General features: G+C 44.7%; 1 protein-coding gene and 1 pseudogene across 1 annotated transcript; both read left to right on the forward strand.

Moving 5' to 3' along the window:
* The first annotated feature begins 637 nt into the window (after positions 1-637).
* On the forward strand, positions 638-27,525 carry IHO1 (interactor of HORMAD1 1). Its single transcript, XM_066613001.1, has 7 exons — positions 638-648; positions 2,502-2,673; positions 9,260-9,417; positions 11,328-11,332; positions 26,025-26,125; positions 27,054-27,315; positions 27,452-27,525. The coding sequence occupies exons 1-7, from the start codon at positions 638-640 to the stop codon at positions 27,523-27,525; spliced, it is 783 nt and encodes a 260-aa protein (XP_066469098.1).
* A 12,804-nt stretch (positions 27,526-40,329) lies between these two features.
* LOC136642592 (5S ribosomal RNA) lies at positions 40,330-40,443 on the forward strand (annotated as a pseudogene).
* Positions 40,444-51,849: the final 11,406 nt, after the last annotated feature.

A 51,849-nucleotide genomic window follows, 5' to 3' on the forward strand; every position in this document is an offset into this window, starting at 1 on the left:
CATCCCATCTGTAAACAAGGCAGAACAGGGACATGCGGTGGGTTGGGAAGCTGGGAAGATAGAGCCTCCCCACCAGAGTCCTTCAAAAAGTGCCACCACCATTTGAGGTGCGCAAGCATGGATTGTGTGTGCTTGCACACCTCACATGGCAGTGGGACTTTTCGAAGGACTTCAGTGGGGAAGCTCTGCCTCGCCTGCCTCCCCACCCACTGCACATCCCTGAGGCAGGAGAAGGTGGAACAGACTGCGTGAGAGCGGGGAGAGAAGCAGCACAAGGAAGGAGGGTCATGTGCAGGAGCTGGGAGGCTTACCAATATGACCCAGTCCTTTGCAGCTCTACCTAGAAGTAGAGCCCATCTCATGGCAGGGATAGAGTGGGATGAAGGTGGATAGCAATTACCCATTTACCTATGTAAAATTATACAAATTAAAGATTCCTGTTGTCTTGACTAGCACTTAGGCTGAACTAGGAAAATGGGAGGTGAATAAATGGTTAGACTACTTTAAAGTCAAAGCATCCATCTAGTCCAGAATTTTGCGGGTAACTGCAGCTGGCCAGATGTCTTCTGAACCTTATTAGCAGGTGATGACTCTGTGATCAGAGCAAAATCTGCAGTACTAATCTACAACTGAGAGCATGGCTGACTGGTACTATATATCAAAACCATGCTGTCAGAATGACTTGGGAAAAATTTTGATTTGAATCTGTTGTTGCTTTCCCCCTGAGCTGTACACTCACTATTTCAAATCTCAATTTCCATAACTAAGGTAGGAAAGAGGAAAAGTACACTATTTTAAGAGGCATGCAATCATGATTTGATATAATTTGTGAACAGCATAAAGCTTTGCCTGCAACTCGTACACAGCTGAGCTCATAGTTTGATGTTGTTATACATTTAAACAACATTTGCATATTTATTGCATTTCTGCAGTCATATGTTTCCGTGTCATTTTTTTTTTGATGTGTCAGTACTTCTGTTCCAACCCAGTGTCCTATAAATAGTAAAGCTGAAAAGAAAATGTAGCATTTCATTGGAATATTGGCTGCTGACTTCAAAAAGTGTGGCAGTTTTTGACTTGCAGCAGAAGATGCTACCTGAAAGACCCTGAAAAAGGGACCCTGATGCATATTAGAAATCAAAACTCAAAATGTTCCCTAAGCCAGGGAATAGTTAAGGACACAAAAATAAAAGAGGAACTTATTTCTTAAACTTGGAGCTCTGACTTTGTCAGTGAAGGATTTTGTATCTTTAAACCCCACAGGCTTATACTGTGGCCTTCAAAGAGAGTGAGAAATCTGATGAATGTGAAAAGAGGCAGAGAAGTCAATTTTGCATGAGCATGTTTTGCTAAGCTGGTATGGAAAAGAGATAACAATTCTGCCTTTATGAAGAATAACTATATTGCCTCTAATCTTAATACAGTCTGCAATTGTTGAACCAGGGACAGAGGTACAAAAAAGGAGAAAAGTCTTTGTGGAAACTCCCAAATATCTCTGGGAGAGTTTGAGAGCCACTAAGTCTTTGTGGGGGAGGGAGGGAGGCAGCAATGTGATCCCCAGGATCGCTCCGCTCACGGGGGCTGTAGGGATTGGGATGTACTCACCAGTCCCTGCAGCAGCCTTCCTGGGGTGCAGGGAGCCCTGCGCGAGCGCCTGTAGGGCTCCCCAGCTGCTTTGAAGTGAAAGTAGAGCAACTGTGCTCCACTTCCGAGTGGAGTATGTTTTCTTCCGAGTGAAGCATGATCACTCTACTTTCATTTCAAAGTGGCTGGGGAGCCATGGAGGCACTCGCGCAGGGTTCCCTACACCCCGGGAAGGCTCCTGCAGGGACTGGTGAGTACATCCCAGTCCCTGCAGCCCCCCCCCCCGAGCGGCGCGATCCTGATCCCTTAAGGGGGCAGAGGCCAGTGCCCTCAGGCTGGGGTGTCACAACACTCCAGTCTGAATACCACTGGGTTAAAGAGTTGTGCAGAGGAAGGGGCAGGTAATAAGGCCAGCCATATCTGCAGCAGACTTGAGGAGGTGGTGGGTGTCTATTAGCCACCCTCTCCCATCTACTACTGATGTGAATGGCATCGTTTGCTCCATGGATGGGCCAGCCCTCTGTGGAATAGTGGAATACAGTGCACAGAACTCTAGCTTTGTGTACTAACAGAGTTTCACTGACAACATAGGTGCCACTACTCTGGATGCAGGTGAGAACTCTTGGCATGTTTCTCACTCCTATTCATTTACCTCATGTTATTTCAGCCAAGAGCTTCTAAACATGCACATGTGTTAGGAAATGATCAAGAAAGATGATTATAACAAGCCATGTTATTTCAGAATGCCCTGAGGAAAAGCAATTAACATTCATCAGAATTGCCAAAAATATATGGATTTTAGACATTTACAGGAATTATAAAGAGATGAATTTTTTGGCTGTCATTACATATTTGTCATTTTGATTTTGTTAGTTACGCTTGCTTAGTGATATTTCATATTTTGCTTTCTGTTTCAGGCCAAATAAAGCATCCAGCTGGACCAGTACTCCTAATGATTACAACAGTATGAGTGACTCTCAGTTTCTTTTTGGTTCCCAGTTCTGCCCAGAGAACTCACAGTCAGCATTAGCCCCACTTGAATTTAGTATCCAAAGACAAGGCAAAGGCTCACAGCAAAATTCTCAGGACGTGAGTTTTATGGGTAGAGTTTCTGTGTTGGCATTTGAGAAATATCAAAAATTAAAAATTTGTGCACACGTGTATGTATGTACTACTTCCAGCGTTGCATTTTAGGGCACTATCCAGATAGTGCCCTCGGCCAACCCAAGTCCCTTGTGGTGGCTGAAGACTGTTGCAAAAGTGCCATAAGGTACTTCTGTGCTGACTTTGGAGAAGGGAGGCCCACCCAAGCCCCTTTGGGGCAATGTGCAGGTAAGCCTGTGCCTGCTGTGTCAGGTTGGCACGGGGATGGGGGGGCAGGCAGAGGGCAGGTGGGCCTGTGGGCGGGTGGGGGGGTGGGGCCAGCATCTGGCACTTGTCCCAGATCCTAACCCTGGTTCCAGGCAGCCTGAAAGAGCTACGGGCTGCTCAGAACTGCACCACCTATTGAGGTGGCACAGATCCGAGTAGCCTCAATGGGGTTGCTGCAACTTTATCCAGGGTAAGAGGAAGGAATTCCTGTTGCCCCGGGCTGAACCGCATTTGACCCCAAACTTGGGTTGGATATTGGACAGGCCAGCTGGCCTTCCCATGCCAGTGCAGGTTATGATTGGGCTGTTAGCCTATTCTGCCTCAAAAATTATGAAACTAAGGCCACAATCCTAACCAATTTTTCAGCACTGACATAAGGGCAACGCAACTCCGAGGCAAGGGAACAAACATTGCCTTACCTCTGTGTCTGCCCCCCAACTGCAAGATGCAGCACGTGCCCCACTGGCACAGCTATGCCAGTGCTGGAAAGTTGGTTAGGATCACACCCTAAATCTAGAGGTAACATGATTTTGGTTGCTTCTTACCCAAGGCCACTCAGTATGTTTAGGGCTGAGCAGGGATTTGAACTGTTATTTTAGTCTCTATGATGCACTGGTCCAACAGAAGTATGTAAGCTAATTTTGGGTCCAAGACTGTATCTTCTTTGTAATAGTGGTGCTGGCACCAGTTTACTGTGGTCCCTTGGACAAAGACCTTCAGAGGGCCCTCCCAGGTGTCCTGCCCACTCTCTCATGGTGCACTGGTCACTGTTGCTGCCACTGGTATTGAGAGTACAGGGCTTACTTAGCCAATGGGGTCGTCTGTGGTGTGGGCCCTCAGTGAGTGCCTGCCCTAGGCATCCTCTGAAACCATCCTGCTGAGTTGATCTTGCAACATTACAATATTGATAACAAGAAGTTTTCAAAAGTGTAGTTCTTAGGAGAATGATCGCTTTTGATAAAATAACATATGATGTGTAGCAGGAGACATCTCTCTTATGTTCAACACGTTGATGTAAATTTATCTTGTCAGCATATCGGATAATATAGTTGCTATAGCTGCCTCAGGCCTTCTAAAGGCCTTAAAACATCACTTCCATTTTTACCCGAAGTACTATGATGTTCTATGGCCTTCCGGAGGTCTTAGAAAGCCTTCTGAGACCCGGAGAAGCCGCCCTGGGCCTCAGAACACCCTTCAGACATGACTGGGGCCCAGCTCTGGTCGCATTCAGAGAGGTACAGGTAAGGGGGTGGCCCAGGTCAGGGGTCAGCCATGGAAGGTATGCCCCAGGGCAGCATTCTTCTAGCTACACCGCTGGTTGTGCTATATGCTGAATTTGGACATTTTTAAAAACAAGTTAAAAAAATCCAGTACTTAATCATAGTCATGTGTAATATATGTGAAGATGACTTCATTTTTTTTTATTACGCTGTTCTTTCACATAAGGAATGTCAGTGCCTATCTTCTAATGTTCCTCTAAATAGCTTTAAAAGAAAATTAAACTCAATGAGGAGAGATCTGTTGATAGTCTTTATAGCAATATGGAACCTCCATGTTCAGAAGCAGTTTGCTAGCAGGGGTCTTATGATACAAACGTATGTTTCACCCTGGAGTTGGAGGCCAACATAAGCAATGGTAGAAATCATTGCAGTCTGTGACAAAAACACCAGATGTCTGCAGTAAGCAGGTATACCATAGGCAACAGTGAGGGTACACATTCCACATACACACATGCTACATTGAGGGCGCAATCCTAACCCCTTATCTCAGTGCTTTCCAGTGGTTGGGGACAAGAAGATGCACTAGCGTTGCTAGGGGGGTGCGGGCTGCACCAGGTGACGCGCCAGGGGGGTGACGCGCTAACTTCGCGGCTTCCGGAGCTACCTCGTCGTGCCATACACCGTTGGATGCGGAATGTCCAGCAGAGTGCAATGCAAAACACAGAATTAAAATACCTCCTTTCTTCCAAACATTATGGCCAAAAAACTGGAAAGAAAAAATGCGTGGAGCCCTATAGAAAGTGAAAGTGAGCCATATTGCGTGTTTACTCGTAAGTAGGCATACTTGCCATGGTCAGTCAGAAAGGGCAGGCTGAGAGGAATCCAACAACACCAGAGTGGTCGCGATTCAATGAGTGCAGCCTCCAAAAACACGAGAAGAAGGTCCCTGCCTCCCTCCCAGCTGCGTCTATTGAGCTTGAAACGAAGCCACGTGGCCGCGTTTATTCATGAGTAGGCGAACTTGCCTTAGTCCAGGCAAGGACTGAGAGGACTCCAAGGATGTCAGAATGGTCCTGATCCAATCAATGCAGCCCCCAAAAACACAAAAGGGAGAAGGAGGTCCTGTAATGGAAGATCAGAAGATCATCAGGTGGATGATGTGGTGTTGACAGAGATTCCACAGCTGGTTTTGACAGCTGGTTGACAGCTCTGGGAAGGCCAGGGCTGGCTCCACAGCTGTAATCAATCAAGGCCAATGGAGACTCTGATGGACACCTCAGCTTCATTTGACCTTGATGGAACTCTGAATGGACATGGACTGAAGAGATGGCTCACCTGAGCCTAATTTGGACTTAACAAGGGGCTAACAAGGTAGCTCACAGGTGAGCTGCATTTTGGATTATGAGACATCCAAGGATAAAAGGCAGCTTCAGAAGGAGACAGAGCTACCCTGACCCAGAGGGAGATGCTACCTGACCAGAGGGACTCTAGACCCAAGAGGCTACCTGACCCAGACCTATGGGAGAAGGGGACTGCCAGGACCCGGCTGGAGGACACAGAAGAGAGGAGTGCCAGGACCCTGCTGGAGGAGACACTCTGCTGGAGAGGACACTGCTGGAGAGGAGGGACTCTGCTTCAGAAGATTGGACTGTGCTTTGGAGATTGGATTGGATTGGACTTGAACTGGAGGCTTCAGACTTTTACCCACTGAGTTAAGTGGAGTTTTGGGGAGGGAAAGCCTCTGGACAAGAGGACTTGCAGGGAGTGTGTGTGTTTGTAGCAATAAATTCTTGTTAATTGCTCAACTGATAAGGAGTTCTTTTCATTTCATTGCACACCACAGCTGTTGTTCTTGAAAAAGGAGGGTGTTAATTAGCCAAAAGTGGGCATTAGAAGGGAGTTCAAATATTTGGACGGGACAGATCGGCATAGTCGGCAGGATAGGGAAAATCGGGCAAGACAAATTGGCGTAGTCGGCAGGACAGGGAAAATTGGGATAGAACAGGTCCCTCCCTCCCAGCCCTATGGAAAACGAAGCAGCCTCATGGTTGTGTTTACTCGTGAGTAGGCAGTTGAGCCTTGGCTGGTAGTCAGGTCAGGCAAAGGGGAATGTGAGGACACCAGAATGGTCCCGATCTGATGGAACTGAAGCTCAACATATGTTCTAGAAGGCAGCCTCTCTATCCAACTGAAATGGACAAAAAGGCTTGAGCTGGTAAGGGGAAAGTTTTCTATTTTGCACTTGCAAAGCCAGGTGGGTCTTTATCTGGATATGCCTGAAATAGAAGAACTTTAAACTGGGCACTGGGGAGGGCTGGAAGTCTCTTTGGTTCTTTTGGGGGGTTGTTATTGCAGGCAGACTAACAGGAGAGTAAGCTCCATTGACCACTATGGGGCTTACATGCATAGGATTGGGCTCACAGGCTGCAATCCTACCCACACTTTCCTGAGAGTAAGCCCCATTGACCACAATAGGACTTACTTCAGAGTAGATTCACTTGGTGGAAAAGGACTGGCACCCCCTTATTGATTTCTTTTATTTTAATTTAATTATTTATAATTTATTTTAATTTGCTTGATGATGTCACTTCTGGCCATGACATCACTTCCTGGACAGACTGTCATTCTAAAAAGTGGGTCCCAGTGCTAAAGGTTTGAGAACTGCTGCAACAAGGTGTTAGTAAGTTGACGTGTGTGTGCGCGCGTGCGTGCGCGCAAGCGTGCCTGTCTCTACAAGTTTTCATAATCACTAAAATCAGAATTTGGAGGAATAATACCATCATGTTATAAATCAATCAATGCATAATTTCATGCATAATGCAATGAAACAAACCACATTGAAATGGGTTCTATCAAAAGGTATAGCCAAAAAACCAGTGGGGGTGGGGCAATGGCACATCACCACGCCCACCACCTGGGGCATTGCTCTGCCCACTGCATGGGGTAATGCGCAGGCCTCCCACACCAGTTGACATGAATCCTAGTGATGCCACTGAGAAGATGTGCAGATCACTGAAGCCTTTTTTCCCAACCACTGGAAATCTTATTCATCATCCATTCTGGTACCTGTGATTTCACCAGACATTGCCCACATGTTTTCAAAGATATCTCCAGAGCTGAAAAGTTAGGAAACTTTATTTTTAAAACCAAGACTAAGACTACATGGCAAATACCAAATCCAAACAAGAGCTGTTTTGTTACATTTGTTCCCATGCCTAAAATGTCCTTTGTTTCACTTGCCACTGTGCTTGGATTGTTTATCATAATATCACCATCTTTCCTGTTATAGAAAAACTTTTCATTTATGAAGTCTGAGGAGAAAAAAAGACCACCTACATGATGAACTATGAGGGAGATTATTCTGATTAAATTCTAAAAATTTAGCATCCATCTGCTCCATTCCTGTTAACTCTACTGTGGAAGATTTTTTCTCGGGCTATACAAAAGAAGGCATTTGTATTTTTTTCCCCTTGTGCTTTCTCTAATGGTGTATGCCATCTGCAACAAAGTCATCATTTTCATTGAAATTCTGCTTTCACCAGAGTAGATACTCAAAGGATCAAAACAAAAATAAGCCTGTGTGAGATTTGAAAGTGCTGTTAGGTCCATTGTGAAGACTTAATTCTTCACAGAATTAAGATTAATTCTTAAAAGATTAATTCACAAAAATAATTCTTTTTGCCCCATCTGCACTTTGTGAATCTGCTACTTCAAACAGGGAAGATGAAGTATTTTCTATTTTTTTAAGATAAAATGGGAAACACTGGCCACTTAAAGATCAAAGAAGTGAGGTTCCTTTTTATTCAACAGTGGTTTGTAGGACCAGTGCAGGCGTTTTCTGTTTCAATAGTAAATAAATCTATTTAGCATGAATGCATAAAATAGTACATCAATTCAGCAGTGAGTCCACTGTGGAAACACCCTAAGTGCAACATGTGTGCCATCTTTTGCCACCCATTCCTGCAGTTTAGAGAGATATTTCTAGAGCTGTTCACAATCCATTCTGGACTTCATTACCAGAAAAGTTTAGTGTCATCAATAAACTTGGCCACCTAGCTGCTTATTCCAATCTCTAGGTCATTAATGAACAAATTGAATAACTCTAAAAGATTTGTGAAGCAACACTTACTTGCCCTTACAGAAGCCATGCTGATTCTTCTTCAGCAAAGCTTGTTCTTCTATATGTTCCATGATTTTATCCTTGATTACATGGTAAGATTACATCTTACCTGGAACAGATGTTAGGCTGACCTTCTTGTAACTTCCTTTTTAAAGATTGGCATTACATTAGGTATCCTCCAGGTCTCTAGCAAATATTGTCTGAAGGGTCTTCTGTACTTCCTCATGTTTTAGAAATACATGTAACACTACGCTACTGTATACATAAGGGCGCAACCCAAACTGTGCCTTGGGCTGACGCAAGTCCCTTGCACCGGCCTGGGAGGGTCACAAACATGCCATAAGGCACATTTGCGCCTCATGAGGTAGTTGCGTCAGTGCATCCAGATGCACTGACACATGGAGGCTGAATCCAGCCTCTGTGGTGGCTTCCCTGCCAAATCATGCATCTGCCCGACTGGTCCGACACAAGAGGAAAAGGTAGGCATGGAGGAGGTGGGAGGGAGATGTTCCTGGGCGGGCGGGAGGGCGGCAAGCAGGAGGCGGGGCTGGGATCCAGGAGTTATGCCGAATCCCAACCCCCATTCCCAGGTAGAACAGAGCAGCTTCAAGCCGCTCCACTCTCCTCGGACTTGTGCCACCTCCAGAGGTGACGCAAGTTTGAGGAGACCCATAGGGGCCAGTGGCCCTTACCCAGGGGTAAGGGGGAAAAGTTTCCCCTTGCCTCTGGCTAAGCAGCTTCTGGGCACTATCCTGTGCTGGATACAGCACAAGCCTCCTGCTTTCAATGCAGGATAGGATTGCGCCCTTAAGTCATATTTTCTCACATTATTGCTGTTTAAAGAAAATTCTATAAATATACATAAAACTTCTGAGCAAACAACAATTTCTCTTTGAAACTTATCTGTTTCTTTTTCTTTATGTATGGTATATACCATCACATTTTGTCGTTCCTTTAAAAGCAGAATGAGTCCAGTATTTTTGCCAAATACCAGTCCAAACCGCAGCTCTTTGGAGGGGATGGAAAGGAAAAAAACCCACTCAGTTTTCCTACTGGAGGATTCAAAAATGTTTTAGAGCAATTTGAAGAGAATAAGAAAAAGATCAAGGAAAAACTTGACAGGTATGCAAGCTGTGGACAGTAGTTGACTTCCAAACTGAACTTTTCCCAACAGACTGTTGTTATTATTATTATTATTATTATTATTATTATTTATTATTAACAGTATTTATATACTGGTTTTCAACAAAAAGTTCACAAAGCGGTTTACAGAGCAAATCCAATAACTGACGGCTCCCTGTCCCAACATGCCTCACAATCTAAAAAGATGCAAAAGAACACCAGCTGACGGCCACTAGAAAAGACACTGCTGGGGTGAGGAGGGCCAGTTACTCTTCCCCTGCTAAAAAAAGAGGAGCACCCACTTGAAAAAGTGCTTCTTACTCAGTTAGCAGAGACTGTTGCATGCAATGTTACATGTGAAGAACCATTGGTAGCAAATTAAGGCTGTAATCCTAACCACACTTTCCTGAGAGTAAGCCCCATTGAATAAAATAGGACTTATGTCTGAGTAGACCTAGTTATGATTGTACCCATAGATTTAAATCTGGAGATCTGTTGCTTATGGGCTCTGTATGCAGGCCCACTTATAACCACTGCACTATTGCAGATGAAGCAGCACTTCTTCCTTGCTGCTGTGACCCTGGTTTGTTTTCCTGGGAAAAATGTTGTAGTATGTTGGGGTTATTCAAAGTCCTGTCTGCAAGCAGGCTTATATCAGCTCTGTGTGGACAGCGACACCCAAGCAAAAGAGTGGCGAATTAGCAGATATCAGCACAGTTGCCACATGGTCATGAGGATCAGAGGAACTCATTCTGTGCATCCAGCTCTTTAGAAAAATTACATGTGGGCATGACTTAAAATTTTAGAGAGGATGCTAGACGAACAGCCTAACTAGACTAACTAGCTAGGATCTGGCCAACTCATGGAGGCATTTATGACAGTGGACCGCTGTTGTAAAATTGCTGCTGATGGCGTGCACAGTGCTCCGTTTGCTGCTATTTTGCACATGCTGCTGCAGCAGGTGATGATGCCACAGCCTCACCCTGGAGTCTGTTGTGCCTACCAAATCTGATAAACTACTGGTGAGGGCGTGGAGTGGGCGGGTGGATCAGGGGTGGGGATTGAGGCCTTGAGGTAAGCATTGTGGGCAGGTTATGGGTGTGTATTGTCAGAGCCTTCTCCAGTCAATATCCTGACTACCATTTTGCTCTTGACATGCCCCCTCGGGTCTGCTTCAACTTTTGCCCACAAAATATCTGACGCAGATCCAAGTTGGCCCACTGGAGGCCATGCAAGTGGGGATTGAGTTAATTAAAAAAAAAAAATTACCTCTCTGCTCAGCATGGTCTCCAATTGCCTGCATCAGGATGCCACTGAGCTTGTGTTGGAGCACTGTGCCTTGTGGGCAGACTAGGTCCTAAATTGCTTTGGATTAAAGCTGTGCTGATATCCTGCCATGTATATCTTAACAAGGAATTAAGCATATGATAGGTAGCCTTCAGCAAGAGATGAGAGAGCACAATGTTTGCTGCGCCCAATAGTTCTGTAGATAGATAAGGCATATGCTTCCTATCTTCTGTTTAATTAGAGGATTGTGTTCTCCTGAAATTCCCCTGAATGAATTTCCCTGTGAAGATTTCTTTCTAAAGAAATTTGAAGAAATGCATTAAGGCCGGTCAAAGGTATTGCTGCACCAGAACATGTTTTGAATAAAAATGGACATTGCTGGAATAATTAAAGTCTGCATCTTTGCCATTAATCATATTATGAACAAGCATTTTAGAGCTGTGTGTTCTACTGGCAGGGCAACCTCCCTGCAGCATTCTTGTAAGTAGAAGATTAGGATGACCCTAAAAAATGACAGAAGGTTTTTGCTGAGAAAGGCAACACCTTCAGCCCCAAGTGTGAATGGTTTCAATGAATTTTTCCATGGCCTAATGAATAATTCTAGCTCTGTACATTCTGTTCAGAAAAAGTAAGAAAATCTGAAAGGGGAAAGAGAATTATCCTAGGCAAACTATAATTGAAAGACTTCAGGCAAATGCAATGGTTCGTATAGTCAGCTCTCTGAATGATATACAGAAACTTTTGATAAGACAAATATTGAAGTTTTCTTTCAAGAAGAAAACAAAAATTCTCCACTGCAAATTAAAAGAGGGATTGATGATTTAATTTTTGAAACTGTAGAGAAAGAAATATTAACTGAGACTGAAAAACATCTTTTCATGATATCTTTATGTTTTAACTCTATCTTTACCAAAGCATCATTTCTTTTAAATGCCATCTGCATCTCCAGAATGTGTGACGTGAAGTTTTGTCATCTCAGTCTGGGTTCCCTTGGTGTTCTCTGAGCCAATGCATGAATGTTGCAAAGGTCATTTTTTTCCCTGCATACAGCAAACTCCAGCTCTGTGGACATGGTGGATTGGGTTCCACATTACCAATCTTCGTCTACACATGTCCTTAGCAGGTCTGCACTGTCTGCTTCTTCCTCCTCCTCCCGTAGCCAGACTTCCATTCTGTTCTCCAGTTCCTGACTCAATTTTAGCCATTGGCTGCACTGCTTGCAGGACTTGTGCTCAAACAAATAGACCCAATGACCAGCATCTGTTTTGTCTCTCTGTACAGTTTTGCACTTTCACTTACACACAGTCAGTTTCTCCTTGTTATTATAGAACCTTTTCTTCACTTCTGATATGAATCTGGATTCATATTAGATCACCATATTTATTAAGTACTGTACCAATAATCAAGAAGAGTTGCTATTACAGAAGGCAAATGGTTTTCTACAATTTCACAGCATTAACTGTTATAGAAAAGCAGTTGAGTGTTATTCAGAGATGGAGAAGTTCGGTGAATGTGAGGCATGATGAATGTAACTGGTTTTGCTTGCACATGTGCAGATCTTTCTGTGACGCAGGCCTCTTAGAAAAGAGAGGAGACCCATCTATCTCTGCTGAGTAGTGGCCCTACTCTTTCTGACATGCTGCATAGAACAGTGTTGAAACAATAACTGAATACAGTGAACCCTCAATTTAAAAGACTAATGGGGGAGAAAGGGTGTCCATTAATACCTAAAGTTCATTAAATCTGCATGCTTCTCCCCCCCCCCCATTAGTTTCTTAGGACCCAATCCTATCCAACTTTCCAGTGCCAATGCAGCCACAGGGCAGCCCTGAGGAAAGGGAACAAAGGTTTGCTTAACTGGAAGAGGCCTCTATGACTGCTTTCCTACTGCTCGATGCAGTGTATGCCTTGTTGGCATGGCTGCACCAATGCTGAAAAATTGGATATGATTTGACCCTTAAACCCCTATCTTAGAAAGCTGCCTTGGTGCTGCTGCTCTGCTTACCACCAAAGTGTTCTAGGAATAGAGCAACATGGAGAGCAGAAAGGTAGCTCAGAGGGAGCTCTCTACAGTAGGCAAGTATCAGAAGGGGTTCAGGGCAGGTGTACATAAGAACAGACCCGTTGGATCAGACCATAGGCCCATCTAGTCCAGCTTCCTGTATCTCACAGTGGCCCAACAAATGCCCCAGGGAGCACACCAGATAACAAGAGACCTGCATCCTGGTGCCCTCCCTTGCATCTGGCATTCTGACATAGCCCATTTCTAAAATCAGGAGGTTGCGCAAACACATCATGGCTTGTAACCCGTGATGGATTTTTCCTCCAGAAATTTGTCCAACCCCCTTTTAAAGGCATCTAGGCCAGATGCCATCACCACATCCAGTGGCAAGAAGTTCCACAGACTACCTTCGAGGACTGTCATGGTGCTGGCACTCCCACTCTACCCTGGACCAGGGCATTTTAGGAATGTAGAGGTTTCTTCATTCCTCAGGCTGTTTTAGGAATGGAGTTGTTCTTGAAGAAGTGGAGGAGGATCTCTGTTCCTAAAGAGACATGTGAAATTGATACATGTAGGTGGATACATCTAGATTGAACATGTACATGTAGATACATGTAGATTGAGTGGCAGACAGGAAGGTGTCTGTGTACAGAGCTGATTAACATCTAAAGATCAGGGTTAGATGATGGACATGATCCTGCGCACCTTCCCAAGTTTTCCATGTACGCTCGTTTTGAACATGCGTGAAAGGCTTTTGTAAACTGAGAATCTTTGGCTCTTGCCAAGGTTGCTTTTGTTGCAACTAATCCACAAAGCTACTGTGAGCTTTCTACCATCACAAGATCTTGTAAATGAAGCCGACTTGTTGAAATAAGCGTTAACTGCAATTTGCTGTACTAACACCACTGTTTTAGCACTACCCATCTGTCAAAGTTTCAGAAAGACAAGTTCACTGAGGATCCTTACTAATGGAGTTTATTTGACTATATAGGTGAAAGTTCTTTGGAGATAAATACATTAATGAGGAATGATGGTGTTTTAATTCTTCATTTGCTGGGTAATGTGAAACGTCTCATGAAATTATCTTGGCTTTTATCTTTTTATTTGCAACTGGGTAATCTGCATGCAAATGGTATGTTTTCTGTGTATTTCCATTTTAGTGAGGTTTTGAACACCTTTGCTTTGAACACCAAAGAAAATCTTCAAAGGGTAAGTTAACTCAAATTACAAAGTGCATCGCCTCCATTTTCTAGTCAATAAGAGTATTTGCCATCTGTCATGCAATGCAGTGAAATACGTATAATTGGATATTCTGTTTTGATGCTTTTGATACAGCTGAAAGCACAGTAAAGGAGTCAGTCTCTCTACTTCTTTTTTTCCCCTCCCCAGTTGCAATCCTCCTTAGATAACTTTGAAAAAACTCTGAAATCCATTTTGGATGGAATGGAAATCCTTTCTAAAACAAGTAAGTGCTTATTGTTTCCAGGAGAGGACAGAATCACACTGTTTATTGCACTCATTTTTATTTGATTCTGGGGATCTTTCCAGGTACACTAACAGTCCAGTTCTAAGCCACCACCACCCCCCTACTGCTGCTGCTGCATCAACACAGTACGCTCTGCATCCTGGAGTCCTGGAGGCCTCCTCAAGGAAGCATTCATTCCCTTACCTCCTGGTAAGCCTGTGCTTCCCTGATAGGTCTACTTAGACCTATGCCAGCTCTTTGGCTGTCACACTCTGAGTGGACCCAGGAAGGAGGATAAGGTATTGGCAGAGCTGCTGCCACTGATAACCACTCCCTTCCAGCCCTCCACAATCCCCTCTCTACCTTGTTCCCCACCCCCTTCTTCCCCCTACCCACCCTGTTCTCTCCACCTCCTGTACCAGCTTACTGGCACCAGGGCATCAGGATTTGGCCACGCTGCTAGCCATTTCTGGTGGCATTCTGGTTGCGTGTGGCAGCTTGTCATGTTTTGTGAAACCAGAAAGTCCGCTGTGCTTTCGGAACATGAGTTCCGACATCCCAGCAGTCTATTAGGATTGGGCCCTCCCTGCTTACAGAGAAGTTTGGTTCTGGTGGCCTGTACATGACTTGAAACTGTTGTAGGTCAAAAAAGCCTGTTCTTGCCAACCCAGTGCTATTGTGAGCACTGGCGTACCTAGGGGGGAAAGCAGGGCAAATGCCCCAGGTGCCGACCCTCCAGGGGCGACTCAGAGCCTTGCCCCGCCCCCGCCGGAGGAGAGACCAGGAGCACTGCGGAGAGGCAGCTTGCTGCCTCTCCGTCATCACCTGGGCGCAACTGAGCCGCCCCTCCCCTCCCCTCCCCTCCTCCTTTATAAGAGGATAGGAGACAGGCATCCTAGAAAGACTCTAGGGTGCCCATCTCGTCTCCTCCTATAAAGGGGGGGGCGGTCCAGTCGGCGCCGAGACACTGCCTAGGAGGGTGTCCCTCACAGGCAGAGTAGAAGCGGTGCGTGCCCCCTCTGACGTTGGAGGGGATGCATGCTGCTTCCCAGCCCCCACGGAGCCTTCTGCGCAGCTTACAAGCTGCATGGAGGGCTCCACTGTAGTGGTCTGGGGCCGTTGGGAGCAGCCCCAGACCGCTGCCATGGAGACCCCCGCGGTGCAGAAGGCTCCATGGGGGCCTCGGCCGCCTCCTCTGTTCTCCCTTGTTTTCAAAGGGGGAACGGAGGAGGCAGCTGCGTGGAAGTAATTGCGGTGATAACGTCACCACAATTACTTCTGGGCCACGTGCGCGGGGTGCGGAGAAGGGGGAGCAAAACGAGGTGTGGGGGGCGGAATTCTGGGGGTTGCCCCAGGTGTGGGGACCCCGAGGAACACCACTAATTGTGAGTGTGCAGAAGCACCAGCAAAAGATGTACTGTGCCTGTGTGAAAGCACCAAAGTAGGCATCTGTAATTCGGGGAGTGTGTGTACTCTGGTTTTCCCTAAGTAAAAATGAAGCAACTGTTATTCTTGTGGAAGAGGATCTGAAAGTGTCCTGAGAGACATAGAAAACCAGTGCCTCTATGCAGACAGACCAAGATGTAAGGAATGATGTGAGATATATCATAAGAGCTTGGAGTTAGTGAAGAGCTAGATGGTGGTGAACACAGTGCAATTAAATCCGGACAAGACAGGTTCTTCTGGTTGAGAGCCCAGCTGACTAGTCCATCCCATTCTTAATTGTGTTGCATTTCCCTTGAAGGAGCAGTTCTGCAATTTGGGGGTACTCCTAGACCTAGCCTTGTTCTGTGATGTCCAAGTGTTGGCTAGAGCTAATAGGAGTTGGCTATAGCTAACCCCTGCTAATTGGGTAAGAGGCACTTTTTCAAGTGGGTGCTCCTTTTTTTCAGCAGGGGGAGAGTAACTGGCCCATCTCACCCCAGCAATGTCTGTTCTGGTGGCTGTCTGCTGGTATTCTTTTTGTATCTTTTTAGATTGTGATTCCTTTTGGGACAGGGAGCCATTTAGTTATTTGATTTTTCTCTGTAAACCGCTTTGTGAACTTTTAGTTGAAAAGCGTTATATAAATACTGTTAATAATAGCTGGTATGCATTTGCCTAGCTTTGTCTGGTGTGCCAACGGCATCTATTTCTGTCCAGATGGACTGGCTATGGTGACCCGCACCTTTCTAGTAATGATTCAAGGTAATGGTTATTACCATTAAAGCCTTGTACCCATTTAGGACTAGGGTAGTTGAAAGATAACTTTCCTCCATGAGCATCTACCAGTCTGTTGGGATCTGGGAGGGAGGCTTTCTTGCATTTCCAATGACGTTCTGAGGCTGGACCATCACTGGTGGTGATGCATGGAAAGGCCTTCTTGATTACCTACCACTTAAAGTGTGCCTGGTTTCCCTCCTACCTGTTTTTCTCAAGAGACTAAAAACCTGGCCCTTTCAACAAGCATTTCCTGGGCTCATTTGGTTTAGTTGCTGCCTTCTCTGGTTTGATTCTGTTTGCTTTGGTTAAGATATTCTGCTGTTACCATTGATTTTTGTTTGTTTTTAATCCTATGATTTGTATTGATTCCTCTGTTTTGTTGTCACCTGGAGAGAGAAAATGTTGGGTATACATTTTATCAATAAATAAAATAGATGAAATGATAGCTGTTGTCATCAAGATACTGTCAACTAGATGTAATGTTGTTAGTATTTAAACATGAAGCTGCCTTAGTCTAATATGGGGATGGGGTTTAAATAGCAAAAGGAGCATAAGAAATGCCCTCCTGGTATGCAGTGGAAGGGGGAATTGCGTTATTTTGAGGGGGGAAAATATGTGATAGGTTACAATGCACTTTGTGGAATACTTTGTTGTTACTCAACTGGGTTGCTGCAAACGAAGTCCAACTGATTTTTGATGCCAAAGATAAGGGCACATTTCAATCTGCAGTTTGGAAATGTGAAACTAACCCAAATCTATGTTTCGCCTCAGAAGACCTAAATTTGCAGCCAGTCCCTATAACCAGGAAAGTACTGGACAAATTCCCACACAGCCAGCACTGCCCTGTTTTGCTTGAAACTGGAATTCAGATTCCTTTAATTCGCTCTACTCCCAGACCCAGATGGAACTTCCACAAAGCCAATTGGCCTAAATTCTCCAAAAATCTTGACAGGACTGTACAATGGATTCCACCTACAAGCCACCATTATCAAAGATTTGTGAGGGCAATAATTACCGCAGCAAAAAGAAACATCCCCCAAGGATTTAGACAAGAATACATCCCAGGATGGAATGAAGAGACCGAAGAACTTTATCAGACCTTCCTACATAGCGGTGACCCAGAGATTGCAGATGACCTTCTACATAGTCTGGACGCAGCCCGACACAAGAAATGGGAACAACTTACTTCATCACTAAATTTCAGCAAATCAAGCAGGAAAGCTTGGAGCCTTTTAAGGAAACTGGGTGGTGCCAGTCAACCTGTATGACAAATACCCAGTGTAACCCCTGATCAAGTAGCCTCTCAAGTCGTATCCCTTTCCAGAGCCCTAAGGGGGAAAGGGCACTCTACTACCATCAAGAGAGCCCTTACAGCTTTTCAGTGGTTGTCCCAAATGCATCCCGAATTTTCCCACCCATTTTCAATGAATGAAATCAACATAGCTATCAGCAGTCTGAAGTGTGGCAAAGCCTCTGGCTTTGATGGCATCCATCCTGAGTTTTTCATACATTCTGGGAGTCACGCAAGGAAGTGGCTTGGCAAATTCTTCTCAGACATGCTTTCTAGTGGACATCTTCCACCAGAATTTTAAAAAGCTAAAGTAATATCAGTTCTGAAACCCGGTAAACCGCAAGTCAGAGTAGACATCACCCAATTGCCCTTCTGAGCTCATGTTACAAACTTTTGGAGAAACTAATCATAAACAGAATTGGCCCTTTAAAGATGAACATCTGCCTGTAGAACAAGCAGGCTTTCGACAAAATTGTAGCTGCGTTGATCAGGTGCTGAGCTTGACAAGCTATATCAAGGCTGGCTTTCAACGAGGTTTAAAAACTGCAGTTGTATTTATTGACCTAACTGCGGCATATGACACCGTGTTGAGGGAGGGTCTGCTATATAAATTGTGTCACATCATCCCATGTAAAAAACTGTATCGATTAGTCAACAATATGCTAAGTGACAGATCTTTCCAGATAATGGGGGACAATGCAAGTAAGGTAAGAAGGCTAATCAACGGCCTCCCACAAGGCTCTCTAATGGCACCCACACTGTTTAACCTGTACATCTCAGACTTGCCAGTAACAAGGTGACGTCAGTTTGGATATGCCGACAACTTGGCTCTAGCGAAAAAACATGGAGGTGTTGGATGGCTTCCTCTCAGAAGACCTCAAGATCCTGGGAAAATATTTTGCTGACTGGAGGTTAATACGCAGTGTCAGCCCCCCCCCCGGATGCCCTGACCCCCGACTTACCCTGGAGCAGGCACCCAATACCTAGGCTGGAGGGACTTCCCTGCCCTTGAGGGGGGAGGGCAACGGAGGTTGGCTCACCCCAACCAGACAGGGGAGGCTGATGAGACAAACTGGTAACACTGAAGGAAACAAGCCAGGCACAGGAAAAGCCTTTTCTGCCCCACCTGGAGGAAGGGGAGGGGCCAAAAGGGGGCAGGCTTGCTCCATAAAACAGGGAAGCCAGGGATGACAGGAAGGCAGTGTGAAGCAGGGAGCTGTGAGGTGAACAGCTGCTGCTCCCAAGCCAGGTGTGGCAGCTCTGCTGAGGAGGAGGACAAGGGTGCTGGAACCCCTCCCCCTCCAGCTTATCTGAGGCCTCCCTGGGGGTGGAACAAGCCTGCTCCAGGCCCCTCCAGGGGTGGGCCCCTACACCCAGTATCAGCAAAATAGTGACTACATGCTTCCACCTTAACAATAAATTAGCTAATGCAGTCCCGAAGGTCTATCTAAATAACAACCTTCTCCCTTAAAATCCTCATCCCAAATATCTTGCAGTAACTTTGGACCAGACTCTCTCTTATAAGTCATACCTTGAGAACACACCCGCAAAAATCAATACCAGGAACAACATACTCCAGAAATTAATAGGAACAAGATGGGGAGCTTCAGCCACTACTCTCAGAACATCAGCATTAGGATTAATCTACTCAGCAGCTGAATACTGTGCTCCAGTACGGCTTAACAGCTGTCGTACTAGCAAGATTGATGCCAGATTAAATGAAACTGTGAAGATCATAAACTGCTGTATAAGACCCACTCTTGTCTGTTGGCTCCCTATTTTGAGCCACATAGCACCACCAGCCCTACAGAGACAAGAGGCTTCAGTGAAAGAATATAGAAAAATCACTAACAACCCACTTTTACCAGTACATGCCGAGCTTCCTCATCTATCAGTTGGTAGGCTTAAATCCAGGAAGCCTTCTCTGGCACTCACACAACATCTGCGCAACAGTTTTAACATCAATGCCCAATGGAAAGCTAAAGGGGCAGTTGAACGCCCAGAAACAGGTAGATATATAGCAGATCCTACACTTAAGGTGCCAGGTTTCGACTTACCTCATCAGCACTGGAAAACTTTGAAAAGGATTTGTACCCTACATGGTGTTAGTCAGGACTCGGTGTTTAAATGCGGGCTAGTATCTACCCCACAGTGTGATTGCAGGTTCTCCTGCCAAACCATATACAGTGGTGCCTCGCATAATGAAATTATTTCGTTCTGCGAGTCCTTTCGTTATGCGAGTTTTTCGTTTTGCGAAGTGCGTTTTCCCATAGGAATGCATTGAAATTTAATTAATGTGTTCCTATGGGCAAGAAAAGTCAGAACAAAGTCAAATTTGGTTTACAAAGTGTTTATTAAGTGCTCTTTAAAGGCATACATACTGTACAGAGGATTTCAAAAACGGGGGGGGGGGATGCTGAGTGGGGAGCTTGAAGGCTGTAATCCTGTGCACACTTTCCTGGGAGCAAGCACAATGGGACTTACTTCTGAGGAGACACGCACAGGATTGTGCTCTAAGCTGGGGAGGAGGACAGAGCAGCAGCACTCAATTGCTTGCTTTTGCCATGATCATGGGGGGAAACGTGAAGGAAATGGGGCAGTGAGAGGGTGAATGAGCGATGGGGGGGATGCTGAGTGGGGAGTTTGAAGGCTGTAATCCTGTGCACACTTTCCTGGGAGCAAGCACAATGGGACTTACTTACATAAACTGACATGAAGATCCTCCCCTTACTAGGGTGGACGGGATCATAAACTGACATGAAGATCCTCCCCTTACTAGGGTGGACGGGATCATAAACTGACATGAAGATCCTCCCCTTACTAGGGTGGACGGGATCATAAACTGACATGAAGATCCTCCCCTTACTAGGGTGGACGGGATCATAAACTGACATGAAGATCCTCCCCTTACTAGGGTGGACAGGATCATAAACTGGCATGAAGATCCTCCCCTTAAAACAAAACAAAACAAAAAATTTGTCTTGCGAAGCACGGGTCATAAAAATTCGTTGTGCGAGTCACCAAAAATCGCTAAACATTTTCGTTCTGCGAGTTTTTCGGTGTGTGATGCATTCGTTATGCAAGGTACCACTGTACCACATTGTGTCTGGCTGCAAACGGAGGGCGTATACTGGCCCATGGTCTGACTTTTTCAATGAAGGTAACTTGAATGGCTGGATGAACTGGACATTGACATTTGATCTAGTCTAATTGATATACAAGTCCACGTATTATATGCCATACGCTAAATAAATAAATGTGGAATACAGTGCATGGTGAGGAAGTCAAATTAACTGGTTGAAATATCTCTTCTTGCAGAAATAACTTTCACTGAATAGAAAAAGACCAGTCAGCCCATATGTAAACTCAGCACAATGCTAAACACTCTGTCCTGTCCCTCTGAGCAACTTTTGGCAGCTTTCTTAGTTCTGAAGAAGACTTAGTTCTGAAGACTGAAGAGGAACATAGACTGTTGGGAAGATAGATATTGATGGTTACTAGAAACAGTTTGGGCAGGGGGTATAAGATGCACTTGAAACTTTCAGCAGGGGGCTAAGGACTAATTTTTTTTTTTAAACAAAATGAAAAACTGAGATCTGAGCTTACAATTGTGTAAAAATTGAATGTGGGCTAGGAACAGCATGGCAGAGTAGGAAATTGGATTTAGAGTAGAGTGAAAAATGATAGAGAGAAAATAGAATCTAATTATTTTCAAGATTTTCAAAAATGTTTCTTAGGGAAGGCTTTTTTTCTCATTAGCTTGTTCATTTACAGTAGTGGTTCACTACTTCTAGTCTTATAGATGGGAAAGGTGATGCTGTGAGCTAGCAGTTTGCCCAAGGTAGCTCAGGGAGTCTATGACTGGGCTTGGATTTGAATCCCATTCCCAAGACCAGAAGTCTATCCACTGGGACACTGATGTATTGTATAGGGAAGAGTGCTGCTGCTACGAAACAGATGGTAAAGAGAAACTGACTGTGTTGATCTCAAAGTCTACCCTTCATTCAAGTCAAAAGCTCTCATGAGACAACTGTTGACTTGGTCCTAAATGTAAACATTGTCTTGGGGCTGTGTTGTGACCAAAATGTAAAAAAAAGCTCATGTAGGTTTAAAAAAAAAACACTCTTCCTGCCAGTGCCACACACTGAAAAGCAAGCAGGCAACCTATGTACAGTATGTCTTGCTGGCAAACTTGGCTGCAGGCCTGAAAGGTAGACAATGTGAAATGTAGGTTTCTGTATTGCATGGCTTCCTAGGCGCATTTTCTCATTTGGATACAGTAAACAGTGCCAACTTTAATGAGGCAAAGCTCCAGAAATGTCATGCCTTGTTCAATATTGGGCTTTGAAGTGAGAGCTCCAGGAGATTGGCTTATTTTTTTTTTTTACATAATGAAGTGCACATAAAATTCCACAGCTGAAAATTAGCCAGATTTTTATGTTGACAGCCTGCGATACTGCCCTTCTTTTTGAATACAGTAGTTACATTTGTTTTTCTAGCTCTTTGATAACTGGTGCAAACTGTCCTGTGAGACACAGGAGTGTATCTAGGACACCTGGGTTTAGCTCACTGTTCAAATAGAAGCTTTGTGTCAGCTTCACATCCTCATCTGTAACATGAGACTCATAGCGAGGATGAAGGCCATGATTCTGAGCAATGAGAGCACTGAGTGCTGCCAGGGCTTTCTTTTAGGCTGCTGTATTTGCTCCAGCTACCAAGTTTTGCAATTCCTTGCTGTCTTCTACACATTATGGACAAAATCTGTTAAGCACTTTGGACACTAGAAATTACTGTTTAAACATTAAATAGCAGGCATCCATCAGAAAGGTTACCGTATTTTTCGCTCCATAAGACGCATGTTTTCCCCCCAAAAAAGTGGGGGGAGAAGTGTGTGCGTCTTATGGAGCGAATACTGCAAAGCTGCAGGCGTTCTCAGGCAGCAGAGCCTCCTTGGCAGTTGCTTCTGCCCCTGACCAGGGTCCTGCCTGCCTGCTCAATGGTAATGCAAATGCAAATTGTAAAGCAAATGCAGGCGCTCAATGGCAATGCAAATGTAATGCTTAGTGACAATGCACTTGCAGAAAAATACTACAGTACCTCATTCTACCAGTGCAAGGATGATAAAGCAGAAAAGGCTAGCATATAAAATTCCTTTTAAACTAGAGGTAGTAAAATATGCTAAGGAGCATGGAAACAGAGCAGCGGAGAGACATATTTTATTACACTATTTGGTTCAGAATATTTTTTTCCCTGTTTTCCTCCTCTAAAAACTAGGTGCGTCTTATGGTCAGGTGCATCTTATAGAGCGAAAAATACGGTGTGTCTCCCTTCACACAGCCATTCTGACTTCTTCTCATGCTTCTTCTTGTCTGTCTTCTTCAGTAATTATCCTGGACAAAATCCCAGACTTCTCTTAAGATCTCTGAGTTCTAAGACACCAAACCTGGAAAAGAACACTTGTCATTTATGGTGATGAGTTACACTGCAGCAGAATGTTGAATGTATGATGAAAGCAAATTACCCACTTTCACCATATTGCTTATGCATTGGTTCATCTGTGCATAACTGACTGCTAATAAACACTGCTGTTTGACTGGGATCACAGTGGTAGTTAATTATCTTCCCACCATCTAAATAATTGCAATAGAAATTTAGAAAGGTATCAGTGACATGTGTTTGCTTTGAACTCCAAATATCTGTTTTGGGGTTTTTTTTGCAACTGGTTGAATATGAGCAAGTTTTCCACCAGCTGAGAGATGTTTTAAAGCCTGCAGCTGTCAGTGTAAGCCTGTGAGGGAAAATTGTATATATTATGTTTTATTGGTCGATAAGGAAACCACAGGAAATGGGCTGGAGTATTAGACTTTTGGTGTGTCAGATGGACAATGCTATAGTCCCTAGGTGTTCTGAATTTGTTTTATTATGTTTTATTTGTTTTGAGAATGTGTTCTCATGTGAAGAAAGCATTTAGGTCTTTTTAAGCTCATTGTTTAGTACAGATTTTAAAAAAAATAGTAGTAATGGGTAATAAATAGCCAAACAAGTCTCCCCCACATTTGCCCGGCTTTGTAGATCTTCAACTGGTGAATAATTTTATGGAGATATGTGCCACTGTTTTAGCACAGTACAATCCAAGAATGGGTAATAGCATAATAATGACTTCACAAAAGATCTACACTCCTCCACTGAGCACAGCTGTCTATCACTTGGCAGAGGTTAGGGAGATACATTCTCAATGGGCAGCTTACATCTCAATCCTAACTAGAGCTGGGCCAGCTTTAACGACAGCGGAATATGGGTCTGCAGTCATAAATGACCTCTGGAGGTGCATGCAGCATGCTGCCACTGGTCATTTTAGAATGCCACTGCAAATGGAGATAGTGCCAGAGGCTCACCATCAGACCCAGCTATCCCTGCCACCTACAGTAAGCCAGCAGAGTGGGCAGAATGCAGTGAGAATTTGGGCCTCAGGGGGTATGGTAGGGCTGGCAAAGGGTGGATATCTGTGGCAATTGCTGTGCTGATATCATCTGCTGCCAGTGCTTGGGGCACATCCAGCACCTGGTTTAACCCATTTTTGCCTGGCCCACAGGTGTACACAATTGGTCCCTTTTGCATAGATGCAATGTTGGGCAGAAATAGTTTATGATATAGTATGTGTTGACTCCTTGACTCATCCGTATCCTTCCCATGTTTCCATCCTGTCTGGGGTCTCATTTATTTTATTTTATTTATCTAAGAGATTTATACCCCGCCTTTCCACCCCACTTAAGGGCCCTCAAAGCGACTTACAACAATATTTCAATACAATAAAAACAGTGCTAAAAACATTAAAACAAAAAACAATAAAACATAATTGGATCACAGATTAAAAGATATTTCATTAAGTAGTGCTAACCCCCCAATGTCAGCATTTAAAAGCTTCCCTAAATAAAAGTTTTGAGACCCCTCCAAAAGGACTCCAAAGACGGAGATGTTCTCAATTCCAGAGGGAGGGAATTCCACAGGTGGAGTGCCACCACCGAGAAGGCCCCGTTTCTTGTTGCCATCCCCCTCACCTCTACTGATGGCAGCACAGTTAGAAGGGCCTTACCCTTCTACAGTTAGAAGGGTCTTACCCCAGCAGTAGTTGCACCCCATTGGTGGAACTGGGGCTATGTTGGCAGGTCTGTCCTTGCGTTCGTGTCCGAGGGCATACAACACAGTCTATGCCACTCAGACTGGCATTTCAAAAGTATAGGTTTGTATAGTGAGAATACATTTAAGAGTCATGCCACAGGCAGCAAAACTTAAAGTAATAACTAGCTCACAAGGGATTGGGTTGGTTATTAGCAGAGAAGCTCTCAATCAGAAGCAGCTGTTCAGTCAGGATGAAGAGAAAAGGTGCCCCATCATTTGCATTCTATTTTCATTCTGTAGTCTTGTGCAGCAACATATTAGCCATTAGTAAGAATAACTGCTGTGAAGGAAAGGAGGCTTTTACTGAAGAAAAGTTGTCTTAGATGTAACAGCCAGGTTTTTTTTTTTTTTTAATGAGACTTCTGCTTTTTGTCTAGGTTTTGAGTTGAATAGGGTCAAGTAATATGCTTGGCTTCAATGATGGACCTGGCTGTGCCTCCACCATGAAAAACAGCTATATAAGATCTACAAAACTAATAATGAGAAATGCTAGTATTGTAATAACATAAAGGCAGATTTTTATCATAAGCGTTGGTACTGTGTAAGAGCTACGACCTTTTGGAAAATGGTGTTAAATTCAATTCTATTGTGGAAATGATGAATTGTAGAACACCGTGGGATCTAATAGTCTATCAACTGAGTTATATGAAAGAAACAGTGGTAGCATGTAAGCTAGAGATAATACTGCATTTGATAAGAACCACAAGACTGATTTTTGCGGAATACTGGAAAGTACCAGCTGTCTTGTTTAAACACGAATGATTAGGGGTTGTGTGGGACATATTAAAAATGTACAGTTGAAGGCATATAAAAAAGGAACAGTGGGGATATATCTCTATCTTATGATTATAAGCTGTGTAAATTGTTTATTTATTAGATGTTTATCCTGCCCTTATTCAAGAGCAATATGTATGATCCCCCAGTTTATACTTACAACACCATTTTGGGGTAGGATAGACTACTTTAAAAGCATAGTGTCTGAAAGGATCATGTTTGCTTAAACAGCATTATGTGACTTTTCAACCCTTTGTATTAGACAATTCAACCCACTTCATAATGGTGACCTTATGAGTGCATCACAGAAGTGAACCATTTCACTTCACTGAAAAACCTTGAGTAGCATTTTATTTTTATGTACAGATGACAGAATAAATTAGGTTTGCATTGATTTCTGTAACTAGTGCAAGACACATCTCAGTCGCATGGATTGATACTGAATGCTCTGAACAATAAAAATGAAATGGAACAGACATTACCGAGGATGGAGAAAAGTCTGGAAGATGTAAGTGTAGAGATTGCTCTTCTTTTAGTTAGAAACTTGCTTCCTGCTTTTCTTTTCAGAAAAGGAGAAAAGATTTCAGAAAAGACAAGCTAATTATCAGATTGTCTTCAGAGCCATATCTTTACATTTCCTACACATGAAATAGTATTTTAATTTTAATGCCTAGTCACTACAGATCAGAAATCAAAATTCTAAGCTAATTGCAAAAATATGCATATTATATTTGGGGCTTCTCTTCCTATTATTTCAACATACTTCCTCCTGCAAAATGCAGCTTGTAGAAGTAGTGAAAAGCTACCACTTCCATCTACTCAGTCCAATGATTAGATTCCTTTTCAGGCAGTGGAAACTTTTCACAGAGAACTGACATATTTCATGAGCTTGCATGGTTTTCACAGAAATTGTGAAATTCAGTTTTACCATGAACAAATTAATTTTAATAATAAATGCACGTGGTAACTCACTGAGAATGACAGTGAACCATTTCTGGTGGTTAATAAGAACTTTAGTTCAGAGTCAGCATCCGTGTCAAGATGTGCTTCAAATATTACTTTCCCTGGAAAAAACTGCCATGTGTGAAAAGATTGTTTATACCCTCATGAGTGAGAATCATGCAGGTGTTTATTTTGCCATTTGGAAACTGGAAAATTGACTTTCAGATGAATGTAAACATGGCAAAAAACAACAACACACACACTTGTGCTATCTTAATGTAGAAGTGCATATTCCCCCAGTGGGTGCATGTGCGTGCACACACAGAGATTATCCCTATGCAAGGAAAATATCATGTGTCAGGGCCCTCAGTCTGAGAACAAAGCCCAGAAAATTGTCAGTGCCAGTCCACTCTGGTTTTTTAATTAGGTATGTCTGTTTCAGATTTTAAGTGCATGTTGTCTAATGATTCTGTTCTTCTGCTTACTATTTACAGAAAGATAAAGAAATCTCAGATCTGAAATCCAGCCTGCAATTGATAAAAGAGAGTTTAGATCAATTAACAGCTCAGCAGAATGAACAGCACCTGAAGTTCTGTGATCATTTAGACCTTCTGCAGCTCCCCAGTCTTTTGGCTGAATTGCAGGCATTCATTTCTGCACCCAGACTACCTGGTCATATGACGGACAGTGCTTCTCAGACCTCGCCAGACATACTATTTGCACAACCGCCTTATAATTCCCACCTGAGCGTTTTAGGTGTGCTTCCTGCAAGCCAGGTCATTTCTACTGTTATTGCCTCACAAGGCAAAGAAAATGTCTACATACAGCAAAGAAATCAAATTCTAACCACAGACCATGATGTTGACAGTAGTCTTTGCACCTCCTGCTCTAGTACAGCTGTCCCTGCAGGCAGCCATGAGGAATGCAGGCTACTTACTCAAGATCCAAGTCAAGCCACACCAATGAGGAAAGTGATCAAGAGGGACAACCGGGCAAAGGAACTTAATACTATGAGGCATATTCAGCTGAACCGAACTCATATTGACAATGGGCTCATGCAAAACCATGCAGATGACCAAAGGAAGCTGGCCACCAACAGCAAGATGCAAACTAGAAGTGTAGGAACCAGGAAAAGCCAAAATGAAAAGCCAAAAAAATTCAGCCCAAGGAAAAAACTTCCTTCCCTAAAGAAAAAAGGAGATTATTCTAAACGTTCCAGTGCCAAAATAACCAGAAAAGGGGGCTCGAAACAAGTCAAAGTTCAGCCAGAGGCATCTAAACATCCATACAGAGACACAAGCAGTCTAGACAACACCAGTTGGGGATCTTTAATTGTCAGTCCAACAAAAGCATGCCGGTCTCAGAATAGGAAGACCAAAAAATCCAAAGTCGTGTTCCAGTCCCATGAAAACATACAGCATGCAGCACTCCATCAACAGGAGATGTCCCAAACTGCAAGGAGAGGGAATCTCACCATTGCGGAAAATAATAATTGTTTCTGGGCATGCTCCTCTCAAGAGAGCCCTTTGTCCCCAAATCAGAAGAAGTGGTACAGCTTCTCTGATAACTCACCCACCTGTGCTACACCAGCTCAAAGGAAGACTGCAACATGTTGTTCATTATTTTTTGATAGCGATGATTCTGATTAAGAATGTTCTGTGCATGATGGGTCTCTGCTAGCACAAGAAGATACTTTTGTGTGTAACTGTCTTTGTAAAGCATTGTTACAAAACCCTCTGTGCTTCACAAGTGGCAATCCTCAAAAGCACACTCAGAGGCATAATAGAATCTTTTATTAAGAAGCATCACAATACATTCCTTTAACCCTGAGCAAGGTGATGTAGTCCTGGTTCCTTTTTTGATTTCTTCCACCTGTTCAGATGTTCCTTAATGGGGAGAAATCTCTCCGTGGGAGGAATCTTGAACTTTTGTATGAACTTCACCATTGCTTCATCATAGAGATCATCTAGGCTCTGCCACCAACAGTTGGTTCAGCCAAAATCCAGGCTGTATATTGTACCACTACCAATCAAATTTGCACCACTACCAACCAGACTATATCACATTTATTTGAACATAGTATCAGAATGCTAAATCTGCTAGAATCTGCAACTCTGCCCATGTTGCAGAGTTCCTTTATAGCATGTAGAAAGTGTTATAGTCAAATAAATGAAAGATCACCTAGATCAGGCTTTATGTTCTTCACATGTCGAGGGGAGGCTCTTAAAGGATTGAAAGTGCTTTTCCAGTAAATAGTATCTGAATAGTCTTTTTTGGTATCTTCCTCCCACAGGGGAATGTCAATATTGTTAACTGTTTTTTGTGCACAAAGAGACTTATTATTGAGTGCTGTTTGGGGAACATTGATATTGTGGGTTTGAGCATGGAAAAAAAAAGTAGTTTTATTTAAGATGTAGCTATTCAAAATGTGTGTTAATTAAGCATATAAAATAAAAGTCCTGTGGACTCTGGCTTCAGTTCTCAGTGGGGTGTCAGTTAGGTTGGAAAGATTCTTATATTGGCAACCTTCAGTCTCGAAAGACTATGGTATCGCGCTCTGAAAGGTGGTTCTGGCACAGCGTCTAGTGTGGCTGAAAAGGCCAATCCGGGAGCGACAATCCCTTCCACACCGGGAGCAAGTGCAGCCTGTCCCTGGTCCGTCTCCCTGGCTATGGGCCTTCCTTCTTTGCCTCTTAGCCTCAGACTGTTGGCAAAGTGTCTCTTCAAACTGGGAAAGGCCATGCTGCACAGACTGCCTCCAAGCAGGCCGCTCAGAGGCCAGGGTTTCCCACTTGTTGAGGTCCATCCCTAAGGCCTTCAGATCCCTCTTGCAGATGTCCTTCTATTCTAATAAGATTCTAATAGTCAAAGATTTGCACGTAAAACATCCACAGCTATAGAGGGGGCCTGGATGTGTGCATGATGGAATCTTTGTGAAGATGTATTTAGGAGAAAGCATGCCTGAGTATATCTGCATTTGCCATGTTTTCAGGTGCTTAGTATAATACCCGACATTCTACTCCTATGCCCTGGCCCGTTGGAGGGCAGTAGATGTTCTTATCCAGGGTCTAGGAGAGGGGGGTAAAGGGGGTAATTTGTACCCGGGCCCAGGTCAGAAAGGGGGCCCAGGAGTTCAAGGAGGGGGCCCAGAAATTTGCTGGGATCTTACATTTCCCAATCTCACCCAGGCTTACTGTCCACACGGGATGCTGGGGCACAAACCATACACACCAGGCCCAGGAATGCATACATTCCTTAACACTGTCACATCTGGGAGGAAACTGACCTGTACAGTAGCTCTTTGGCTTGTGGATCTGCTTGCCATGAAGGAGTGTAGAGAAGCTCAGTGACACTGCTGTGGGACCGCAGCTGCTGCAGAAGTCAGTTTTAGTGTACAAAGGACACTTTCCATTCTACTGGGAGCCTAAATACAATGAGACGAATCTTCTGCAATGACTTTCTATATTTGAAAGACTTTAGAGAGACTTAGGAGTGTGTTTGGTTTTCCATATTACTGTATATAGCTGCCAGCGCTGGGCAGGCAGGTAGACCTGAGCTCTGCATTAGGAAGACTGGAAGACCTGGGCTCCAAAGATTATTCTGGCTATTGCCACTTTCCCCCTGCCTATTTTGCCTCCATTTTGTCTCCTCCACTGCCAAGCCCCTCTGTTACACCTCCTTCCTATTTGGGCAGGGGCCCAAAAGAAACATTGTGCCCCCTGATAAAATTCCTCTCAGAGGCCCTGCCCAGAAATTTCCTGGGATCTGCCATTTTCCTATCTACTCAGACTTGTTGCTCGTACGGGGTGCTGGGGACACTACTGATGCCACATGGATAGGTAGACCTGGGCTCCAAAGACTTTTCCAGCTGTCTCTACCCTTCCCTCATCCTGCTTTGCCCCTCCCTGCCCCTATTCTGTTCACCTATCACCACCCGCCCCTGCTCTGTTTCACCCCTCCCCCTTTGAAAGGGGCCCAAAACAAACTTTGTACACCCTGATAAAATTCTTCTCAGAGGCCCTGTCTTGCATGATGAACAGGAATATTCTTCTAAATAGGATACCATCACCACCCTCAGAGAAAATCCTCTTTTCAAAAGACCCATGTAGGGTGATACCTTGATAAGATCAACTAAAATATTACAAAGTGGTGAGCAAGCTTTTCAAAAGGGACGTGAGTAACACAAATCAGATTCTAGGGAGGCTGGCCTCCATGTTTCATGCTACTTTTGGATCAGCAGCTGTTAACTGGATTTGTACAGTGAGGTGGGTAGTAAAAGTAATTTCCTCTGAAGCTAATCTTCATTTGGCAGGTAGAAATACATGGGTACAAAGAAGAAAATGTAAAAATGATGGTGAGGGAGGGAAAGGGGAGATAAAAGGAGACTTAGAGATGGCAGAGAAATTAAATGAGTTCTTTGCATCTGTCTTCACGGCAGAAGACCTCGGCCAGATACCGCTGCCCGAACGGCCCCTCCTAACCGAGGAGTTAAGTCAGATAGAGGTTAAAAGAGAAGATGTTTCAGACCTCATTGATAAATTAAAGATCAATAAGTCACCGGGCCCTGATGGCATCCACCCAAGGGTTATTAAGGAATTGAAGAATGAAGTTGCAGACCTCTTGACTAAGGTATGCAACTTGTCCCTCAAAACGGCCACGGTGCCAGAAGATTGGAGGATAGCAAATGTCACGCCTATTTTTAAAAAGGGAAAGAGGGGGGACCCGGGAAACTATAGGCCGGTCAGCCTAACATCCATACCGGGTAAGATGGTGGAATGCCTCATCAAAGACAGGATCTCAAAACACATAGACGAACAGGTCTTGCTGAGGGAGAGTCAGCATGGCTTCTGTAAGGGTAAGTCTTGCCTCACAAACCTTATAGAATTCTTTGAAAAGGTCAGCAGGCATGTGGATGCGGGAGAACCTGTGGACATTATATATCTGGACTTTCAGAAGGCGTTTGACACGGTCCCTCACCAAAGGCTACTGAAAAAACTCCACAGTCAGGGAATTAGAGGACAGGTCCTCTCGTGGATTGAGAACTGGTTGGAGGCCAGGAAGCAGAGAGTGGGTGTCAATGGGCAATTTTCACAATGGAGAGAGGTGAAAAGCAGTGTGCCCCAAGGATCTGTCCTGGGACCGGTGCTTTTCAACCTCTTCATAAATGACCTGGAGACAGGGTTGAGCAGTGAAGTGGCTAAGCTTGCAGACGACACCAAACTTTTCCGAGTGGTAAAGACCAGAAGTGATTGTGAGGAGCTCCAGAAGGATCTCTCCAGACTGGCAGAATGGGCAGCAAAATGGCAGATGCGCTTCAATGTCAGTAAGCATAAAGTCATGCACATTGGGGCAAAAAATCAAAACTTTAGATATAGGCTGATGGGTTCTGAGCTGTCTGTGACAGATCAGGAGAGAGATCTTGGGGTGGTGGTGGACAGGTCGATGAAAGTGTCGACCCAATGTGCGGCGGCAGTGAAGAAGGCCAATTCTATGCTTGGGATCATTAGGAAGGGTATTGAGAACAAAACGGCTAGTATTATAACGCCGTTGTACAAATCTATGGTAAGGCCACACCTGGAGTATTGTGTCCAGTTCTGGTCGCCGCATCTCAAAAAAGACATAGTGGAAATGGAAAAGGTGCAAAAGAGAGCGACTAAGATGATTACGGGGCTGGGACACCTTCCTTATGAGGAAAGGCTACGGCGTTTGGGCCTCTTCAGCCTAGAAAAGAGACGCTTCAGGGGGGACATGATTGAGACATACAAAATTATGCAGGGAATGGATAGAGTGGATAGGGAGATGCTCTTTACACTCTCACATAATACCAGAACCAGGGGACATCCACTAAAATTGAGTGTTGGGCGGGTTAGGACAGACAAAAGAAAATATTTCTTTACTCAGCGTGTGATCGGTCTGTGGAACTCCTTGCCACAGGATGTGGTGCTGGCGTCTAGCCTAGACGCCTTTAAAAGGGGATTGGACAAGTTTCTGGAGGAAAAATCCATTATGGGGTACAAGCCATGATGTGTATGCGCAACCTCCTGATTTTAGAAATGGGTTAAGTCAGAATGCCAGATGTAGGGGAGGGCACCAGGATGAGGTCTCTTGTTATCTGGTGTGCTCCCTGGGGCATTTGGTGGGCCGCTGTGAGATACAGGAAGCTGGACTAGATGGACCTATGGCCTGATCCAGTGGGGCTGTTCTTATGTTCTTATGTAAACAGTTGGATGAAATTGCCATGACCGCAATTGTGTGTGACAATTCTATGTAAAGTGTAAATGTATATAAGCACAGTGACTATTCAAATTATTATTCCAAAGTACATGAAGCACAGTTGTTCACTGGTGTTGAGCAATTGATATGAGTCTCAGCCTAAGTATCAACTGGGTTTCGGTGCAGTATGTACGATGTTCCTAAAAGCTCTGTTTTTTGCAGAGCTGATGGTGCTATTTCAGTAAGCTGCAGTTGTTTAAAGTAATTTATGAAACTTTTCGAGATTGTTCCATGTGCCCCAATGACAATGAGGACCACTTTAGTGTGTTTTGTCCATAGTCATGTGATTTCAATGACCAAGTCTCGGTATTTTGTCATTTTTTCTAGTTCTTTTTCATTGGCATCTCCAGGAATTGCAATATCTATTTGCCAAATGTTTCAATTTTCTATTATTGATATCTGAGATGTGTTAGGTCAAGGTGTCGGTCCGTTTGAATTTTAACGTCCTAAAGGATCTTGACTTGTTCATTCTCCAACACCTTCTCAACCTGATGTTCCCAAACATTTTTTGATGCTGGCAAATTACGTATGCTTTTTACATAATGACCAGTGGATTAATTTTGCAATTCTTTCGTGTCTTTGTAATCTGTACGATCTCACTACGTTCGCATATCAGATGAGACACAGTCTTATCTTTTTCCTGGCAAAGTCTGCACTTAGGGTTTTTACCTACCTTCTGGATTTCAAACTTCAGAACATTTATTTGCAGTGCATGTGTTTATGAGGCAAGAATCAAACATTCAGTTTCTTTCTTGATGGTGCCCAGTTTCAGCCATGCCCAAGTCAAGTTGTTTCCTTCAATATTTTTTTCAGGTGTTGTCCATGCAATGGTTTATTTTTTTTCCCCCCTCTGGAAATTTTTTTTTTTTTCACAGTACACTGACTATTCAAATTAGCTGTTCTGATCTGTTTTGTTTATCCAGACATTAAGTCCTTCTCAAGGGCCTGGGATCCCTGGTTTTTACTCGTATTCTATTTTGATATTATAATTACCATTGCAAAATGTAAGCTGTTCCCAGTAAAGCTGCTTTTCGTAGTTGATTGTTGGTAATTTCTGCAGCCCCGATGCTGATCAGATGCTCTTCAAGGTGTTTCGGAATAGCACCGAGGGTGCCAATCACCACTGGGATCACTTTTGGTCTTCTGCCGTAGCCTTTCAATTTCTGTTTGTAAATCTTTGTATTTTGTTGTTTTTTTCCAGTTCTTTTTCTTCTTCTCTGCTATCACCTGGTATTGCTATATTGATGATTTTGACTTGTTTTTCATTCTTCTTGATGACAGTTATGTGTGGTGTATTGTGCAAAAGATGTTTGTCTGTCCGTAGTTGGAAATCCCAAAATATTCTGGCATCTTCATTTTCAATGACTTTCAATTTTGTGGTCCCACCAGTTCTTGGCTGCAGGTAGCTTGAATTTTTTAACAGATGTTCCAGTGTATCATTCTTGCTACCTTGCCACTCCTCTGTTTGTAGTCCATTTGTGTGATCTTTTTACAGCAACTAATTAGGTGGTCCACTTTCATCTGTTTCTACACAGAAACAGTCCTTATTATAATAATTATAATAATAATTCCAAATATTCCAAATTTGGGAATATTATTATTCCCAAAGCAATAATTGGTGACAACATATTCCTAACTTTGAAAAGTTAATTAACACAGAGAGTGGGAGAGGAAACTATTATCTCAATTCAAGCCTAAACAGAGAAATTCAAACTTCCTGATCAATTTTAATTCAGCATTGTCAACATTTACATGATAAATTTTGAAGTGGAGATTATGGCAGAGGTAAAAGTACCTGGTTGTTTAGAGCAGGGGTGTCCAAAGTTTTTGGCAGGAGGGCCACATCATCTCTCTGTTGGGGGCCGGAGAAAAAAAGAATTAATTTACATTTAAAATTTGAATAAATTTACATACGTTTACATAAATGAATATATTAAAGATGAACTTATATATATGAATGAAGGTCTTGCAATAGCTCAAGGCCTATAAAAGGCCTGGCACAAATCAAGGCTGGCCTTTCCTTTGCTGCCACTACTACATCATAGACATGAAACAGCAGGGAGTGGAGGGAGCACTCATCCCACAGCTCACATGAGAGGTCAAACAGTCGCCCTCACGCTGAGAGCAGTTGCATCGGGCCAATGTGGGCTCCAGCAAGTGTCCAGAGGGCCAGAGGCTCATTGGAGACTGGGGGCTCCCAGAGGGCCGCATTTGGAGTCCTCGAGGGCCGCAAGTGGCCCCAGGGCCGGGGTTTGGGCACCCCTGGTTTAGAGTGTGAGAACTGAAAACTTAAGGATGGGACATACAAGATGTTCTTGCCTTATCAGTACTTCCCTATAGGAGGTGCAAGATCTTATGAAAGTACCTGTATCAGATAGGATTGATGTGTGCTGCTGCTACTTAACTTAAATTTATCTCAGTCCCCTGGCAGATGCAGCTGAGAAAATTGTTATTCATCTTGCCTCTGATATTTACAGGAGAAAGATCTCATCATTTTCCTCCTTTTCGTAATTCTGTGATGTTCATGCTTCATTTGGCAAACACGACAAGCTGACATTTTCAATCAGTGCGTCAACATTCCCTGAGGAACCAACGCTCCTTGGAAAGTGACAGCAGCACAAATGACTAAGGAAGTCTGTGCAGGGTCCTGTGTGCAATGGATAATTCTGGTGTGAGAGCTGTCATGTGTGCATTCACTGGCCACCCCTCTGCTCCTTATGTAATCAGTCCTAGAACATTAGAAAAATCCTGCTGGTTCAGATTGGAAGTTCTATCTAGTCCCACAGTCTGCTTCCCACCAAGGGCAACTGAATGACTCCTAGAATTTCATATGTAGGGCATGAAAGCAACAGCCCTGCTCTTTTGTTGCCTCTTTGAAACTGGCATTCAGTGGCATCCTGTCTCTGAACATGGAGATGCCATTATTGCCATTATCATATATTTCCTAATAGCGAATTCAGGTGGTTGAGTATCTATCAGTTTGCACACCATACAGAGCCACTCACACTGGCATATTCTTCAGCTTACTCTCCAGGACTTCCTAGGTATGCAGAAATGGACAAGGCTGTCATTTAAAAGGCAAGGGCACCCTTTCTCCCCCAGCACGATGAAGACTGAGCAGTCTCAGTGGCCCCTAGGAGTCATGAACTGTTGAAATGTCAATTGGAAAAAAGGAAAAAAGCAGGTATAGAGAAGGTGGGGAGAGAGAAATGGCCTGCTTCGGCCAATTCAACATTAGGTTTGGGGAGATGCAGCATTTTATTGTAGATCCAATTGCACGGCAGAAGACCTCGGGCAGATACCGCTGCCCGAACGGCCCCTCCTAACCGAGGAGTTAAGTCAGATAGAGGTTAAAAGAGAAGATGTTTCAGACCTCATTGATAAATTAAAGATCAATAAGTCACCGGGCCCTGATGGCATACACCCAAGGGTTATTAAGGAATTGAAGAATGAAGTTGCAGATCTCTTGACTAAGGTATGCAACTTGTCCCTCAAAACAGCCATGGTGCCAGAAGATTGGAGGATAGCAAATGTCACGCCTATTTTTAAAAAGGGAAAGAGGGGGGACCCGGGAAACTATAGGCCGGTCAGCCTAACATCCATACCGGGTAAGATGGTGGAATGCCTCATCAAAGATAGGATCTCAAAACACATAGACGAACAGGCCTTGCTGAGGGAGAGTCAGCATGGCTTCTGTAAGGGTAAGTCTTGCCTCACGAACCTTATAGAATTCTTTGAAAAGGTCAACAGGCATGTGGATGCGGGAGAACCCGTGGACATTATATATCTGGACTTTCAGAAGGCGTTTGACACGGTCCCTCACCAAAGGCTACTGAAAAAACTCCACAGTCAGGGAATTAGAGGACAGGTCCTCTCGTGGATTGAGAACTGGTTGGAGGCCAGGAAGCAGAGAGTGGGTGTCAATGGGCAATTTTCACAATGGAGAGAGGTGAAAAGCGGTGTGCCCCAAGGATCTGTCCTGGGACCGGTGCTTTTCAACCTCTTCATAAATGACCTGGAGACAGGGTTGAGCAGTGAAGTGGCTAAGTTTGCAGACGACACCAAACTTTTCCGAGTGGTAAAGACCAGAAGTGATTGTGAGGAGCTCCAGAAGGATCTCTCCAGACTGGCAGAATGGGCAGCAAAATGGCAGATGCGCTTCAATGTCAGTAAGTGTAAAGTCATGCACATTGGGGCAAAAAATCAAAACTTTAGATATAGGCTGATGGGTTCTGAGCTGTCTGTGACAGATCAGGAGAGAGATCTTGGGGTGGTGGTGGACAGGTCGATGAAAGTGTCGACCCAATGTGCGGCGGCAGTGAAGAAGGCCAATTCTATGCTTGGGATCATTAGGAAGGGTATTGAGAACAAAACGGTTAGTATTATAATGCCGTTGTACAAATCGATGGTAAGGCCACACCTGGAGTATTGTGTCCAGTTCTGGTCGCCGCATCTCAAAAAAGACATAGTGGAAATGGAAAAGGTGCAAAAGAGAGCGACTAAGATGATTACGGGGCTGGGGCACCTTCCTTATGAGGAAAGGCTACGGCGTTTGGGCCTCTTCAGCCTAGAAAAGAGACGCTTGAGGGGGGACATGATTGAGACATACAAAATTATGCAGGGGATGGACAGAGTGGATAGGGAGATGCTCTTTACACTCTCACATAATACCAGAACCAGGGGACATCCACTAAAATTGAGTGTTGGGCGGGTTAGGACAGACAAAAGAAAATATTTCTTTACTCAGCGCGTGGTCGGTCTGTGGAACTCCTTGCCACAGGATGTGGTGATGGCGTCTAGCCTAGACGCCTTTAAAAGGGGATTGGACGAGTTTCTGGAGGAAAAATCCATTATGGGGTACAAGCCATGATGTGTATGCGCAACCTCCTGATTATAGGAATGGGTTAAGTCAGAATGCCAGATGTAGGGGAGGGCACCAGGATGAGGTCTCTTGTTATCTGGTGTGCTCCCTGGGGCATTTGGTGGGCCGCTGTGAGATACAGGAAGCTGGACTAGATGGGCCTATGGCCTGATCCAGTGGGGCTGTTCTTATGTTCTTATGTTCTTATCCCATTTATAGCCACCCATGGATACATTTACCCTCCTTGAATTGTCTAATCCCCTTTTAAAACTAAATAAACCACATAAGGATGGTATGACCATGTCTTATAGTGTCAAATTCTGTAACTTCTGTTGTATGAAGAACTGAAAACCACACAGGCTGTAATGGCCTCCTTTGTTGTCACCCTCTGGCAACTACTATTCAGTAACAACAGAGATTCCATTTAGCAATCTTGACTTGCAGCCATTGATTCAGAAACACTTAAGGCTTCTGCTTTTATCCCTACCCCCTTTGGATCACCTTTCCATTATAAATACCACCAATACTGTTTTTTCTGATGTTTATTTCCTTCCCAAGTAGTGGGAAGTAGAGGAGAGAATTAGATTTTTGCAGCTGACTGTGTAAAAATTGAGTTGTTACACACAAAAGAGAAAGTGGATGTGAAGTTAGCAGCCTGTTTATTCCCAGGTTTCTTGTTTCAATTCAAAACAGTTTTAAATATGCCAGTATTGTATTGGCAACCTTCAGTCTCGAAAGACTATGGTATCGCGCTCTGAAGGGTGGTTCTGGAACAGCGTCTAGTGTGGCTGAAAAGGCCAATCCGGGAGTGACAATCCCTTCCACACCGGGAGCAAGTGCAGTCTGTCCCTGGTCTGTCTCCCTGGCTATGGGCCTTCCTTCTTTGCCTCTTAGCCTCAGACTGTTGGCAAAGTGTCTCTTCAAACTGGGAAAGGCCATGCTGCACAGCCTGCCTCCAAGCGGGCCGCTCAGAGGCCAGGGTTTCCCACTTGTTGAGGTCCATCCCTAAGGCCTTCAGATCCCTCTTGCAGATGTCCTTGTATCGCAGCTGTGGTCTACCTGTAGGGCGCTTTCCTTGCACGAGTTCTCCATAGAGGAGATATGCCAGTAGTTTCATTTTAAATTGTTTTAAAATTTAAAGAGGAGATATGAGGAGATATGCCAGTAGAGGCATAGAGGAGATATGCCAGTAGTTTCATTTTAAATTGAAACTACTAACTGAATTGAAACTACTAACTGAGCTACTAACTAAATTGAAACTAAATTGAAAGAGGCATAGAGGAGATATGCCAGTAGTTTCATTTTAAATTGTTTGCTGCTTTTCATTGCTGTTAAATGTTGTTGGGTAGTTGTATTTTTAAACTGTGGTTTTTACTGTTATGTTGGGGTCCCACCCCCTTTGGGAATTGCCCTGGCAATCTGATTGAGGGGCATAGCCCGGCCCACCCATGAGGCCAACTGAAGCAATTGCCTAAGGCAGCAGATGCCCATCTACTTGCCTCCACTGTGTTGAGCTAGAACACTGGGGGGTGGAGTAAGCAGAAGGTGGGCATGTCATCAGGTAAGCGGGAGCAGCCTTTGCCATGCCGTCTCAGGTGTCAGTAGGTTTGGGGCCAACCCTGTTGAATGGTTATATAAAAATCCTTAAAACAAACCCCCATTTCTTTTACACTTTTTAGGCAGAGGATAGGTGGTTTTTTTCCCCCATTTACAGCATGAACTTTAGGGGAGATGCTGTTTGCTAAGAGAGATTTTCTCAGTGGCTTCCTGGAAAGCTATTGTGCTCTCTAGATTTGGTGAAATTACTGGTTGAGACACTCAGCTATGTCCTGAAAAACCCCCAAACCATTGTTTGGAAAGATACCTCTAAACCACTTATTAAGAATGACACAGCCAGGGAGAATAAAAAGGCTGCCCGGTGCAGAAAAGATAGCACTATAGGCACCAGGAGAAGAGAGGTCCACAATGGGGCACTGCCACTGCCACTGCCCCTTATGCTGGATGGCAGGGGCACTTGGAGAAGAGCCTCTGAAGCTGATCTCAGTGCATGGGCAGAAGCCAATCTACCTTCAGGTTCCTGTGTTACAAGCCATGTATGGCTTCAAAGGTCAGCCCTAATGTCTTTGAACTGTGCTTGGAATGGTCCTTTAGGGGGAGTAGGACCCTTTCCAGAACACAGTAAATGCCGCCATCTTGAACAGATGAACCACCTACCTACAGAACCTCCTTCCAGTCAGGACCAAGTTTCAGCCTATTGCCCTTATCCAGCCAATTCCAGATTCCAGACATGGATTCAGCTTTTCAGAACACAGTGGTTTTGGGTGCCCCTCTAGGAGGGTTTAATTCCCACAACCACTTTTGAGAGACATTAGGCTGGGCTCCCTGCCACATTTTACAATTTTCACTTGGTCTTCAAAGCCCTGATTTTCCATTGTGCATGGCACATCTCACCTGTTTACTTTCACACTGTTCATTTCCTTGTCAGATTTGTAGAATAATGAATGAGGACAAGCAAGAGGATTATTGTTAAGACACTGGCCAAATGGCAGTGGTGGCATCATCATCATCATCATCATCATCTTCTTCTTCTTCTTCTTCTTCTTCTGCTTTACCTAATTGTCTCTGTTTCTAATGAAGTTTTCTGTTACCCTGCACATGCCTGATCTCATCTGATCTCAGAAGCTAAGCAGGGTCAGACCTGGTTAGTACTTGGATGGGAGACTGCCTGGGAATACCGGGTGCTGTAGGCTTATACCATAGTCTTTCGAGACTGAAGGTTGCCAACCATTTTTCCTTAAAATGATTCATTTGGTGAGAGACACTGCCCAGAAGGCTTGGCATATGAAGCTCTTTCTGCATCAGGGAAGCTGAGCGATCTTGGGCCTGTCACATTTCCAGGAAGAATTTTTGCCCCTGGACAATCTCTGAAGCAAAATGTCTGCCACTCTAGACAAATCAATCACATCCTCTGACATTTCATGGGGAAAAACAGGGGCACCTGTGAACTTGCAAGATACCTGTTTTCACACCATGGATTATTACCAGCAATCCTCACCCTTCCACGCACTATTGCGCATGTTGCTAAAGGCATCTCTCTCTGCCTGCTGTTCATATAGTCTGAACTAGCTCATCCTGCACAAGCTTCGAAAAGTGCGGAATCTGTCTACCTGGATAGGCAGTTGCCTGACCCTGGTAAAAAGGGATCGTTAGAAGGTATAGTTGATGACTGAACAAAAATTAATTGTTGCAAGCTGCCACAGACATGTTCTACAAATGAGGTGACTGGTTTTGTGGCCCTGTTCCAAATACAGAACCCCCCCCCCCCGGTTTTTAGCTATGACGATTTTAAGATATATAAAATGGTTTTATATTGCATACAAGTCTACTCAGGTGGAACTTGGCCCTTCTAAAGGCCCAATCCTATCCAATTTTCCAGTGCCAGTGCAATCGTGCCCATGGGTGCGCACTGCATCCTGAGGCAATCACAAAGGCTTCTTCAAGATATGGGAACAATGTTCCCATACCTCAAGGCTGCATTACAGCTGCATCCGTGCTGAAAAGTTGGATAGGATTGGGCCCTAGGTCAATATTTCTACACTGATTTGCACTCTCTAGGGTAGCCATTTTCAACCACTGTGCCGTGGCACACTGGGGTGCTGCCAATGGTCCCCAGGTGTGCCACGGGAGTTTGGTGGGGGGTCATTTATTAATAGGACCATTGGGGATATGAGCCCCCCACCAACAGCAAGGTGTGCCTTGTTAATTGTCCAAAAACTAATGGTGTGCCTTGACAATTTTAGTACCTTGTCCGTGTGCCATGAGATGAAAAAGATTGGCAATCATTGCTCTAGGGTCTCAGACAAGGGTCTTTCCTCGTCCTAACTGGAGATGCCAGGCACAGAAACGGAGACCTTCTGCATGCAAAGCAGATATTCTGCCATTGGGCCACAGTCCCTCCCTGGCCTATGGAAACAATGGAAAAGAACTTTTATTTGCCTATATAGACTGCACGCTACAGAATTATGGTCCAATCCTATCCAGCTTCCTTTGTGGAGATGCAATGGCACTAGTGTGGCATCCACCGCATCCTGCAGGGAAGTTTTAGCTGCTGGAGGTCTGGGGCGGGGATAAGGGGACATTTGTTCCCTTGCCCCAGGGAACAAATAGCAACTGCTATGGGGCAACTCAAACCTGCAGCTCAATCAAAACAAAGGTATGCAAACTGACTTAATTTGTGTAATTGGTTGGAGGAATTTGCAGATCAAACATAACTTACATGTGAGGACCAAAAAAGGCTTGTTTTAAAGGCAGTCACTTATTTGTCCCAAACATTACAGCCCCTTGGTACAGCACACCTCCACAGAAGGTTGCAGCTCCTTTCCAGCTGAAATGTTGATTTGGCAGCTCTGTAGCCAAGCTGAAAACCAGGCTAATCTTTTGTGGAAGGTAACAGCTGGAGCAGACAAACTGCAGACAGCCATGACGCTCTTGATCTTCAGATCAAGAAAGGGTGCTTGCTATAGTCTGAGATCACAGGGAAAGAAGTAGAAGATGGTTTGGTGCAGTGAACATGTGGAAGGGTTATTCAAGTGTGTAAACCTACCTGCTTATAACCAGTGCAACCCCGCTGGATGTTCTCTAATATTAACTATTTTCAAGCAGGAAGCTGTCTCTGAGCAGACTCCCGTAGTAATCTATGCATTTCTTGTCTAGTATGTCCTGTTCTAGTAAGGCTGAGCCCATTGATGGGGAGGAAATGAGAGTTGTCTGAGACAGGTCCTTCAGAACCCCAGAAATTCTTGGAGAACAGTCGGACAACTAGTGCCTTCAGCCCCAGCTGAGCCCTTATATCCCTCCTAACCCTACCTATTCCAGGCTGTGCCTTCCTAGTTGAGGGACAGCAGCCTTTAAAGGAGCAGCCCTCAGGTCCGGACCCAAGCACTTGACTGACACCCCATCAGTTCTTGCCTGGTACATTGTCTGCGTTGGGGGGGTGGGTGGGCACCAAGGAGTATGAAGCCCTTGGCATGATCCCCACGAACTAGGCAAAGAGGCACTTTGTAATGTGGTGACTCTCTTAGATTTAGCTGGGAGAGAGCAATGGTCCCTCTTCAGCCCAAGAGAGTGGTTGTTTACTGGAGTCTGCTTTTTTTGTCTTTTTTCTTTATCAGGAAACTGCCCTATTCATTATGATGATAATGAATACTTATGTACTTCTTTTCAGCAAAAATACTCTCAAAGTGGTTTACACTGCAAAATGAATAAAAGGACAGTTTGGGGTCTCAGGGCCCAATCCTCTCCAACTTGCCAGAGCCAGTGCAACTCAGGGCAATGCAGCCCTGAGGAAAGGGAACAAAGTTTCCCTTACCTGGAGGAGACCTCCATGACTGTTCCCCTACTGCAGGATGTAGCGCATGCCTCATTGGCATGGCTGCACCAGTGCTGGAAAATTGGATGGGGTTTGGCCCCCAGGCTTCCTGAAGGTCAGGCTCGGGTGCAGTGGTGGGGCCGGTGTCCATGTCCTGGTGGACACAACACTTCAATATATATCTGGAATCTGGTGTGAAATGGCAGCAAGAGGCTTTCGCTCAGTTCTGGAGGTTCTCAGACAAGTGGAAGAATGTAGACTTGCCAGCCAGCGTAAAGCTGCCAATTTTGTTTTACCCCCTGCTCCTGTGCCTGGCACAAAGAGCTCAGGGCGGTGTACACAGCTGCTCCTCTGCCTTTGTCCTCACAACAACCCTGTGAGGTAGGCAAGGCTGAGAAAAAGTGACTGGCCCAAGGTCACCCTTGGAAGCTTCATGGCTGAGGGCGGATTTGAACCTGGATCTTCCAGGCCTGAATCCACCTCCCAAACCACTACACCACCTTTGTCTTGGTGGAAGCTTAAGCAATACTTCTTTATAGTATGGATGGTACAGTGTAGTATGGATGAATGCGGCTAACACAAACAGGTAACAAGTATAAACAACCAGAAAACAAAATAAAATAAAACCCTCCCTCCCAACCCCAAATCAGGTTTAATTACATGAGAATGGTGTGAGTCTCTGGTTGGACAGCTGCCAGTCCTCCCTTCCAGAGGAAGAAAGCTGCTTTCTGCTTTTGTTGGTCTGCACCAGCACACACACTGTCTCTCTCTCTCTCTCTCTCTCTCTCTCAGTCTAGGCTGGTTGGGATGATATCAACTGACTAGCCCACCAGATCACACAGGGCAGTGGTTCTCAAACATTTAGCGCTGGGACCCACTTTTTATCTGTCAGAATCTGTCAGGGCCCACCGGAAGTGATGTCATGACCGGAAGTGACATCATCAAGCAGGAACATTTTTAACAATCCTAGGCTGCAATCCTTCTCACACTTACCCAGGAATAAGTCCCATTTACTACCACTGTTAAAATAATATATATAGTAGCTTGTTAAAAGTACAGGTCTGTAACATTTCCCCAAATGCAGTCACATACCATGGTAGCATCAAGTCTAACATATTAAAAATAAAATACTGAAAAGAATGGGGACCCACCTGAAATTGGCTCGCGACCCACCTAGTGGGTCCCGACCCACAATTTGAGAGACACTGACACAGGGAGAAATATATGCATGTGGGCCTCCTCCTCACTTGGTGTGACTCTTTGCCTGGCTAGTCCATGTTCACATGTCATGCAAGGGGTTGTCATGTTTGCTTGTTGGAGGCACTACTGTGATTTCATTTCTAGCAGGAGTTTGTGGTGTTCGGACCTCTCCTGGGAGGGGTTTTCCCCCAGACAGCCCCCCCCCGCCTGGTCTCTGGTCTGAGATGGTGGCAGCAGACAGAACGATCAATTTCCCTCCCCATTCGGCTGCTGACTTAGTAAAAAGGGGAAGCGAAGAGCAAGAAGAGTGTGTGTGTGGGGGGGAGCGCTAACCACTAGGGCAGTGATTTTCAACCTTTTTCATCTCACGGCACACCGACAAGGCACTAAAATGGTCAAGGCTCACCACCAGGTTTTTGACAATTGACAAGGCACACCATGCTGCCAGTGGGGGCTCACATCTCCCATTGGCCCTATTAATAAATGACCTTCCTCCAAATTCCTGTGGCACACCTGTGGACCACTCGCGGCACACCAGTGTGCCACGGCACAGTGGTTGAAAATGGCTGCACTAGGGTGTACTCCGCTTGGTCAGCCTGCCTCCTCTTGGTACGTCCCTGACAGCTACCAACCACCACCACAGTATTTCTCTGCAACACCTGTTTTATCCCTGGAGAAATCTTCCATATGCCCAACTGTCTTCACAGAGCTATATCAGCCACTGTGACACTTCTCACTGCTGGCACTCAGAGAGGACAGGCATGCTGGCAGCAGCAGCTGGAGGAGCAGAATCAGAGGCTCCTGGGGCTGGCCTAGAGCCAGCTATAACCCATCTCATAGGGTTGCTGTGAGGGGGGAAGAGGAGGTAGAAAACAGTATGCTTCCCCAGGCTCCTTGGGGGAAAGGTGGGATAGACATGAAATAAACAATAATATAAGTGGATCAGGTTATCCGCCTGCTGGGTTATGGGCCCTGACAGGTACCCAATGAGGCAGACGTCAGCACTGCCTCCAGACGTGAAAAAAGGTCACCTAACAAATGCCTGCCAATCTTGCACCTTTTAATGTCACAGAAATCCTGCATACCTACTCACATTTTCTGTTATACCACAGACTGAGCAGAGGCAAGGCAGGTGCAGCTTTTCTCACCCTGACATCACTGTATGGGCTGTAAGTCACTTTGATATTAAAGAGACAGGAGCCTGTTCCTCTCTGTTTCTGGTCACCCAACTTTGGCACCCTCTGCTCCCATTACTCTTTTTTGTGGAGGAAGCAAAAACATGTTATGCTATTTTATCTTGCCAGTAAAAGCAAGGGGGAAAAAATTCTGCAGCCACCAAAATGGTCCACCAAACTAAAATGCATCTCACTTTGGGCTCCACTACAAAACTGGAGATGAAATAGGTTTTGATCTATTGTGAATGGTCTGTTCCCATGGTCTTTGATCATGCAAATGACCTGTGATCTATTGCACTTAGAGTGTTTGCTCTCACAGCTATTGTGAATGGGCAATGTACTTATCTTGTGTGCATTTGAGAAGCCTTTGGGCCCCACTATTTACAGTTGTTTCCCTGCACCCATGTTTGCACATATCTATATAGGTACACATAGGACAGTGCTAGAAGGAGCATAAGGTTATCCCTCTCTCCTTCTACACACAATTCAGGACCCCAAAAACCATCTGCAAGGTTGCTTTCACCCTCACATTGTTCCCCCTGCAGGTGATGGTGAAGTTCTGGGGTAGTGTGACCAGCAACTCCCAAGTACTGTCCATAGGAAACAGTTCGGATTTTCAAGGTCACATTTGCCTCTTTGAAAAGCAGCCTCTTAGAACCTCAGAGCATTACTGCCATTTTAGCTGTACCACACTGCCATCTTGTGGTTATTATAGGTATCTACTCAGCTGAAGAGATTTCAACACACCACCAGAACATAAGAACAGCCTTGCTGGATCAGGCCATAGGCCCATCTAGTCCAGCTTCCTGTATCTCACAGCGGCTCACCAAATGCCCCAGGGAGCACACCAGATAACAAGAGACCTCATCCTGGTGCCCTCCTTTGCATCTGGCATTCTGACATAGCCCATTTCACACTAGGTATTGATCAGGAGTAAAGAATTAGCAGCTGTGCTGTCCCTTGCTATATTACATGTTGTTGGCATCCTTCAGTCTCGGAAAACTATGGTATTCAGACCACTCTGAATAGTGGTTCTGGAACAGAGTGTCCTCTCCAGTGCACGAAGCCTGGGTAAAGTAGATATGGAGGATAGACTGTTACCCATGCAGCAAATCCCCCCTCTCCATGTCGCTGAAATGGTCCAATGGAAAGGCAGAAGCCAATATGGTTGGTCGCAGGAGTTGCCAGAACGTGACTGTGTTCAGCCATGAACTGCCTCAGGGACTCCAGCTCCGGATTTTGCCTTGAGGTTGACTCCTGAAGCCTTTTCCATAACTGGATGTAGCCACAAGGCAGTGGAGGTTTGGGATCAGAATTTTCCTTCTCTCAGATGAGTTGCCATCCCAGGCTAACAAGTCCCATCTACCCAGTGGCTGTTTAGTCGCCTCTTAGGACAAGTACGGCCAAACTGAGGGCCTATTCTTATCCCTAGCCCCCAGAGGAATATATTACATATAGTTCCAAAAAAGTAAATTAGGTGCATTAATAGTCCATCACAGTGGCAATAAATAGGGGCACTAATTGTGGACACTCTCCCTTGATGGCATAACACAATGATAACTCCTTGTGCATATGATGCTGTTCCCTAACCACTGATAGCATGACATTCTCCCTTGCACTAAAGCAGGGGTGTCCAAACTTTTTGGCAGGAGGGCCACATCATGTCTCTGACACTGTTTCAGGGGCCAGGAAAAAAAAGAATTAATTTACATTTCAAATTTGAATAAATTTAAATAAATGAATATATTAGAGATGGAACTTTTATGAATGAATGATGGTCTTGCAATGGCTCAAGGCCTATAAAAGACCTTTCACAAAGCAAGGCCAACCTTTCCTTTGCTGCCACTGCTACATCACAGATGTGAAACAGCAAGCAGTGGAGGGAGCTCTCGTCCTACAGCTCACGCAAGAGGTCGAACAGTTGACCATCATGCTGAGAGCAGTGGCATCAAGCCAGCTCGGGCTCCAGCAAGTCTCTGGAGGGCCAGAGGCTCACTGGAGACTGGGAGCTCCCTGAGGGCCGGATTGGGAGTCCTTGAGGGCCACAAGTGGCCCCAGGGCCGGGGTTTGGGCACCCCTGCACTAAAGTATCCATGTTATTCATTATAACTAATGCTAAAAATATTCCTGTGTTTGGCTGTGCGTAACATAAGAAATTGCAAATGCTGCAAAAAAAAAATTGCTGTACAGACAGGGCCTGGATAGCAAAATTATGACAGGTAGGGGTGTGAGAGAAAACCACAGAGAGAGGACCTGCATATTGCAAGGACCTGGAGTGGGGCAGAATTGCCAACTTTTGCACTGGCCCTGGTAGTCGTGTCTTTTACAGTCACTTTATGTGTAGACATTAGCAAGTGACAATTTTTATCTCAATGCTGTGCAAAGCTGGTTTCTGCTGATTAAGCTGCAAAAGGCATGTTGAGGACATGCCATTTCTCCATTGACATTGCTAGTGGGGGGGGTAGGGGCGGGCTATGGGTCACACTAGGTGCTGGCCCTAGTGGTGGTGACATCGCTCGTGGCTAAAATTGCAGAAACCTTGTTTTTTTATGGATAATACCATTGTGTTATAATATCATTTAATGCAGAATGTAATTTTAAAAACCGGGTTGAATTATCTGTATTCTGTCAAAAGTTATAGCCAAATAACCTGGAAAGGAAAATACAACTGCCTTATGTAACAAAAAATGAATTTTCGTAACTTGAAAACTGACCAAGGAGACTGATTGTTCCAAGAGCCAATGATGTGTTGTTATGACATGGAATGGAACCAATAAGGTGTTAGTAAGGTGATACCCTTGGGGGGTTGACACCACTAGTGGCTAAAACTGTAGAAACTTTGGTTTTTATTAATATGAACCAATAAGGCGTTAGTCGTATGAGTCAGCTCTCACTTCCCTGTATCAGAGCTAATACCGGAATTACTACTCAGTTCTGTGTCATCAATTTGGCCACTGGTTTTTTGTTGGTTACTGAATTTTTGGGCTACCTATATTGTTATATATAGTAAAATAAATAAATAATAAAGTCAATGGGAGTGACACCGTGAGTTAACTAACCAACCCTAGTGAAGCCACTGATGGAAATTTGGGTGTCGTTGGTCACTGTCTTAGATGACTTTAAAAGTGGATTCTAACCATTCATGGTGGACTATTGGCCTATCAGTGGTTACTATCCATGATGGCTACATTGAACCTTCAGGTGCAGGAGCAGTATATCCCAGAATACTATGTGCAGGGAGAGCAACAACACTGATTTCCATCCCCTGCTTGTGGGGAAATGTTCACTGTGTTTATTTTCTGGCCATTATTTATTTCAGTTCCTGGCTATTACTGAAAATAATTTTGTCGTATTGTGGGGTGTCAAAAATTTATGGGCCCGGGTGTCAAATGACCTAGCTATGCCTCTGCATTTCTCTGGTCAGTTGGCAACGGTCAGATATGGGGGAGGCACAATGTATCACTGTGCATATAGTGAGTGCTGCAGCTCCACATAGACCTTCTTGGTAGTGGCCAGGCCCCTGCACCATGTTAGAGGCAAAAAAAATCTAACTTTGCCTCCACCATGGCTGATTTCCAAAGGGAAGCACTTCAGTTCCCACAAAAGCGATCTATGAAATCCACAGCCCAGTCTTAAGTCACTATCCAGCACTGGTTCACTCGTGCCAACAGGGTATTCACTGCATCCTGAGGTGTGGAGGGCAGTCATGGAGGCCTCCCCAAGGTAAGGAATGTTTGTTCCCTTACCTTGGTGTTGAAGTGTGGCTGCATCGGTACTGGAAAGTTGGTTAGGACTGGGACGGGCTGTCAGTGATTTCACTTGTGCAAGTGCCTTTGGCAACTGACAAGGCAAAGAACCATCCATGTCAATAATACAGAAACAGCATATCATTGAGCATAGGTTCTGGGGGGGGAGCATAAGAACATAAGAAGCGCCCCACTGGATCAGGCCAAAGGCCCATCTAGTCCAGCTTCCTGTGGCCCACCCAGTGCTTCAGGGAGCACACAAGACAACAGAGACAGCCGCAGCTGTTGCCTTCCTGTCCTTCTTCGGGGCTACCCCTAGGCATCTAGTTGGCCACTTCAGGAACTAGGATGCTGCTGGGCCAAATGGCTGTTTGATCTGGTCCAGCAGGGCTCACAAAACATTCTTAATGTTATCTCATACAACAATGTAAAATGGGACAGCCCACAATTGCTGAGGGCTGCTCCTCTCCCCAGCTAGATATTTTTAGAGTGTTCATGCAGCTCACAGCTATTTCTGTCCAGTTCCCCTTCACCAGCTGGGAGTGTGGCTAATGCACCAACAGCCATCTGTCTTGCCTCCGTTTAAGTGCCTGCCTGTAGCGTAAAATAGACAGCAAGTTCATGCTTGCAATCACAACTGCCACGAAGAATCAGTCTTATTCCAAACTGCTTGGCTCAACCAAGAGTCAGAGGTGAAGCCAGGTTGAGCTGAGTTCGACCAAGGGCTGCCAGGCAGAGGCTTCCAATGAACTGACAGCAGGGTCCGTGCCTCAGCCGAGCAGTTACTGGCAGAATTAACTACTTGTTCAGAGGCAAACATGGGGTAGCAGGCAGGGTGCTTAATGCTTCCCCTGCCTGCTAATTTTCCACCATAAAAATATATATTGGTGAGTACAGAAGGGGGCAACTTAGTGCAATGCTATATCTGTTAAGAAAAGGTGTATTCCACATTTATGCTCCTATCATGAGCAAAAATGACAGTGAACCTCTGGGGACCTGCTTTCCTTCAAGTTACCACAGAGGTCCACCAATTGGGTGAAGCCTTATGGGGGGGGGCTGTTTGCTGCCCTAACTCCCCTCCTGTGCTCTCTGTGCATGATTCCTTCCCTTGGTTAATCACCATTTTCCCTTCTGCTGGCTCTAAGAGTGACAATAAGCTAGCTGGAGGAATTGTAGCAGAACGTTGGTGGGAATGGAGAAATTAAGCATCACCTCTCCTGCCTGCTGATTTACACACCCCCCCAATTAATATTAACCAGCAAACACATGTTAGCTGAAATGATACGTAGTTTTTTGTGCTTACCACCCAGTTTTTAATACAGGAGTGAATTTAGCTACTGACGCCTGCTTACCTGTCTCGGACTCCTTCTCAAGAAAAGAACCTGTAGCAACCATCAAAACAGCGTAACAGAGAAGGCAGAAAGAAGACAGGGAAAGCATGAACTTAGGGGAAAGCTTAAAATTAACTGCTCTGCTAAATTAACTACTCTGCTAAAATGTCGAGGTAGTCTTATCAGTTGGCAATGTTTCTTGGCAAACTAACAAAGTGTCTAGCTAGTTAACCACAAGACACCTGCAAGAGATGAACTGTAGAAGACAGCACACATTTTAATTAGATAAGCAAGCATCCTTGAACAAGTCAAAGTGAGACCAGGCTACTCCCCCCTTGAAAGTAAGGAGGGGGCGAGAGGGACGAAGTGGGAAAGTACCAAGGAAACTTCTGCTTTTGGAGACTCTTTGTTTGAATTGCAACTGAAATAGTAAAAGGCACATAGAGACAAAGCTAGGACAAGATAGCTTGTCCTAGCTGGAGAGACCTTTTGTCTCTGCTGGAGAGAAGGTGGAGTACCTCAAGACATGAGGGATGCAAACATCATCATGCTGTACAAGAACAAAGGCGACAGGGGTGACTGCAACAACTACCGTGGCATCTCTCTCCTTAGCATTGTAGGAAAGTTGTTTGCCCGAGTTGCACTAAAGAGGCTCCAGGTACTTGCAGAGAGCGTCTATCCAGAATCACAGTGCGAATTCCGAGCCAACAGGTTCACCACTGATATGGTATTCTCCCCTAGACAACTGCAGGAGAAATGCAGGGAACAACGACAGCCACTCTTTATAGCCTTCATAGATCTCACGAAGGCTTTTGACCTGGTCAGCAGGGATGGCCTCTTCAAGATTCTCCCCAAGATTGGATGTCCACCCAGGCTCCTCAGCATCATCAGATCCTTCCACAAGGACATGAAGGGCACTGCTGTCTTTGATGGCTCCACATCACACCCCTTTGACATCCGAAGCGGCGTGAAGCAGGGCTGTGTTCTTGCACCAACCTTGTTTGGGATCTTCTTCGCTGTCCTGCTGAAGCAGGCCTTTGGAACTACAACAGAAGGCATCTATCTCCGGACCAGATCAGATGGAAAGCTCTTCAACCTCTCCAGACTGAGAGCAAAGTCCAAAGTCCAGCTGAAATGTCTGCGTGACTTCCTCTTTGCCGACGATGCAGCTATCACTACCCACTCTGCCAAAGATCTCCAGCAGCTCATGGATCGTTTTAGCAAGGCCTGCCAAGATTTTGGACTGACAATCAGCCTGAAGAAAACACAGGTCATGGTTCAGGATGTGGACTCACCTCACTGCATTACAATCTCTGCACATGAACTGGAGGTTGTC

Source organism: Tiliqua scincoides, chromosome 2 (genome assembly GCF_035046505.1).
Source record: "Tiliqua scincoides isolate rTilSci1 chromosome 2, rTilSci1.hap2, whole genome shotgun sequence".
Classification (NCBI taxonomy): Eukaryota; Metazoa; Chordata; class Lepidosauria; order Squamata; family Scincidae; genus Tiliqua; species Tiliqua scincoides.

Excerpts from the sequence above, each read along its gene's own strand:
- IHO1 (XM_066613001.1), top strand. Across the intron at positions 26,126-27,053 it reads TGGAGAAAAGTCTGGAAGAT|AAAGATAAAGAAATCTCAGA; the intron begins GTAAGTGTAGAG and ends TACTATTTACAG. Across the intron at positions 27,316-27,451 it reads TTCCCACCTGAGCGTTTTAG|TACAGCTGTCCCTGCAGGCA; the intron begins GTGTGCTTCCTG and ends CTCCTGCTCTAG.